Source organism: Solanum verrucosum, unplaced genomic scaffold, assembly GCF_900185275.1.
Source record: "Solanum verrucosum unplaced genomic scaffold, falcon-dt-bn FXZP01000175.1, whole genome shotgun sequence".
In the NCBI taxonomy this organism is placed as follows: Eukaryota; Viridiplantae; Streptophyta; class Magnoliopsida; order Solanales; family Solanaceae; genus Solanum; species Solanum verrucosum.
In genome coordinates, this window is record NW_026020399.1 from 1,624,142 (window position 1) to 1,696,230 (window position 72,089).

General features: G+C 34.3%; 5 protein-coding genes and 1 long non-coding RNA gene across 7 annotated transcripts; 5 read left to right on the forward strand and 1 right to left on the reverse strand.

Moving 5' to 3' along the window:
• Positions 1-29,747: 29,747 nt before the first annotated feature.
• LOC125839741 (transcriptional adapter ADA2-like) lies at positions 29,748-45,160 on the forward strand. 2 transcript variants are annotated; one of them, XM_049518733.1, is made up of 13 exons: positions 29,748-29,912; positions 36,884-36,939; positions 37,684-37,862; positions 39,912-39,977; positions 40,158-40,283; positions 40,367-40,427; positions 41,286-41,346; positions 41,425-41,468; positions 41,898-41,993; positions 42,388-42,610; positions 43,349-43,559; positions 44,347-44,661; positions 44,909-45,160. In XM_049518733.1, exons 1-13 carry the CDS (start codon positions 29,860-29,862, stop codon positions 45,098-45,100), a joined length of 1,683 nt encoding a protein of 560 aa, XP_049374690.1. In that variant the 5' UTR covers positions 29,748-29,859; the 3' UTR covers positions 45,101-45,160. The 2 variants fall into 2 exon arrangements, with proteins under 2 accessions (XP_049374690.1, XP_049374691.1); XM_049518734.1 differs by having other exon boundaries at positions 41,295-41,346.
• Positions 45,161-47,924: 2,764 nt separating this feature from the next.
• Positions 47,925-49,085, forward strand: LOC125839714 (bax inhibitor 1-like). Its single transcript, XM_049518701.1, has 5 exons — positions 47,925-48,038; positions 48,181-48,324; positions 48,410-48,501; positions 48,588-48,768; positions 48,900-49,085. Exons 1-5 carry the CDS (start codon positions 47,925-47,927, stop codon positions 49,083-49,085), a joined length of 717 nt encoding a protein of 238 aa, XP_049374658.1.
• A 993-nt stretch (positions 49,086-50,078) lies between these two features.
• On the forward strand, positions 50,079-51,861 carry LOC125839715 (bax inhibitor 1-like). Its single transcript, XM_049518703.1, has 7 exons — positions 50,079-50,156; positions 50,601-50,744; positions 50,818-50,909; positions 51,256-51,436; positions 51,536-51,594; positions 51,698-51,749; positions 51,853-51,861. Exons 1-7 carry the CDS (start codon positions 50,079-50,081, stop codon positions 51,859-51,861), a joined length of 615 nt encoding a protein of 204 aa, XP_049374660.1.
• Positions 51,862-58,471: 6,610 nt separating this feature from the next.
• LOC125839759 (mitogen-activated protein kinase kinase kinase 20-like) lies at positions 58,472-59,518 on the forward strand. The gene has a single exon (XM_049518756.1). It carries the CDS (start codon positions 58,472-58,474, stop codon positions 59,516-59,518), a length of 1,047 nt encoding a protein of 348 aa, XP_049374713.1.
• Positions 59,519-60,809: 1,291 nt separating this feature from the next.
• LOC125839765 (bax inhibitor 1-like) lies at positions 60,810-62,395 on the forward strand. The gene is made up of 5 exons (XM_049518766.1): positions 60,810-60,938; positions 61,458-61,601; positions 61,687-61,778; positions 61,904-62,087; positions 62,166-62,395. Exons 1-5 carry the CDS (start codon positions 60,810-60,812, stop codon positions 62,355-62,357), a joined length of 741 nt encoding a protein of 246 aa, XP_049374723.1. The 3' UTR covers positions 62,358-62,395.
• Positions 62,396-63,538: 1,143 nt separating this feature from the next.
• On the reverse strand, positions 63,539-63,974 carry LOC125839776 (uncharacterized). The gene is made up of 3 exons (XR_007443700.1): positions 63,929-63,974; positions 63,771-63,849; positions 63,539-63,618 (listed from the first exon to the last, which is right to left on the reverse strand). It is a non-coding gene; the product is annotated as an uncharacterized LOC125839776 (long non-coding RNA).
• Positions 63,975-72,089: the final 8,115 nt, after the last annotated feature.

Consider the following 72,089-nt stretch of genomic DNA (forward strand, 5'->3'; position numbering starts at 1 on the left):
TTAATTGTGTATGCTATTAGAATTGGGTCTTAAGGGGACAAAATGTGAGTGGTAAGTTATTATATATTGATACCAATTGATGAACGAATATAGGTTTGACATTTCTATTGGCTTATGTCGTGTTTTAATGATTATTACTGCAATGTTGGTTGTGAAAGAAAGTAAGAAGATTGAATAGGAAAAGTTGAACCAAAGTCAGTGACGTATGTATTGAAGTTGGGGTAAGAATATGGCTGATTTCTAATGCCTAATCATTGTCCAATGAGACCTAATCATTGGACAATGATGGCCTAATCATTGGACGTGATTGTGGAGCTAATAGTTTAGTGAATTAATGTTTATAGTTGAACATTAGAAATATGTTAATCTGCAAATTATTTTGAGGCACATCACTAATATTTGACATTAGTTAATATCTAGTTATCACATTATGATTCAAGTTTTGATATATTAAGATGTGAAATTGAATATTGGGTATATTATATTATATGAAAACTCTCAGGGTTGTAGTGTTTGGAGAAATTTAGGAAATATGAGATTTGACCTATTGGTTGGAATTAAGATTTAGGAACTTGATTATAAATTGAGTGAGTTTTAGGGTCTAGGCTAACCTATAGTAAAATGGGTGTTGCTAGTTTCAAAATCTTATTGTTATTATGTACTTGATTAGATTTGCATTGATTTGGAAGCTCAACAAAAAGGAAAGGCTCAAGTCCCGGAGTGATTGTTCGATAACTTGAGGCAAGTGGATTTCTAAACCCTTGTTAAGTGTATGGAATTCATGTATTTCCTTGTAATATGTGTTTAGGGTAATGAGGCTTGGTGATGGGTTGACTTGTCCACATTGATTAATTCTAATGATGAGAAAAGGGATAATAAAAGGCAATGTGATCAATTGTTTGTATGATGTGTTGAGAATTGTTTGAAAGGGTGTTGAATCATTGTTGATGTTGTATCCTAATTGTGTTGTTGTGAATTGTGCAATGTTATGAAAATGGTCATCTCTTCATTATTTGTGTGAACATGTCATTTGCATTGTTCTGAGACATGGTTGTGACAAGTGTTATGTGCATTGAGAAAGAATAAGAAAATAAAGAGAATGTACCATTTCGAGGGACGTATCACGCGCCGCGATGGATACTATATTTCGAGGGACGTGTCGCGCGCCGCGACAGATACTATATTTCGAGGGACGTATCGCGTGCCGCGATGATTACTATTATCGAGGGTCGTATCGCGCGCCGCGATGGATGCATGGACAGATATGTCCCCCATGGGTCCCGGACTGAGAGACAGCGGGTGTGTATCATTAGGTCAGACATGCATCACTATACTTGACATTGCATTGCACTTCTTTATTATTGGTGAACTTGATCTTGTGTGTTGCTGATCTTGTGAGTGCCTTTCTATGGAACTTGTGACTGATGAATATTGAGCTTGTTGTTGAAGATATGCAATTGTTAGAGTGTTGTTGTTGAGGATATGAAACTATTGTTGTTGTTGAGGGTATGAAATTGTTAGAGTGTTGTGTTGAGCTATGTGCTTTGTAAACTGTGAACTGTTATGTTAGGCTGGTACTAAGCAGGTTGTAGTTGTGGAGGTGATAATTGATGAATATTGAGCTTGTTGTTGAGAATATATGATTGTTAGAATGTTGTTGTTGAGATATGTGTTTGTAAATTGTGAACTATTAGGTTGGGCTGGTTTTATACTTATAGTTGTGAAGGTTCGGTTGGAGTGTAAGGAGTACTTGTATTCTATCCCCTTAGCTCGTGTTTAGAGGTTTACTTGCTGAGTACCGTGTGGTTTGGTACTCACCCCTTGCTTCTACAAATTTTTGTAGGTTACGAGCCTGGATTTTTGTGGTACTTGTCATTCTCTTCTTTTCCAAGGCTTCTGGGAGATTTGTGAGGTAGTTGTTTGTCTTCTCAGCGACCCTTCTTACTCTTGTTTATGATCTTGTTCTACTCTAGAAACAATGTCATATGAGACTTATATTTTTCTTTTTATTCAATTGTAATACTTTAGAGGCTTGTACACGTGATAACCAGATTTTGGGGGTATTTTTGAGTTTATTATAAAAATTTCCGCATTTTATTGTAATGGTTGAGTTTTAGGCTGACTTGTCTTGGTGGGTTAAGACGAGTGCCATCACGTCCATTTTTGGGTTGTGACAATTTGGTACGATAAGATATAGATATTTGTTATGTATGATTATTTGTTGTATGAAATGTATATTAAGAAAGTATGAAATTTGTATGAAAGTGTGTCCAGTAATATGAAAAAAAAAGTTATTTGAAATTTTGACAAATTGTATGAGAAGTGTTTTAAGGTTGTATTAATTTTGAAATTTTATTGTTGACATTTTTGTATAAATTTGTGTGACATTAATGAAGTATTTTCATAAAAAAAAATGTACATATTTGTTGTATGTAAGTTGTATTAAAATAGTATGAAAGTGTTTGGAATGTACTATTTGAATGATATTTGTATGAAATGTTTTTTGATTGAATATAAAAATTGTTTTGTAATGTTTTGTCTGTCTGAATGATATTTGTATTTCGAATTGTTTGTTTATAATGTGAGACTAATTTGTATTTTTTTTAATGAAACAGGGAATTATGTCGATTTTCAAATGGAGGGGGTTATATACGATTCTTCTAGTCTTTATCATTTAGTTATCATACAGAATGCATATTGTTATAAATTTAGTGCTTGGAACAATTTTTAGTAACAACTGTATGAATTTTGTGTACTTAATGAATGAATCGTGTATAAATTAAGACAAATGTGACACAACTTACATATCGTTAATGATAAAATTTATTCCATTTTAAAGATATTGTATATATTAGTGACTAATTTAAGTTGTTGTCGGACATATATAAATCATATTTAATTCAAACGAAAATAAGACAAAATACAACTATAAAAATTATACCATGACTAAATACAAATATCCAACATTTAATATTGAAGTCATAGACATATGCATATAAAATGTATTTCATGCACGTTTCATCCATTCGTTATACAAATTAAAAACACAGTGCTACTTTAAAAAATAGTGTATCAGAACTGTATGAAATCTGTATGATGTTTTTGTCCTGAACTTATAATAACCAAACATTATAGGTTAGTGCATGTCAATCACCATGCGTATAGTTAAAAATATAGTGTTACAATTTTTAGAACATTCAAAAGAGAATCAAAAGGTGCAATCAACTATTTTGATAACATATTGTAGTATATATCATCAAATATTTAAACAAAAAAGAATCATCCAAAAGTTAAACAGAAAAAAATTATCCAAAAGTTTAAAAAAATAATATGTAATTCTTAAAAAGTAGAATGTGCAATCAACTATTTCAACTTTCTAGTCGGTGGTATTGATGTAGGATAATTGGTGGTATCCGGAACATGTTCTTTTGCTATCCGAGGTCCACCAAATTTGCTTGCAACTGTACTAGTAACTTCACTTTCGTTGATCGCGTCATCTTCATTCTTTGTTTTTCCATAATGCCACAGGATTATTGAAATCTCTCTTGCCCAAGAAAAGTCAAAAGATCAGCAAACACATTCATGTTGGTACATGAAGACCAGTGTGTGTCTCTTCCTTTCCTATAAAATAAAATTGTGTATACTACATTAAAATATACTTTATACACATATTATTTAGTTTCATATAGAAATATAATTTTCATACACATATTATTCAGTTACAATACACAAATCATACATAACTTAATAGTTTCACATTTCATACACACTTCGCACACGTAGAATTCAATTTTTATTCCAGTAGTAACCATAGTTCACATTTCACACACACTTCATATACAGTATGTATAAAGAAATGACATAAATTATATTCACATTTCACACACATTTCATAGACAATATTTATAAAAAAATATGACATACATTATATTCACATTTCACACACACTGCATACACATATTATTCACATACACTTCATACACTTATTATTCAAAAAATTCCAGGAGTACCTATACAATACAGAGTAGTTAAATAAGATCATAAAATTTGAAAAAAAATTAATAATTCATATGCATATATCAATGTTGTATCATAATTCATACAAAATACATCATTTAAAATTTATAATCAAATGCATAAACATTTTATTCAGATTTGGAACAAATTTCAGAAAAACAAAAATTTGAAAACAACAATAATAATAATGTGATATAAAAGAATAACTATTTTGAGTAATGGGAAAAAGAAATTAAATAAATTACTTACCTTAATCACTTTTTTGGGCTTTTTGGATTTTGATAATTCTGGTTCATCCTTTTTTGTTTTTCTTCTTGTAATGGGAAAAAGGTTTTGATGTTTCAGCGACTTCAACCTTTGTTGCTTTTTTTGTTTTCTTCTTTTTTGTTTGACCAATAAAATTTGAATCTGAGTCGGAATCAAACTCTGGAGGGGTTTCAACAAGTTTTTTCCACTTTCTCTTCTTCCCCCTTTGATTTGCCGTAGTCGCACTTTGGTTTGCTTCATTTTTTTTATCTTTTTGATTCTTCGAACGAGATGGACCACCAGTGGCTGAAATTTGAACAGTTTTAGACGGGGTGTTTGAGATAATATATTAAACAATGGAGCATGAGCATCATCAGTTGAAATTCCGTCAATTATGGGGCTCTTTCGTGGAGTTTCAATTTGTTTCTTAGACATGATGATGAATAATTGTGGGTAAGATGGGTAATCGGTTTTGATGTTGGACTAGATGAGAAAGAATGGAGAAAGTTTGATAGTGGGTTGTGGGTTGAGTCGTGTGGGAGTGAAGAAACGTGTGGGATGGTGGTGTGATTGATGATTGGGGATGGTAACGGTAAACAAGGAAAGAAAATCCCTAAAATTGGGTAACTGAAAATTTTAGTTTTTTTAAAAAGGAAGTAAAATCAAATTAATTATCTATTATTAATTAATAATAAAAAACTATAAATAGATTAATAATTTATTAAATAAATATAATTTAAATTTAAAATTAAATTAAATTTAACTGATATGTCATAACCCGTAAATAATCTGTTATAAGCAAGAAATATTTAAAAGTAGGTTTAAAACCCGTTATATTTACTCTTAAATGTGTATATGGGGTGATTTTTCTTTTTTTTTTTAATTTCATGGGTCGAATTTTAATATGGGTAACTTATTGAGTTAGTTCCAAATATATACAATAAAGTAATTAGTTTACAACAAATATAGTTATGTTTTATTCACATAAAAAATAATCAAAAGTCGTAAGACGTATATTCTGATTACACAGTATTGCTTGTCAAAAGTTATAGAAAGTTTATTGATTATACAATATAGCTTATCTATACATGAACTATACATTATGATATATTTAAAAACCTGAATATTACTTAATTATACATGAAGTATACACTAACTACATATATTAAAGAAAAATGAAATCAAGTTTTAGTAATATATCCAGCCATAGATTTAACATCTATATTTTTCAATAATAGATAATTTAAGATTAATTTCTAATTTTAATTTAATCACCCTAACTACATAAAAGATATTGAATGAATTTCTTTTTTTTTTCAAACTAAAAGAACATCATAATACTATTTATTACCATTAAAAAAAGGACAAATTACTTAACTACACTCCTTTACTTACCTTAATATCCATTTATCCCTACTTATTTCAAAAATTTCAAAAATCCCTTATTTACCTATGTATCCCGTGCACAACGCTATGTATCTCGATATGTGGAATGTATCATGTCACGCCCCAAACTCAAGGGGCGTAACTGACTCCTAAAGCCAAAACTCAGGCCTGAGCCGACCCTGCTGAACCATTTGCTACTAGCGCATGACAGTCACATGCAATTAAGAAAACAAACAAGTATATCTCGGCTTAAAACTAAGCCCTCGGCCGGCAAGGCCCCTGTCAACAGATCTACAAAAGAACCAGCTACTCCCAAGAGTTCATATAAAGAAATATCCAACTAGCACAGAAGTCCTGATTGGGCCGTCGAGGCCACCATGATATCTATACCAAAACTAAAAACAGGTAAATATCAATACAATACATCAAACAGCTCACAAGCTTCAGCAAACCAACAACATAGGCCAGCATGGCCATAACGTTGCTATAAACCCCACACACTAGTCTGCAAGCCTCTAAGAATAGTAAAGATTGGTGGGATAGGGCCCCAGCCTACCCATGAGAATATATACAACAAAAGGTAACAAACCTCCCAACTCTGGCAGCTCCGGAGGAAAGGGGCTGACCAATCGGATAAAAGTCAATCCTGCTGATATGGAGGTCTACTCGGTCATCTGTCAGGACCTGCATGCATGAATGCAGCGCCCCCAAGGCAATGGGGCGTCAGTACAAAATAATGTACAGAGTATGAAAGGCAATAGACTATGATGAGGTATCCTGATATACCGGAATAATCTGATAAATAAATTAAGGATAAGATAATTGTACTGACCTGCTTCTAAATCTAAATTTATCAAAAATAATAAAACAACAACCTAACCAAGCCCCCATAAGCTCGGTAGGTACAAACAACACATAAGACCACCTACTCAGGCCCCCATAAGCCCGGAAGGTGCCAATCAGCCTGTATACCCCTATCAATAGTCCCCTAGCCCCGCAGGCAGTCACATAGCCCTCTTAGGCATCAACATATCTTATAGACAACTCATAGCCCTCTTAGGCAACAACATGGCCTTGTAGGAAGCACATAACCTTCTTAGGCGTCAATATATATCCCTGTAGGCAACTCATAGCCCTTCTAGGCATCAATATAGCCCCGTAGGCAACTCATAGCCCTTCTAGGCATCAATATAGCCCCGTAGGCAACTCATAGCCCTTTTAGGCATCCATATAGCCCTGTAGGCAGAACATAACCCTGCTAGGCATAGATCACATTCCTGCAGCTAACAACAATAGCCCAAAGGCAACAATAACAATCCGACAGCTAAAAGTGAGCAATTTAGTTATAGGCAACCTATACAAATAGCCTCTAAGTTGTGTCCAACATACGAATGTTACTACTGAATAAGAATCTCGATAAGAGAGGATTATACGCACTCGAGCAGCCAACAATCAACAATAATAGCTATAAGTATAACAACGATAACAACTCAATTACATTGCTCCTAAGCTTTAAGGAAACATGCCATAGGAAGAGAATAGCCTTAACATACCTTTTTCGCTAAATTCACGTGGCCTAAAGACTTTAACTCATAACTCCCTCGATACTACAACAAGGTAGGACCATAGTCAACACACAAAATAAAAGATACCATGACAATACAATAAAAAATATGTATTTCCGTCGCAAATTGCTATTTGCTGCTTATAAAAGCTAGAGTCGATGAAAGAAGGGTCTTACCTCGATCTTAGGTTCGTAATTCACCTCAAAACCTTCAAATATACTCAAACCCCTACTGTCCCAACACTAAAATGTGATATGCTACGCAATCGATAAAACAAATTATACCACGGTGTTGAGCCCAATGCGTAGAACAACTTTTGTCAAGGACTTACGTCGAGAAAATCTATATTTCACTTGATCCTAAAAATGGGTTTCTATGTTTTCTCTGTATATTTAGCTTAAAATTAAGAAAAAACTCGAAGAAGAAGATATATACAACTTTCCACCGACCTAGGGCCCCACCTCACGTGCCTGCTTGCGCAGTCCCACGAAAATGCGAATATCTCTCTATTCTGAAGTCGTATGAATGAACGGTTTGATGCGTTGGAAACTAGACTCGTAGACCTTCGATTCAATAGTTTGTGGGCCCCATAACTCTTTATAGATTGGGAGAAAACCTCCAAGACATTTGACCCAAATTTCAGAGAAATCTTTAAGAAGGAACTTACGATAACTTCCGCCAACTTTTATTTTGCCACTTACCTAACTTCAAAACTTGAGATGCAACACTTGAACACTTAAAATAGGACATACCACATGATTCTTAATTTATTACTCACCCTCCTTGTCTTTCCACGAAGGTACGAGTTAATTTAGACGTTTTGAAAAGTCGGGGTGTTACATATCAAACGCTATGTATCCCGCATGTATCCCGTGCACAACGCTATATATCCCGCTATGTGGAATGTATCAAACCTAATGTATCCCGTGCACAACGCTATGTATCCCGCTATGTGGAATGTATCAAACCTAATGTATCCCGTGCACAATGCTATATATCCCGCAAACATCATTTTTAAGGGATTTTTGATAAATAGAAAACTAGAAGAGGTAGGATGTTATTTAGTACTTATAATATGTGATTCCTATAATTTATACTTAAAAAAATTGTATTAACTAAAGGGGAGGAGAACATGAAAACCTTCCTAATTTTAAATCCTAGATCGTGTAGAAACAAAATTAGTAGTTTCCATATTTTATTATTCACGTTAAATCAAAATTTATTAAAAGAAATTGAAATCAAGCTTCATGAATATATCTAAGCAAATATAAAGATTTATTATTTTTCTATAATATTTAATAATATAACTTAAAGACTTATTTCTAAAATTTAATATAAGCACCCTGCCTATATAAAAAAAAATAGTGAATGATTCATTATTTCGGGAAAAGGGGGATATGACTAAAATTTTGCGATTTAAAGCAGATATATTCCTCATTAAAAAGTGATATATACCGTTATTATCTAATAAATGATGTATATTTACCCTTTTCGTTAGCTAATTAAAAAAATTAAAATTGATTTTTAAATTTCAAAAATATTATGTGGCTTTAAAAAAAATCACCTCACCCTTTTTTTTACCCCTCCCAACCCCACACAACTAAAATTCAAACCCATTTTATGACAAGTAGAGGAGGAATTATTTTTTAATTTAATCTAAGTTGGGTCTGGAGGGGTAAAAAAAAAATATTTTTTAATTCAGTAAATATGAATGTGTTAACGAAAATGATAAATATGCACTATTTGTTTTCATTATGTTTAAGACGTTTGAATCTGAATGAATATTTGAATATTAAGATGTTGCATTAAGATCTGAATACTAAATAATCAAGATTGCTTTCTCAACATTTGAATATATAAAATTTGTATTTGTTCAAAGAATAATAAATATAAAATTTAAATAAAATACTAAATTAATTTAATATTATATAAATAAAATATTAAAAATTTCTATATAGCAATTATTGTCGGTGATGATTAACGATGGTGATTGTGTATGTCGATTTGGGATGATGTTAATTGATGTTGATGGTTGTGGGTAGTATATTATGATAATGGTTGACATTAGTCATTAACCTTGGTTGTTATTAGTGACGTCTAATAATTAGTAGTGAAATGATATCGATAACTAATGGCGATGGTGAATGATGATTGCGGTTAGCAATATATAATGTTGATTAATGATGGTAATTTTTTATAGTGATTAGTGGATAATATAATGATTGGTGGTGATGATTGAAAATGATGGCTAATGATTATGACGGTTGATTTGGTGATTGACGATAGTGGTGGTTGTGATTGAGCAGAGGATGATGGTGGTGGTAGATTTAGCTAAAATGGTAGTCGTGGGTAGTGGGTGAACGTAGATGAAGTAGCGGTCTTACTAATATTAAAACTTTGTTATATTTCTTAATCATTCAGACCTATTAGGTGGTTGTCAAATAAGAAAAACACACTTAACTATTATGATATGAATGATTGAGATTCGGACCTTGAAATCATATAGACTTAATAATGACTAATTAGATTTGAATGATAAAGATTAAGACCATAATTAAGTGCAAATACAAATGCGGACTAAGAGCCTGCTTGACATTTCTACTAAAAAACTCCTTATTTTTAGAAGAACTTTTTTTAAAAATAGCTTTAGAAAAAAAAAAGTAACTTGTGTTTGGTTGATTCATTTGAAAAGTGTTTTTGATAAGTGAATTGTGTTTGATTAATTTTTTTTAAAAAAGTATTCTTGAGAGCCAAATTACGAAAAAGGACAAGTATCAATGCACTTTTAATATTAAGATTATTTTAAATATCTATTATAAATTTTTAGTTAAAACTTTATTTTTATTAAACTAAAATGTACATATTCAAATTTTCAAGCAATATTATACATAGATGAATAAAAAAAGATTTAATATTAACATGTCGATTTATATATAATTAAAAATATCAAGAAAAATAAATTTAAAAATTATTTCACAAATTAAATCACTACGCACGAAAACTCATCACAAAAAAATAAATATAGGAGATTTATTGGTAAATATGTATATATGAAAGGGATATTTGGTCTTGCAATAAATAATTTTGTGCTTTTCTTTTTTTAAGAAGCAAATTTTTTTAACTTCTTCCCGACTACAGAAAAAATATTTTTACTTCTATTTAAAAACAGTTTTACTGATTAGTCAAACACCTTATTTTTCCAAACTAAATATTTTTTACTCAAAATAAGTGTTTTTAACCTTTCAACAACAATGTTAGACAAACTCTAAGTATTCTTTACTCTTATGTCTTTTTGGATGGATTTATTTGATGAAATTAAAATAACCCATGCGGCCATAATTATTTAAAAATAAAATAAAAATAGGAATATTTTTTACTTGTTATATTTTGACTTGACACATTTATTAAGAAAATAATGATTGGTTCAGTGACTTTACCATTTTACTCATATTAATTGATAGAGTCTTAGAGCCTATTTGACATTGCTGCTAAAAGTGACTCATTTATAGAAGCACTTTTTAAAAATGACTTTTTAGAAAAGTGTTTTTTTTTAAAAAGCAATTTATGTTTGACTAATTTATTTGAAAAGTGTTTTTCATAAGCAATTGCATTTGACTGGTCTGTTTTAAAAAGTGCTTTTGAGAGTTAAATTTCGAAAAATGACCACTATTAATATACTTTTAATATTAAAATTATTTTATAGAGAAAACTATTTTAAATATCTATTATAAAAAATTAATTAAATTTTTTTTATTAAATTAAAATGTACATATTTAAGTTTTCAATCAATATTTACCTTTTTTTTTTAAAAGGATTGAAATATTTAATTGTTGTTTTTTTCTCCTTTTACTAACCTTACAAAAATATTGTTATCATTTTTTTTTTCTAATTCTGTAAAAATATACGTAAAGTAATATGTAAAATATAAAATAATAATATATAATCGTAAAAAAATATAAATTTATTATATAAAAATAAAAATAAAATTCTTAAATGAAATTTAACCAAATTTATGCGATATGTTAATTAATTAATAAGAGATTTATTGGTAAATATGTATATATGTAAGAGATATTTTAGTCTTGAGAAGCATAACTTTTAGCTTCTTTCCAAGAATAGAAAAATTGCTTCTGCTTTTGTTTAAAAACACTTTTAGTGATTGGTAAATCACATTTTTTCTCTCAAAATAAGTGTTTCTGGCCTCCTAACAACGATGTCAAACAAGCTCTTAAACATATTCCCTCACTACATTTTTCAAAGACACATTGACTCAATATTAATAAATTGAGGGTATAATAGGAAGAAAAGAAATTGTCCTTCCTTGATTTGTAAAATATGACAAGTAAAAAAGGAAATCAATTAAGAAATATTTGACAAGTAAATAGAAACAGAGGAAATATAATCATACTTAACTAAAGATAGAAGTTGAAAAGTTCTCTTATTTAAATCCTAGACTGTCTTGAAAACAAAAACAACAAAATCATATTACATAGTTTTCGCTTATATATATGATTTGATTGATGCATGACTGTTAATTATTTTTCTTTCAAATAATCTAAATTACTGTAATGACGGAAGATTTGTAAGTGTTTTGGAAGTTAGGGAGAATATGGTTAAATGCATTTACGATTTTATTTCTTTAGCATTGAGATCGGTCTGATTTTTCTGATCAAAATGATGTTTCTCTTCCATCTCTCATTGCTGTCAAATCTTATATGTTCGTTGTTTCAAAACTAGTAAAATAAAAGAATACCAATCGATCATTTACAATTTGGTGCTCGAGTATGACAGTGGCAGAAGCCTAAAAGATTGTCTTTAAAATAATTATTCTAAGAATGAGATATTGAAATTTGAAGTCCAAAAACATACAAAGAATGCACTTTTGGAGCTCAATCAAATTTACGGCCAAGAAACCATTCATACTAATAAAATGAATCATTCAGTACGGTACACGAGTGTTTCAAATAAATTCAGTAGTCTATACCCAAATTACAAAAAAAAGGCTTAAATATGTACACATACACACGAATAATATTAATTTAGAGTTTTCTTTTTTTGTTCTTAAATACAACTTGTTTTTAATATATTATTCTTAGAAGACCTAAATGTTTAGCTTCGCATAGTAATTATTATTATTATTTATAAATATAAGTATTATTTTTAGTTAACAAGGTGTAGTCATTTGTTTGCGATATATTATTTTGGATGTTATTGTAAAAACTATATTTATCAATATGAAAATTTGAGTTATTTAATTTAAAGTTCTAAAATATTTCAGTTATAAAACAGAGAGTTATTTTTTTCTTTTAATAATTTTCAATATTGTTTTATGTGAAATCAATAAGGCACAATACATAAACGCACCATTTAACTTGACTTCAACTGACATCTATGCTTTTCGATTATGAGTATGCACTTAAAATTTGTATAAAGTTAAACAAATAGACGCAAACATTTTAGTTCGTGGCATAACAAATATTTGTATGCATCCAATTAAATGTGATGACAAAATTCTATTGTATCAATTTGGACGCAGACCTGTAAAATTTCTTTTACCCTTCCACTGATCAACGCATAATACTAGTACTAGTACTAGTTATAAAACCCAAACGTAGGTGAAAATATAATGTATTAAAATTGATGGTTAACTTTCTAATTTTTTATTATTTTTTGTGAATTTTGGTTTGATGGATATGAAATAACCTCTATTTGTTGATACTTTTTGCCATTATACCCCTTTTAACTTTTTTTCTTCTTTTACTCTTTTCTCATTCTACATAAAATTAATCTTTCCTCATAATTTCTTATAAATTGTGTGGTCAAACTTCGACAATCTTGCTTATTTTGAAAGTCGTTTGTTATCATATGTATTTAACCATTTGAATTTAGCTAGTTATTACAATATTAATATATGCTTGATCAAGTAATAACGGAGCTTCATGTATTCAAGAGGTGTTAGTTTATAGAAAAATGATGTTGTGTAAATAACATTTAAGGAATTTTTCTATGTATATTGTAACACCTCGGACTTCGAAAAGGGTTAAAGAGGGGTTCGTACAAGTCACACATCAATTTTAAGTTATGGGTCAACTTCAAACTACCATATTTCTGAGCACATAATTATAAGGTGACCCATGACCTATCAAATTAAAGGTTCTTTGAGTCCTCTTTCCAACGCCACCAAGATTTCTTCATTTCAAGTTCAGAGTAAAAAGATATGCATGCCCGTTTTAGTGAACCTTCCTTTCAAGGCACCTTGACAGTTTTTAAGAGGGGTAGTTTGGTCTTTTTGCAGTCCTTCTAAGCCTAAGACACATTTTTTCTTCACATAATTAAGGGTCTAATTAGTGTTAAAACATCTTTTCACGTTCTTTAACACTTACAAGAATTAGATCAAGGTTCCAATAGGAGAAAAAGCTAGGGTTCAAGCGTTCTTCAAGTTTCCATCGATTTTCACTAAGAACCTTTGTTTTTCCCAGGTATGTAAGACTATCATAGTGTTGAACTAGTTCATCATCACGCCCTACATCTCAATTCAATCAGAAATCGTCATATCTAAAGGATCCATTCATAGTTCTTGATATTGAATTCAGTTCTTTAATGATTGAGGTTTTGATTCTTCTGTTTTGTGAATCTTATAGTCAGGGGGCGGATCTACATAGGTCCAATGGGTGTCACATGACACTGCTTCGTCGAAAAAATTTACTATATATACATATATAATTAAAGGCAAAAAAAGAAATATTGAATATATTATATACAGTGACACTTCTTAACATAAATGTAAGCTCAGCTTAGTTAGTTGGGTGCCTTAACTCTAAGGGGAGGGTCGTGTGTTCGAGTCCAGAGCTTGTCATGTTTTTATACATTCTGCTTATTTTTTATGTTTTTTTTTATTTCACCTTCTTTCTCACCAATGAAATTAATTAAGAACAAATTATTAAAAGTTTAATATTATTAATTTTAAAAAGTATTTTGAATATATTTCAAAAAGAAAAAACTCATAAATTTTTTAAAAATAATTTTTAAAATATTTCTTTTTAGAAAAGGTACAATAGTGAGTGCGAATTGTATTTTATTCTTATTTTGATCTTCTTCTTTTTTCAAAAAAAATTATGATGTCACATTATTTTATTTATTGTTTTTCATTTTAAATGATGACACTCCTTATAAAAAATCTTGCGTACGCCACTGCTTATAGTGTTGTTCATGCTTAGTATCACATGAACCCTACTGATCTAGTAAAGTTATGTTTTCAAAAGGAATTGTATGAAAGTTCTCATGTATTGATTTTGGGTTTGAGAAACAAGAAGAGTTTAGGAACAATTTCCTAATTCTAAACTAATTTGGGGTCCTAAGTTAACTTCAAAATTCATCAAGGATGCTGGGGAGGGCCTTGGGCAGCGCGCCAGTAATGCGCTAAGCCTGCCTTCAGCAGATCAGGCCCTGGGGCAGCGCGCCAGCAGTGCGCCCATGCCTGACTTTTGAAGTTCAGGGCCTGGTGCCCTGCGCCAGCAGTACGCCAAGGATTGTTAGGCCAATTTTTTTTTTGTTTCATCCGGCGCGTGTTCTTTTAAATTATGGCCACGCTCCCTTCTCTGTATTAGCTTTTATAAGCTCCATTTACCTTTGACAATTCTTGTATATCCTAATCACATGTCTTAATGCACATTCAAAACTAAATTGAATTTAAGAGGAAAGTTCAAGAGCTTTTATGGAGTTATTATTGAGAATCCTTATAACCAACAATGATCTTAAGCTAATTTTTCGAAAAAGCAAGGATGAGTTTTGAGAAGAGTTTCATACATGATTGAGGAAGAATATAGGGAACTAAGTATTCCCAAATGTAACATTTTTACATTGAAAAAAGAGAAACTTTGATTTCTAAAGAGAGTTTATAAGTTCAGGATATTTCAGAGCAATTACCTCTTTTAAGAGGTTAATTTGAGTAATTAACTCAAAACAGAGAAAGAGTATTTCTACTTGAGCATGAGTATATATATTTATTGTGAGTAGTATTGAGCACCGATATGAAGATGAGTTCAGACAACTCACATTTCTCATAAATCATGTAACCAACATGGGTAAATGATCGTACTTTTTAGACGACTCATTATTGCTTTCTAGCATAGCTTTAGTGGATCCACTTAGTTGAGGTGTTCTATACCCCGACAAGTTATAGGACAATTCTGGCAGTGTGGACGAGACACTGTATTATCACATGGATCATAGTGATGGTTGTTGGTTAGAGAATCTCCCAAATTGGAGCAAAAAATAATTTATTGTATTTTTATATACATCCTTGAGTTAATATCTTTTATTTATGAAGCTTTAAACATTTCATCTCTTATTATTGCTTTGTATTGAGTTGAGTTGAGGTGAGTATTCTTCCAGTCTTATCAGTTCAATTATCTATGCATTCAATTTTCTTTACATACTCGTACATTTAATGTGTTGATGCCATTCGACCTACATCTTATTATGATGCAAATACAGGTGTTCAGGGTCATCAACAAGAGTTTTGTTAAGATCACTTGCACCCCAGTTAGCTTTGGTGAGCCTCATTACTTTTCAGAATATTTTACATTTATTTTCCTGTTATTGTTGAGTTGTCATGGGTATTGTCCCGACATCTATCCTAGTATTAGAGGCTTCATAGAAAGTGAGAGTTAATGAGTCTCTCAGTATGTTCCTTTATGTTTTGAGATCTCGAGACTATTGAGTTTAATTATGCATTAAAGTTCCTTATTTGCTTAAGTAAGTCCTCCGTTAAGTAGTCAGTCAGTCCAAGGGTTCGCTTGGGGATCAATGATGGTTCTCGAGTGTCGACCACATCCAGGGTGTATACTCGGGGGTATAAGAGCACAGAGTTCAAGAGTCCTAGGGTGTCTATGAAGCCGTGTTTAGTAGAGTTCTTCTTATCGGTGTGAATCGCGCCACATCTATAATTGGGAGGCTACCACATTTAGGAACATTTCACTTTCTTCTTACTCTTTTTCATATGATAGCATTCAACTTTATAAAAGTTTCCTCTAACTCTTGCTTATGCGTGTCTTTTTCAGACCATGCCTCTACAAAGAGCTGTTCGAGGGCGTCTTGCTAGGAGGAATATTAATCCTCAAGGTCAAGAAGCTCATAATACACCAGAAGTGCAACCCCTCAGGGAGATGTCACCAATGCGGAGTTAAGGAATGTTATTCAGATGTTGACTCGGGTTGTGGCAAATCAGACAACAAGGAGTCCGGTCGTCAGGATGTGGCTGATACATCCAGAATCCATGAGTTTTTTAGAATGAATCACCTAAAGTTCATACCTTGTGGAAGAACTTCAGAAAGTGTTTGAGGTCATGTGTGTTGGTGATACAGAGCATGTAGAGCTAGCCTCATATCATTTTAAAGGTGTTGCTAGGATATGGTATGATCAATGGAAGAAGAACAATGCAGATGGGGAACCACCTTTGAGTTGGGTTGTGTTTGAAGATGCTCTCTTGAGGCGCTTCTTTTCATGAGAGCTAAGGGAAACAAAAGTAAGAGATTTTCTTAATCGAAAGCAGGAGTCTATGAGTTTGCAAGACTGCAACCTCAAGTTCACTAAGCTATCTCGCTATGCTCCGGAGATGGTGACTGATATGAGGAGCATGATGAGTTTGTTTGTGTCTAGGGTATCCTGATTATCGAGTAAGAAAGGTAAGACGGCTATGTTGATAGGGGACATGGACATACCCATGCTTATGACTCTTGTACATTAAGTTGAGGAAGATAAGTTGAGAGACATAGAATAGTTCCGCAATAAGACGGCTAAGACAACAAATCAAGAGTCCAGCCAGCAGAAGACCAAGAATGTAAATCGGTCATTCTTTTAGTAAAGGTCATCTAGGCCTGGTCCATCGTCAACTAGTGCGCCTACAACATAGAACAAAAATTATTACAGGAACCAGAAATCCCAGAATTTTAGAGCTCAACCTACTTAGTCTCAGGGTAGTGTGGCACAAGGGGCTACTTGGACCCCACATGTGCTAACTGTGATAGGTACCACCCAGGAGCTTGCCGTGATGGCTCCAATGGTTGCTTTAAGTGTGGTCATATGGGTCACTTTATGAGAGAATGCCCTAAGAACATGCAGGGCAATTGGGGTAACAGAGCCCAATCTTCTTCAGCGGCTCCGACAGAAAAAACTGCTCCAGGAGGAGCCACTTCAGGGATAGACAGAGGATCAAACCGTTTGTATGCTATAACTAGTCTCTAGATGTTGTCACTGGTATACTTAAAGTCTTTACTTTTGATGTTTACCACACCCGTTGGTGAGTCTATTATAGTAGAAAAAGTTTATCATGATTGTACCATCTCTGTCTATCACAAGGACACCATGACTGACTTAGTTGAGCTAGATATGATGGACTTTGATGTTATTCTAGGTATGGACTGGCTTCATGCTTGTTATGCCTTAATCGATTGTAGAACTCGAGTAGTCAATTTTCAGTTTCCTAATGAGGCAGTTTTAGAGTGGAGGAGTAGTTCAGCAGTGTCAAAAGGTCATTTTATTTCATACGTTAAGGCTAAAAAGTTGGTTTCCAAGGGGTGCATCTATCACTTAGTCCGAGTTCATGACTCTAGTGTTCAATCAGTTCCAGTTGTAAGTGAGTTTCCAAAGGTCTTTCTAGACAATCTTCCCAGAGTCCCTCCTGAGAGAGAAATAGACTTCGGAATATATATTCATCCTGATGCTCAACCCATCTCTATTCTGCTATATAGAATGGCTCTAGCTGAGTTAAAAGAGTTAAAAAGAGAAGTTGAGAGATCTTCTTGATAAGGGTTTCTTTCGACCTAGTGTCTCACCTTGGGGTGCTCCGTTCTTATTGGAGAGAAAGAAAGATGGTTCCTTTATGATATGTATCGATTACCAGTTGAACAAGTTCACCATAAAGAATAAATATCCCCTTCCGAGAACTGATGACCTTTTCAACCAACTTCAGGGTGCCACTTGCTTCTCTAAGATTTACGTCAGATCTGGCTATTATTAGTCAAAAGTAAGAGAAAGTGACATCCCGAAGACAGCATTTATGACCCATTATGGTCATTATGCGTTCCTTGTGATGTATTTTTGCTTGACCAAATCTCATACAACGTTCATGGATCTTATGAACAAAGTATTTAAGCTGTATCTTGATATGTTTGTTATCATGTTCAGTGATGACATATTGATTTATTCGAGGAATGAAGAGGACCATGCTAGCCATCTTAGAATAGTTCCACAAGCTCTCAAAGATCAAGAATTATATGTCAATTTCTCTAAGTGTGAATTTTGGCTTGAATCCATGGCGTTCTTAGGCCACATTATGTCTGGTGAATGAATTCAAGTCGACACTCAAAAGATTGAGGCAGTGTAAAATTGGCCAACACCTACATCACCAATTGATATAAGGAGTTTCTTGAGGTTGGCTAATTACTAGAGAAGGTTCATCTAGGGGTTTTCATCTATTTTATCCCCATTGACTAAGTTGACTCAGAAAACAATTTATTATTAATGATTTGAAGCTTGTGAGAAAAGCTTTTAGGAATTGAAAACTCGATTAACCACTGCCTTAGTGTTGACCCTACCAGAGGGTACAACGGGCTTTGTTGTTTATTGCGATGCATTTAGAGTTGGACTTGGTTATGTATTAATGCAGAATGGTAAGACTATAGCCTGTGCATCCATACAACTTAAGATTCACGAAAAGAACTACCCGACTCATGATCTTGAGTTGGCAGCAGTAATTTTTTCTCTCAAAATATGGCGTCACTATCTGAAGTTTAAGTCCTGGCGATCGCACAAACAGTGCGCCCAGACTTTTGAAGTTCAGGGTCTAGTGCCCCCTGCTCCAGTAGTGTAATGACCCTCCTGGTCATTTCTGTGTTTGCCTTATGTGTGTCATTTAAAGCGTTCCTATAGAGACCCCAAGTCATTTATGACTTGTTGGGTCTGACAATTCGGTCACCTGGTCGTTCGTTTGATTATTGTGCGAGCTTTAGTGTTTTTGGGAGCTTATGAACCTTGAACGATCATTTTTTATCAAAAGTTCAAGAAGATGACACCGGAATCCAATTATGACGATTCCATTAGCTCTGGAAGGGTCATTTTAGGCTAGTAGCATGGTCGGCATGACTCCCGAGGTTCTCAGTGTGAGTCGGTGTGATTAGGCGTTTTAACTTTAAGTTTAAGCCTAAGTTTGACTTTAGTCAACATTCTGAGTAAACGCACTCGGATGAGAATTCCGTCAACGCGGTTAGCTCCGGAATGTCGAGTTTGGTCTAGATTGACCCTTCTTTTGTGTCCCGAGGTTTCCGATATTTTTTCGAGCCCTTTTGTGGTTTTGACTTAAAATGGCATTTGGGTGTGGGACCCACTTTTTGTCAAGATGACCTCGTATGAAAAGTTTGACTGCGCCATTGAGTCTGGAATATCAAATTTGGTATGGTTACATATCTTGTTTGCGTGTACGGGGTTTCGAACGAGTTCAAAGCACCCCGTCGGAGTTTTTAAGTTTTCAAAAATTATACTGAAAATCTGCTATATAATGCAGAATAATCAGCTGCCTTTCAAAAACTTTAAAACCTCCTAACTCTCCCAACTCTCAACCGAATTAGGTGATTCGAAGTGCGGGAGCTTCGTATTTTCAGTGGCTTCGCTGTAGAGTGTTCGGAATTTGTCAGGTGTGCGTCGTTCGAGGTAAATTTTGCGATAAACGTTGCTGCTGTAACCTTTTTTTAGGGTTTTAAGCTTTTGTTTTTGGCATCCTTGTTTTGGTCATATCTCACTCATTTTGGCTCGGTTTTGGGTGATTCGAAGTCCAACATATTGAGAATTATGGTGGCTTCATCGTGGAGTATTCAAGGAGTGATGGAAACCATTCGTAAATTCTGAGTTTAGACTGTTGCATGTTTTCTTTTAAGTTGATTAAAATGTGATTTTCCTCGTATGTTGGGTTTTCTGCGTTTTGAGCCTCGAATTGTGTTCCATTTAGGGACACAAGTTCAGGGTACTATTTTGGGTCTCTTGGCAGAGTCAAATTCAGACAGTTCGGTGCGGATCTCACGATTCTCGTTTTGACTCCAAAATTGACCTGTTTCCGTTTGTTGTGATTTTGGTGTCTAAACGACCGTACTAACATTGTGATCCTATATTTGATAGAGTGACAACGTTCAAAGGTTGTTCGGGAAAGAAAAGCTCTGGCAAAGTGATTTGGAGCACGCACGGTCGACCTTAAGGTAGGCTACGACTTTCTTTCTATTAGATTGAGCTTAATTGTGTAAAAGCATGTCGATTGGAGTGAATTGGGGGTGGGTACCAATTTCCTACTTTACTTTAATTAAATACCTTATGTTAGGATCGATTGACCATATTTCGCGTGTAGTATCATGTTAACCAGTTTAGTAGAGTTGCATGCTTATGTGCTAAATGCTATTATATAATTGTATGCTATGTGTTGTATGTTTAGTTTATCTTTAACCGTAAGCATGATGTCCTTAGTCTAGGTTAGACTAGCATTGCCTTAGACTTATGACCCGTGTGCGCTGGATATCCTTGACTTTCTGCCGACGTCGTTCAGATGACTTAGCTCCTTGTAGACTGGAGTAGCAGACTTGAGTTTGATAGTTTGAGTCTTAGATTAGGCGTTATCGCTGGTTGCTGCACTTATGTATCTTCTTTCTCTAATTTTGAGGTTTAAACGCGTTCTCGAAGGTTCGGTGCATCACTAGAGGCGTGTGATTGAGATAATATATGCTTGAAGCCTTTTCTGTGATTTCTTAGAGTGGACGGCATTTCATGGTGGCTGTTGTTGGATTGGATCCTATTGAAGATACCATCACCCCCAAGGTCATTCTTTCTAGTTGGGCTGGGAGCATATCGTTGGCTGGGTAGACTCGGTGATTTCGGCGATCTCCCCCGGGCCTCTTTTTCTAGCTGGGTTGGGAGTGTGCTGTTGGCTGGGTGTCCCCGGGTCGCTCTTTCTAGCTAGGCAGGGAGCTGACTGCATGGTAGGACGATTCACGATATCTACCTCACCCATGGATCCCTCTTTCTAGTTGGGCAGGGAGTGGTTCCCCTGGGGTCACTCTTTCTAGCTAGGCTGGGAGTGCACTGTTGGCTAGGTGGAGTCTGATGGATTATCTTGGTTACTTTGGGCTAGGAGCCCAGTTTCTTCTTTCTCAATAGACTTAGCTATTACCTGTCGGGCTTATGGGGGTTCATTCAGGTTTAATTTCAACTTGCACACGAGTGTACTTTCTGGGCTTATGGGGGTCCAATTAGGTTTAGTTTAGTTGTACTTAGTTTATTTCTGGTATGCTCATGTGCTTTCTTTTCATATCCTCTTTGACATCTCTGTGTCTAGATTCTATCCTTTCTTATTATTTTTACCCCTTTTGCTCAGACGACCTTTGATGCCTACTGAGTACCTTTTGTTTTGGTACTCATGCTACGCTCTACATCTATTTCGTGATGCAGGTCCTAGTACCAGTTACCAGTGGTGATTAGTTCCAGCCTTCTTTTCCAGCTGTGACTCGGAGACGAGAGTGAGCACTTGGCGTTTTGGGTTTGTCTTGTCTCCTTCTTTTGTTTTAGCTAGTCTTGTTTCCTTTGAGACACCCTTTATTGTGGTCCACTTTTGGGACTTGTACTCTCTATTAGATAGCTATGTACTAGTGACTTCCAGGTTCTGGAAGGGATATCTGTATATATTTATTTTGCTTTGTTTCCGTCTTGTTGTCCTTGTTTAGATTATTGGGTTACGGGTTGGCTTACCTACTGGTAGAGTATAGTAGGTGCTATCATTACTCGAGAAATCGGGTCGTGACAAGTAGTACGCCAAGGATTGTTAGGTCGATTCATTTCTTTGTTTCATCTGATGCATGTTCTATTAACTTGTGATCACGTTTCCCTTCTCTGTATTAGCTCCTATAAGCTCCATTTACCTTTGAAAATCTCTGCATATCCTAATCGCATGTCTTAATGCACATTTAAAACTAAATGGAGTTTAAGAGGAAAATTCAAGAGCTTTTATGAAGTTATTATTGAGAATCCTTTTTAATTAAACTAATTTTCTGAAAAAACAAGGATGAGTTTTGAGAAGAGTTTCATACATGATTGAGGAAAAATATAAGGGAACTAAGTCTTCCCAAATGTAACATTTTTACATTGAGCAAAGAGAAACTTTGATTTCTAAATTGAGTTTATGAGTTCAGGATATTTCAGAGCAATTACCTCTTTTAAGAGGTTAATTTAGTAATTACCTCAAAACAAAAAAAAGAGTATTTCTACTTGAGTATGAGTATATATATATTTATTAGGAGTAGTATTGAGCACTGATATGTGGATGAGTTCAGACAACACACATTTCTCTTAAACCGGTAGCCAATATGGATAAAGAATCGTACCTTTTAGACGACTCCTTATATCTTTCGAGCATAACTTTAGCGGATCCACTTAGTTGAGGTGTTTTATATCCCGACAAGGTATATGACTGTCACGACCCAAGCCTAGGGCCTAGACGTGACCAGCGAATGGGGAACCCGAAGGAACCCCAAACAAGCCTCATAGCGTATCATTACACATCCTTGGTCGCGGAAGCAATTAAAATGACCATAAGCAATAAGCATAATCAAAGGGGAAAATCGGGACTAAGGGAGCAAGAGAAAAAAAGAAGAAATGATACATAAATACCATAGATGAGTCAAGCTCAAGCATAATACACAACTTGTCCAACACCACCTCTAAACATGAGTACTTAGCGGGGGCCAAGACAAACTATCGGGCTCACCCTCATAGTCAAAACATAACTAAAAAGAAAAGTCTTATACATAGCAAAAGATCATGAGCAACGTCCCCAGAATGGAGGACTCACCAATAACCTTGATAGAAAATCGTATTAGCCACGCGGAAGAGGATGGTCAAGCGGTGCTCCGGTCCCTACATGGTGACATCATGTAGGCATAGAGTATGCGTTAGTACGTTTGAATGTACTAAGTATATGGGATGAAATGCAATGCTACAATAGATGGACATCATAGGAAAAATGCATAATCATACCCGAAAGAAATGATATGTATAATGATGCTTACATAAAAATCATATTTAGTGGGACGTAGTACATGTGTGGTGAGTGACCATCAATATAGTATTTTCCAAGGCCTACCACCCCTTGGAGAGGCGAAAGAGGTACAAACCCCTCAATGTGGTTACCCGGGCCTACCACCCCCGAGCTAGGGACCAAGGTACAAACCCCTCGATGTGGTTATACGAGCCTACTACCCCCCGTACTAGGCAACCAAGGTACCAACCCCTTGATACGGTTACCCGGGCCTACAACCCCCCGAGCTAGGCTTGGTCGATTCACAATACTTATATAGAGAAAATCATATACATGTATCCATTTCATCATCATTTCAATGATTATATGACCATTCGACTCATAGGACGTACATTGGACATTCCATTTCCTAAGAATTCTATCAATGGCATTTTATCAAACACATGGTGGACTATTGTTCATGTAGATAAAATTATGTCTTTCAAGAGTACTAAGTCCAACCAATTCCGAAATACATATAAATCAGCCCACCAACAACATACATATATATATCAACCTTCATAATTTGATCATGGAAGCATGAAAACCATAAACATCACATAATAATTCCATTTCATGATAATATGCAAAAATAGACCATAATAGAATGTGTAGTAGTAATTCCATAATTCAAGAGTTCATAAATGATCATAAGGACCCATAAACTTGAAGTAAAATAGAGGATAAATGGTTGGACTTGTGGAAAGGAAGGTTTCCACAATCAACCCACATACCTCAACTTTGGAGAATCCTTGATGAAGATTGGAATGGAGAATTGAAGCTTGAGATTGAGTCTTGAATCCGGAATTAGGGCTTGAGATCTTTGAATTTGGTTGAAGATCTTGGTGAAATTTTGAAGAGGGCTTAGAGAGTGTTTTTGAGTGTTTTTAAGCTAGAAAGAAATATAACTAAGTATGGGACATATCCTTTTTTTATAAAAGAGAAACGTCCCCAGCCCGCTACAGTAACTTAGCTCTCTGGAAATTGCAATTCTGCTCGGACAGGTTTTACGAAAATGATCATAACTCCTTCATCCTAACTCGGAATGAGGTGAAACCAATTGCATTGGAAAGCTAACTCAAAGTGCTTTAATTTAATATGTGGTGGCCCTTCCAGTTCTTTGTGTGCTAAGAGATATGCCCCTTTAAAGTTGACCCTCCAAATCGCATTTTTTGCGATTTTCGAATTTTGATACGGTTGCTCTAAAATTCGAGTTAGACTCATTTCCCATTCAATTTGACCCCCTGAATAAGAATATGAAGTCGAATTTCTGAAATCATGCACGGATTTTGAGATATATGGAAATTACAATTATAGGTGTTTCCGAAGCACATTTTCGGGCATTTTTGGGGTTGTTTCAATGACAATTCTGACAGCGTGGGCGAGACAATGTATCATCATATAGATCATAGTGATGGTTGTCACTTAGAGAATCTCCCAAATAAGAGTAAAGAATAATTTATTGTATTTTTATATACGTCCTTGAGTTAGTATCTTTTATTTATGAAACTTTAAACATTTCATCTTTTAGTATTGCTTTGTATTGAATTGAGTTGAGTTGAGGTGATTATTCTTCTAGTCTTATCGGTTCACTTATCTATGCATTCGATCTTTTTTACATACTCGTACATTCAATGTATTGGTGTCATTCAACCTGCATCTTATTATGATGCAGATACAAGTGTTCAGGGTCATCAATATGTGCTTCTTTGAGATCACTTGCACTCCAATTAGCTTTGATAAGCCTCATTTCTTTCAGAGGATTTCACATTTATTTTCCTGTTATTGTTGAGTTGTCGTGGGTCTTTCCCCAAAATTTATTCTAGTATTAGAGGCTTCATAGACAGTTAGAGTTGATGAGTCTCTCAGTGTGTTCCTTTTTTTTTTTTTTCGTGATCTTGAGACTATTGAGTTTGGTTATGCATTTAAAGTTCCCTATTCCCTTGAGTAAGTCTTCCATTAAGTAGTCAGTCAGGCCAAGGATTTGTTTGGGGACCAGCGATGGTTCTCTAATGTCGGCCACGTCCAGGATGTAGACTTTGGGCATAACATATTTATATTATGTGTTGAATTCCTTTTCTTTTTTTTTTGTGCATTTACTTTATATAATTTTTACATCCAAAGACGAACTAAGGATAGATTCATGGTAGTGGAAGTGATATCATGCAACATTGTCTCATTTGATATTCTTACATATAGATAGAAATTAATGACATAAGTGAATGAAGTTGGCTTTGTGGATCGTGGTTTGAGAACCATTTTGCTTACGTTAGGTTGCATGTTTTGAAACCTATCACCTACATATTTTATGCATTTTTTAAAGTTATCGGCTAAAACTGAAAATGAAGAAACCTAAACTCGAACTCAAGTCACGCATTGATGTTCTCGGGCAAAAGAGGGCACCCCTGACCAGAGGCGGACCCACATGCTATTGTGGAGTGCACGTACACCCGTTAACTTATGAAAAATCATGTATATATATGTATATTTATCTTGAGAAACTGACAAAAACTAAATATATTTAATAGTGCCCCCATAAAAAGTATGAAATGCTTTGTACTAATGATATAAGCTAATAGATCCTCTCTCCCTGATCTCACTCGCCCTCTCACTTTATACAAACACAAATGTATAAATTGTGTTTGCGTTTGTATAAAGTGAGAGAAAACTGTATATACAAATACATATCTCTTCGTCTTATACACTTGTAATTATACAATACAAATCTTCATCTTCCCAGTTCTCTTTTGTCTTTCTCTCTTTCTTGCTTTATACAAACACAAATTATGCAAAATACAATATATAATTTGTATTTGTATAAAGCGAGAGAGAGATTTTATATATACAAATACAACTGTTTTAACTCGATTCAATAGTACACGAATTCAAACACAAAGAACATATACATACATAAACACAATTTTCATAGACACAGACGCTCGATTTATACAAATTACTGCGATTTATACAAATCAGATGCCAACGATTTTATACAAATCAAAGCTGCATGCGATTTTTATACAGATCTAATGCTCAGTTTACTATGGAATAGTTTGCTATGGAACACAAATAGCAAAACTGTAGCTATAAAATTGATTTTTATGTTTGTTAAACCTAAAATTTACCTTTTAAAATATATGATAGTTCTTCAAGGTATAAGTGCGTTTTCCAAATTAACATATTCACGTGCACTCCCAACCCACCACATGGTCGGCTATGTTCACACCTCTCAATAAAAAAAATTCTACTTTCACCACTGTGACCAAAATTCTAAATTATTTTTGGGAAAAAGTTATGTTTTCAGCTTTTGAATTATAACTTTTACTACCATCAAAAACACTTACAATTAATCCAACATGGACTAGCCATTTTTTATTGATCTTTTCTTTTCTAGGTGTTGACGAGACAAAGAAAATTCATCTTAATTTTTCACTTTTATAATGATATCTTATAAAAAAGAATACCTACCATAAGGTAAATAAGAGTTCCGACTAAAGAAATATGATATCAATTGAAGGTAAATAAATTTTTTAGTTTCTAAAAGGAATCCACTCTAACACAAAATTCATGGCATGGTATTTTGACCCATCTAGATATTCGTTTTAATCAAGACTGAAAACTTAAATGATGGGAAAAAACAAACAAACACACAAAAAAATTACTAACATAACGTATCAAAATAAAGTTGACAAAGTCTATATAACACACTAATAAAGTTTACAAAATCTATAAGCAAAATCAATTCTTTATCTGGTAGTAGAAGGAATTTACTATTGCAAGAATAAGTTAGATGTTTACTAATTGAATAGAAATTGTCTTATTAAGAAATACTTTGAAAGAGAATATGGGAATAGTATCAAATCCACGTATAAATATTGTACTCAAGTTGTCATTACTAGCTTTAATCATTTTTTTTTTTGGTTAAAAAGGTTAATGTTTCGCTACCATAGTTAGAAGTTAAAGCAAGATTTTCAAAATGAACTGACTTATTATACGTAGCTAGTGTTATTATTTTACTAATTGACAATCCCTTTTATCGTCTTTTAGTATTTTTTGATGTAGGCCAGAGGGTTTACCTAATTGAAAAAAAGTTAAAGATGATTTTTTTGAATAATATAGATTTCTCTAAAATGTCCTTGTGTAGAAACATAGAGAGTTATCTTGAAGAAATATCTAGATATTTTAGATTAGTTGCTAGAAGATAAGTTCACTAGAACTTTCTTATAGATTTAATGAATGTGTAGATATTCTAGAGAGCTAGATATTTGTAATAAAGTTAAAGATGACTTTTGAATTATATAGATTTCTCTAGAATGTTTTAGTGTTGAAACATAGAGAGTTATCTTAAAGAAATATCTAGATATTCTAGAGTAGTTTCTAGAAGATAAGTTCACTAGAACTTTCTTGTAGATCTAATAAATGTGTAGATATTCTAGAGAGTTAGATATTTATAATAACCATAGAATAGTCTAGATCTTGTAATATCTAGAACCATCCCACATAAGTATAACTAGGGGTGACCTTAGTCATTTGTAAACCAAAAAAATAAAATTTGAAAGCAATTCAAGGGCGTTCTTCCATAACAAGTTTTCCTTTCTAATTAAATACTTCTTTTTCTTTTCTAGCTTCCTTTTCTTTAGTTAAATCTTCTGATCTTAGTTGACGATCTTGGGCTAGCAGAAAGTTTTTTGAATTATACTTTTGTTTTGCTATTCTATACAGAACAAAACGTGGGGCTGACTGCTTCTTGTTAGCTTGGTACCTTGCTTAGCCAAAATATCTGCTACCTTATTGGTGTTGTGCCGGACCACTGGATTCCCCAACTTCTTCAAAAGTGACTTGCATGACATAGTAATAGATTCGTAAGTAGGTTGGTCGTGTTCTAGAAGTTGTATAATTTCAATGGAATCGATCTCTACTTCAATTGGGTACAGGTTAAAGGAGACAACCAGATGAATGCCTGTTTGGAGGGCTTCGAATTTAGCCATGGTATGAGTATGGCTGAAACATTTGTTAACAAAACCTACAACTCATTCACCATCAGTGTTCCTGATGACTCCACCCGCTTCAATCTCGTCCTTGTCAGGTGAGAAAGACACTCGATAAAAATATTATATATCACGAAACGATATTGATCACTTTAGAAAATAAATGCGAAGAAATAAGAACCGAATAATTGCTCATTTTGATAAGATGATAAAATAATATATTTTCAAAAGACCCATATATAACTATATGGTCTCATTAATATTTAAAATTAATAAATTCTTAAAAGTACAAATATATTTAAGACAATTTAGTGAAATATGATTCTATTGTGTTTTTATTTTTTTATATTAAAAATTAAATCTAGTTGAAGTTCATTTCTAACTTTTCTTGTTGCATCCAAAAATTTCGGTGTTGCTACGACTGCAAATCTTTTTGAGTGCATGTGGGATGATATCTTTTGTTCTCACATAATGTTTTACATATTTAATTTGTTATTGTTGATTTTGTGACACCTTTTAAATGAGAAGCCATTTTTGGATATGTTTTTCCTATATTGCTTATATAATTTATTCTCTCATCATTATACATCGATTGTTCTTAGTAAAGATACAATGAATACTATTTGATTATTAAAAAATAATGAATATTATGTATAATGAATTTATTTTTATAATGAATCATTGAATTCTTGAATTTATTTTACAATGAGTCATTTAACAAAAAAAATATATTACATTGAATCATGCCATACATTGTACTTTATGCATAATGATTTTTTTTTTGTTTTTATATCAATTCAATAAATGTAATTTAGTAAGATACAATGATTTTGATGTATTCATTGTACTTTATATATTTTATTTTTATTTTTATGTGAATTCAATAAATATGACACACAAATTAGTAAGATACAATGATTTTGATGCAAATAAATTAACCTTCACTGAATTTCAAAACACTCTTTTAATTAATAAATATTAATTTATCGATACAATAATTTCTATAAAATAAGAATATTTTATGATCCACCTATATTAATTTAGTGAGATTTTATCATTCGTGATCTAAACCAAATAAAAAGTATTATAAACTTAACGAAATGTAATATAAATAACTTAATACATTCGAAACAGAAAACTAATAACACTCTTTTTGTTTACTTATCCAATATAATTAAAAATAAAACTTCATTTTTCTTGTCCACTTTGATAAATAAAAAACAATTGATATTATTTTTTCCAACTTTTGTCCTTATAATTAAACAAATAATTTTATTTTCTTAGAATCAATTCGAATACTAGTGGTACTTAAGTTTAATTTTTATACTATAAACCTAATTAAGTATTACTTTTTTTCCTAAATGAGTGAAAAATGATTTTTTAAAGCCTAATTTTGATTTTTGAATAGTATAAAAAGGACGTAATTCTTCATTCCCCAAATCTAGGAATTTTGTTCAGAAAAGTTCCGCACTTTGTCTTTGCGGCAGCCTGAGAGTTGTGTGTCACCGGAGTTTTGTGCTTTCAAATTCGGAGCTCCAATTCGGAAGAAATGGGTCGTTCTCGGGCTGTTCATCAATCCACCGATGATGATCCAAGCCAGAGGTCAGTAAAGCTATTCGATGCTTACTCCATTTCATTTACAATTTTTTTTAAAATTTTTTTTAGCCTGATTTTATAGTTTTTGCTTTGTTTTTGATAATTTTCACTGTTTCGAAGTGTTTGGGTTCTGCACATATATATAGTTTTTGTTGTTGTTGTTAATTTAGAGTTGGAGCCATTGATGGGGTTGCTTTAATTAGTCAAAATGACAGTTAAGTTCAGTAATTGATGGGGTTGCTTTAATTAGTCAAAATGATAGTTAAGTTCAGCAGTTGCAGATGGAGGATTTGTAAAGAAAGAGAGGGGGTGTGGGAGCAAGTTTTATGCGAAAAAGGTATAAAAGATTTAGTGTGAATCAGTAAATGAAAGGGAAGCATAATTATTTAGGTTTTTTTTTAATATTTGAAGGGTAAAATTTGAATGTACCCTGGTTCAGGTTTTCGTGCCTGATATTTGAACATGGTACTACTTGGCTGTAGAGTAAAGTTATAGTTTTAGGTAACAACGCCATTATTTATGGTAAGAGTATAAATTGAGCAACCTAAGTGATGCATGCTGACCAAGCGAAAAAACAAAGGAAGAAAGTGAATTTTGTTAGATTATACAGCAAGAGAAGAGTTTATGTCCTGCAACAAGAAAAGAATGCTCCTCGACACATTTCCCAAGACCTTTCTCTCTCCTACTTCCTAGGATTGTTGAACACCTTTTTGAGTGAGTCCGTCGGAATCTATTCATTTTCTCTTGTATCCCCTTAGCTAACACCTTCTGTGCTAGCTTCATAACCACCTTTTCTATCTTCGTGTTTCCTAGACGTCTTTCTCAGACACGGAGGAAGACAATTTATTTTAATGTGGGATTCAAGTCTTTTGACATCACCGAGTGGAACTCAGATGGATCAACATGGTACGAATGGGTCGAGAGGAGTTGGAATATGATGAGACGTGTATCCATGAGCAAGAAAATCATGTACTGGATCTGTCATACCCTCAAAGAGTCTTCTAAAGACGAGGAATATTTTCAGGAGATGGAAAATTAAAGATTCGATCACAGAATATGTCAATACTAGAAAATTTAATGCTCAAGGAAAATATATGAGCATTTTGGCATTAAATGGAGATAGGAGATTGATATTAATTATTCCTTAAGCAACCATTAATGCAGGGTGGCTGGACATTGCATTTAAGATTGGTGAGGTTCACTCAATCAACCTCTCACCTGGATAAAACAGAACCTCCCAGACTCATGAAAGCCAGTTACCCCTATGCCAAAGTAGTCAAAGAGAGTAAGTGGCAAACGGAAAACCTCTGAGAGGCTGATGTTAGCAGCAGAGCAAGGAATATTAGCATTGATGACAACTACGGAACTAAGGATGATGGTTTACTCTGGAAATGTGTAGTTGGCACTTTGACAAGGGGAGTTTTGAAAGACCAACTTTGGCAGCTGTAAGAAGGTGGACTACAACAAATTGGAAGACAATTTCCTGAGTTAGCATCTTCGAGATGCTGGGGAACTCGTTTCTTTTTGAGTTTCCAACAGACATATGGCGAAAAAAGATACTTTAGAAAAACTTGTCCTTGAAGAACTCCAGATTGTACCTGGAATGGTGGAGTTCAGTAGCGGGTTGCAGTCACAACTCTTTCAAACCTTTAGAAACTTGAATTCGAGCCTTGGGGCTTCCCCTTCACATCTGGTCACGAAGAGTCTTTCGTGAAATTGGTGATCTGTGGGGAGGGTGGATAGCCATCGAGGAAGAAACGGAGCTTAAAATCCATTTGAAGTGGGCCTTGATTTTCGTCACCAATGGTTGCTAAAATATTCCCGAAGAGGTGTAATCATAAGAGATGAAGTGGAGTACTATATTCCGATATATGGGTAGGGAGAAAACCTTGCTTTGAGGCAAAGTCAGAGCTCAGGGAACTCGTCAGAGAGGTTGCAGGCATCAAGGACTTTGAACAGGAGTTTCTCATTGGGAGTCAAGAGGGGAAGCACGTGATGTGTCCTTGTGTCACAACTGGAATTTCTCATTGGGAGAAGACACATGACTTCCACATGCAGGGATTTATGATTCAAGGTGATATTATTGAGAATCCAACAAGGATCAAAGAGGAAATTATTGAGTTTTAACAAAATTGTACACTGAAACAAAGAATTAGAGACCTTCCTGTAGTTTTGGTACTTGTCCTGTCATAACTGAAGAGGAGAGGGAGAAGATGCAAGACAAGTTTCATGAACAAGAGGTTCTGAGATGTCTGAAGTTGTGAGCTGCAGACAAAGCTCCAGGGTCAGATGGTTTTACTATGGGATTTCTACTTAAGTATTGGAGAATTTGAAGCATGATATATATGGAAGCTTTTCATGATTTCCACAAAATGGAAATCTTTGAGAGAAGCTTTCATGCAATTTTCATAGCCTTAATTCCAAAGAAGAAAGGTGCCAATGAATTGAGAGATTTCAGGCCTATCCATTTGGTAGGGAGTGTTTATAAGTTGCTTGCAAAGGTACTGCCAGAAAGATTAAAAGGGGTGGTAGCTTAACTTATGGATTCTTAACAAATGACTTTCATTAAGGGAAGACAAATCATGGCTGCTGTCTTGGTGGCCAATGAAGCCGTTCACTCTAGGATTATACTTAAAAAACCCGGAGTCCTTTGCAAACTTGATATTGCAAAGGTATATGATCATGTCAGTTGGAATTTCATGGTGAATATGCTTCAAAGGATGTGTTTTGGTTATAAATGAATTTAATTAGGTCAACATTGCATTTCAATTGTGACTTTTTTTGCCCTCATCAATGGTTCCCCTACTGGATTTGTTGGTGCTCATAGAGGTCTCAGACAAGCTGACCCATTGTCTCCCTTTTTGTTTATTTTGGTTATGGAAGGTCTTAGCAATATGATTAAGACAACAAACACTTGTGGTTGGATAAAAGGCTTTGAGTTGGCACGAATGGCAATAGCAGCCTGGAAATCACTTATCTGCAATATGCGGACAACACCCTAATCTTTTGTGATGCTAATGGAGAGCAATTCAAGTACTTAGGAGTGATTTTGGTGTTATTTGAAGGTATATCTGGGCTTCACATTAATTGGAGGAAAAGCTGTCTATATCCTATCAATGAAGTGCCTGATATGGCTCAACTATCCACAATCCTAGGTGGTGATGTTGGTTCTTTGCCTACTATATATTTGGGAATGCCATTGGGAGCAAAATCAAAGTCAATGGTGATCTGGAACAGTGTTATAGAAAAATGTGAAAAAGAAGCTGAATAGATGGAAGTCACATTACATGTCTTTGAAGTTACCCTTATCTCAAAAAAAAATCACATTACATGTCTTTGGATGGTAGACTCACTCTTATTAACTTAGTGTTAAATGCACTTCCAACATACATGATGCCATTGTTCCCAATATTAATAGGGTTTATCAAATATCAACTAACTTGATAAAATCAGGTCATTTTTTGTGGCAAGGAAACAATAAAAAGAGAGGTTTTCACTTGGTCAAGTGGTACCTTAATCACTAGCAAAAAACACGGAGGATTGGGTATTAGAAATCTGAAATTTCAGAAGAAAGCTCATAAAATGAAGTGGCTATGGAGATTAACTGAAGAAAATCAACATCTATGGGGAAGAGTCAGTAATGCAAAGTATGGGAGGAAGATAAATGGAGGACCAAATAAGTAAACACACCTTATAGAGTTAGCATGTGGGGATCCATACGGGCTCTATTTCCTGAATTGAAGAGCTATACATCCATCAGAGTGTATGATGGAAACAGAACTGCCTTCTGGAGTGACAACTGGTGTGGGAGTGGTAGTTTGCTGGAGAATTTTCCTGATATATTTGGCTTAGTACTTCATCAACACAAGACTATTGCAGAACTTAAAACAGACCAATGATGGGATCTTATCTTTGGAAGATTGTTCAATTATTGGGAGATTCAGAAGGTAACAGAGTTTTACCAGGTCACCAGCATCTCCTTAATGCTGAAGAATACATCATTACCATTTTCAAAAAACAAAAAAAAACAAAAAAAAAAAACAGAGTTTTACCAGGCATAGAAATTCTTCAGTGGCCTACAAGGGGGTCTGATAGATTAAGGTGGTTGGGACATGGCTGTGGCTCTTTTAGGGTGGGTAGTGCTTTCAAGTTACTAAATCAGACCAACAAGCAGGTTATGAACTGGTCATGGAAGCACATTTGGAAGATTTAAATTACATATAAAGTTTCTTGTTTTTCTTGGCTTCTGGCTATAGAGACTGTTCTTACTCAGGAGAATCTGACAAAAAGAAAGTCCACCTTATGCTCAAGATGTTTTCTCTGTGGTGAGATAGCAGAGACAGTTAATCATCTGTTTCAACATTGCAAAATCACTGAACGACTATGGACAATATTCATCAGCCTTAGAGGAATATCTTGGATAATGCCTGGAAGGATTATTGATGTTCTACATAGTTAGGAGGAAGGAGGTTCTCAGGCAATAGACACGGATAGATGGAGAATTGTTCGAACAAGCATTTTGTGGACAATTTGGTAAGAAAGAAATTCCAGATGTTTTGATAATGTGGAAAACTCTTTGCAGAAGATAAAGTTGAATTGTCTTTTGCTTATTTGTTTTTGGGGTAAACAGTCCTACTCAGAAGATTCTGTTGATATAATTGATGTTCTGAGTAGCATTTAGGATGACTATTTTTGTATACCTGAAGCACTTTCGTAAATATGATTTCAGGATGATCTATGTATTGTTTTGTCTATTATACACACAAGTCACCCTTTCTAAAGAAGAAGAAGAAGAGAAGAGTTGGAGATACAAAGGAAAATGAGCGAAGATTCAAGAGTCCTAATTTGAATATGCGTAATTATGATAGAGCATTGTTGAATATTAGTAATATTTAGCAGTGTTATCAAAGGCGAAAAGCGCAAAAAAGCTCTAAGGTCTGTGGGGGCTTTAAGTGTAAAGCGCAAATAAAGCGTGGGCTTTAATGAAAAAAGGCACAAAGGGAGAAAAGAATACAAATATATATGTTTAATTCAAGGCTAATAATTATAAACATGAATGACAAATATATGACCAAAGAAATTGAATTTTTTTAATGATAAAGTGAAATATCAATTATTTGGTTTCACTTCTTCATAAAAGGCTCATTGCCATAGAAATGTTTGCCTTAGAACCTTGATGACGACACTAAAGCGCACATAAAGCGAGGCAAAGCGCTCAACATGTTTTGAGCCTCGCTTCAAGGCTTAAACGCGCCTTTGATAACAATGATATTTAGGGGTGTCAAATGGGCAAGTTGAGTTGAACTTAGGCGGATTAAAGTGAGATGAGTTAATAAATGAGCAGGTCATCGTTACTTGGGCTAAAATGAGTTGGGCTAAAACACAATTCATAACCCGAACTCACCCAGTTCTTACTAAGTTTTAATTTCTTTGTCTATTCTTTTGTATTTCTTTAAGTTTCTAATTAATCTTTTGTCTTTATTATGGGTGTATATTACATATCAAATGAAAATATTTTGACAAAGTTTCTCATGGGTCAATTTGGGTTGAAATGTGTTGGGCTAAAATGGGCTAAGCTAATAAATGGAGAAGTCAATGACCCACCCTAACTTTGGTAGGTTAGGGTTTCATGTGATAATTTTGCCATCGTAGTAATATTAGATACTGAATATATTTGGAGAAAAGAGATGTTGAGTTGCAAGTTTTGATATGGAATACAGAGGAAGGCGATCTAAAAAAAAAAGAAGAGAATATGGAGGAAAAAGGTGATTTTTTTTCCTTAATCTTTGTAATGTGAGAAGTATCTTACTAAAACTACATAGGATGTTTCAACTCAACAGAAGAATCAAGTATAAATTTCTTTATCTCTAGAAGAATTGAATAGAAAGCTCCTTGATCGATAATGTAATTTCTATGAGGTATTTTTGGATTTCCTTCCATTTTGGTTGTTTTTTTGAACTAAAAGTGTATATTAACTGCTATTGGAAGTGCGTGTTCTTGAGAGGATAGTCTCGTGATTTGCTTGCCAATGCGATCCTAGTCGTTAAAACAGAGGAATTTAATGAGATAGACATGTCATTCTCAACTTGAATTAGTGTTATTGACATCTCATGGTTTTATGTTTAAAAAGTTGACCAAACTATATTTTCAGTGAATTTCCTTTTTATTTTTTTATTTTTTTTTACTTTCTGTTTTCTTTTTCTTCTCCTGCAGCCCTGCTTTAGTTAACGCCTTCTTTAGGGCTTTATTTAAGTGCAGCAGTGGTGAAGCCAATGCCTCGCCTCTGTTTCCAAATGGCATACTTAAAGCTGTTACTCAGAGATTGTTCCTTATCTTTTTTTTGAAGGTTTTTATTTTTATTTTTGAGAAGGATAGATCCTTGGGTGCAATATCCATACCTGATATATAATGCAAGAAATACAAACTTTGTCTATGAAGTTGAGAAAATCAATGTTCAAAGTTCGTATTTCATAGACAAAAGTATTTCCTTACCTTTTGATCTTGAACACTGATTTTCATGATGTCATAGACAAAGTTTGTATTTCTTGCATTATATATCATGTATGGATATTCCTTATCAAAAAAATATCATGTATGGATATTGCACCTAAGGGTGTGGCCGAGTGTTCAATGAAGTGGGTTGAAAACCATGAGGACTGAGGTTTAAATCTCAATGGAGTAAAAACAAACATTAGGTGCTTTATTTCATCTGTCCAAGCATTGGTGGACAGAGTTACCCGGGACTTGTGCTAGTTGAGGTAGCGTAACCAGTGGAATAAGTCGAGGTGTGCGCCAGCTGCCCAGACACCATGGTTATAAAAAAAATGAAGTCTTGTATGGATATGTGTCTATGTAAACATAGTTCCATACTTATCAGTTATCATTGATTCATGTGGAACTGTATCTGATTTGATTCCATTATTTATTGGCCTGATCTGGTAACTTATATTTTCCTTGTCCCTTTAATTCTTTGGTAGGTCTAAGAGAAAAAGGGCAGCACCAAATGTGGAGAGTTTTGATACTGCAGCTACTGGTATGATCTTTTAGATTATACATTTGGTAATTAGCACCCTTGGGAATGAAAATCATTTACAAGAAGCAGGATCCCTGCAGTGCTATTTTCTCTCGAGATCTCCCATCAGTTTAAACAGACTTCTATTTGGCTTGTAAACGTGGACAAATTTGAACTATTAACTCCATCTGTCTAAAAAAGAAACCCTTTTTTCTATTCTCAAGGGAAGTTCTGCTACATCTTGTACGACACAAACTTTTCATTCATGTGCGTTCCCCGTTTTCTCTTTCCAATACAACTTTTCACTTTATTTTTCTCTCAAAGAAGCTCAAGATTCAATATAAGACCAAACATGTTTCTCCTATAAACATTAACTATTTCAATTTTAACTGTTTATCATAAATAAAGAAGACTATTTAAACTTAACTCCTCTCATATCATGGTACATAGTCAGATTTCACACGAAGCGGAAGTACATAATTCTTTATTCATCACAGCTTGTGACCATGTTTGTGCCTTGTGGAACAAAAATCTGTTTTTACCTTCTATTTCTTGTTTCATATTTTTTATTTTAATCTTGTTCATGGTGGAACAGAAAAAAGAGTAATTCATGAGTCTCATTGTATGTGTGCTCCTACTGCATTGTAACTACTCCAACTTTTGGAACTTTGTTATTTATGCCTGGTGTTCTACTCAGATGCTAATTACAAAATTTTTTCTGTTTTAAATTGAACCTTATAATTTGTCTTGTTTCTGTTTATAAAGGCCAAATATTGACTGAAGGGAAAAAGGCTTTGTACCATTGCAATTATTGCAATAAAGACATATCTGGAAGGATTCGGATTAAATGTGTTGTGTGCTCTGACTTTGATCTTTGTGTGGAATGCTTTTCTGTTGGAGCAGAAGTTCAGCCTCACAAAAGCAATCATCTGTATAGGGTTATGGTTAGTGACTTCATCTTATTGAATTTTCATCAAAATGTTGGACTACTTTAGTTAAGTACTTCTCTTGAATTGTTTTATTCGTATCTACATTTAACAGAACATAAATAGTTTAAGCCGGTGAAAATGCTTGAAGCAGTCTTAAATTGCAGCCTTAATTCTCAGTAGGTTTTGTTAATTCCTACGCTCTTCATTGATGTCACATTAATGAAGCAGATATCATCATTTTGTGTATCCTGATTGGTTTATGCAAAACTTGGGAAAATATTATAGAGATTGTTGAAGCTGCTGAGTACGTAACATCTTAAAGACCATTTAATTTATTTTTTAGAAGGATTGTGCCAGGTGAACTCTATACCTGATTTTGTATATGAGAGTTGACCACTCAGCTAATATGAAAGGGTTGTGCAATCTTCATAGCTGCTTGATGGTCAGGCAGAGTCATAAGAACTATATCTATGGTCATCCGCTCGTACAAGATGTATTTTTATCTAATAATCCTGTTCATCAAAGCGGGCTGCTATCTGTTGACATATTATCATAATTTCACTAACTTTTGGATATAATCCTTTACCTATACTCCCTCCGTTCCTTTTTAGTTGTCATGATAGGGTTTTGCACAACCCTTAAGAAAAAATTAATTAGTAGTGTAGTTTGACCCCTTATTAATTCTTTAATCTTTATCTATTTACGTGCCTCTTAATTCTAGAATAATTTATGCTAAGGGCAAAGTTGAAACAAAGAATTAGTTCTCTCTCATCTTCATCAAGAATAATTAATTCTCTTCTGATTGTTAATTTGACAACTATTTTGGAACAAGTATTTTTAATATACATGACAATTAAAAAGGAACAAAGGGAGTAGTTTGTTTGGTCAAACTTCTAAAATTAGCTTATTTTGAAAATTGTTTGTTTCAGAATTGCTTTAAAAAAAGTACTTTTGTGAGAAGGTGTGTGTGTTAGGTCAATCAATTTGAGAAACACTCATAAGTATTTAGTGTTTGACCAAACTTTTAAAAAGGTTTCTAAATGTATTTTCTCAAAAGTGTTTTTTAAAAAAAGTACTTTTGGAGGGAAACCTTTTTTCAGCTTCTCAAAAACAGCTATTGCTCCTACTCAAAATCACTTTTTATTCCTCTAAAAGCTTGGCCAAACAACCCAACTTTGAAAAAAACATTTTTTTAGAAAGCACTTTTTTCTTGGAGAATCTTGGCCAAACAGTCTACTAGTTACCTATAGTGGAGCTAAATTGGATTCATAATGAGACGCAGAGGTGGATCTAGAATTTCTAGAACATGGGCTTACCACTAATAAAAGGAGAAAAAAGAATGTATTAAGTGGGAGTTGATCCATTTTCCTTAAAATAAATAACTTAGCATTCAACCAAGTCACCATCCGACCCTTTTAGAGCATGGGTGCTATCAAACAATATTAGATCAATTTTAGGAAATATGTACATAGGATACCTAATTTGAGGAGAGACCATGGGTTCACATGAACCACTATTTCTAATGTAAAAATCCACCCCTGATGAGATGGAAGATAATAGATAGAAATATGCTCATGAAAAAAGGTTGTTCTAATTGCAACGATGAGATGCTTATGTGCGGGAGATGATTTTCACACGATTCAAGTAAGATGGACACTCATGTTGGTATTTGATACTATATCTAGAGAGGTAGAATTGAAATTCACGCTTTTTATGTGGATGCTAAGTAATAGAGAATGGGATGTTTACTTTGTTGGACTTGTCAAATCTAAAATTGGGGACAAGGTTTTTATGAAGCTGTTACTCATGAGTGAACTATTATTATGATTAATTACAAATGATGAGATTAGTAGGTGGTCGTATGTACAGTGGATATTCACTTCCCATCTTAGCTGATCAATGATCTAATGAAGCATTTTTCTCACATGTTTACATTTGAAGGAGGAGTTCTGGCTCTTTTATGCTGTTTACTTTGTTTAGTTATGTTCTCACCCTTTTTGTAATCTCTTACTTTTTATGGATATATGTGTGGGATATGTCTTCAAGGTTTTCTTCTATGAACAGGATAACCTGTCATTTCCTCTCATATGTGCTGACTGGAATGCTGATGAGGAAATGTTACTTCTAGAGGTAGTCTTCCATTTTTCTGCTTGTGCTTAAATATTTCAATCATCAGTTATTTCTCTACTCTATAGTTTTTTTACAAGTTCTCTTAAATATATCCTAGTGATCTAGATCTTATTCAGAATTCTGGGAGGATTAGAGTTCTCTTAGTTTTAGTTTATCGCCTGTCCTCTTTTTCTTTTGCAGGGTTTGGAAATGTACGGATTGGCAAACTGGGCTGAAGTTGCCGAACATGTTGGAACAAAGAGTAAATTGCAGTGTATTGACCACTATAAGTCCACATATATTAGTTCTCCTTGTTTTCCACTTCCGGTGAGTAACCCGCCTAACACAGTGCAGCATTACATCAAGTGCTTCATTATGAAAAGCTGAATCTGCACACTATATTTCTGTAGGACATGTCTCATGTTATGGGAAAGAACAGAGAGGAACTTCTTGCCATGGCCAAGGATCAAGGTGACTGAAGAGCGTTTCTTTATCGTATTCATTTTTTTTTTTAACCTCTTAAGCTTCTGATTTTGGATGGTTTTGCCTCAGTTTTCTGCTTCATACACTTTCTTGATTCAATCCATCAGTTTTTACTGTGTTCACTGCATAACACAATCAAGCTATATTTTCCCCCTACCTCATGTGGGACAGGCCAACATTTACTCCAATTGGTTGGTTTTGCTATTAATCAAGAAATTGATCTGTATTGGGTTAAAAACAGAACTTTGGCATGTCTTTCTGGGACCCCTACATTTCCCTTTTCATTGGATCAATAAAAAATTTGTAGCAGACCAAAATCATTTGTACCCCACACTCTTCAGAAGGCATCAAAAGAGTGACAAAAAACTGCAACAGCCAGAAATGTCTAGTTTTCTCTATCTTTCATAGTCCTGTCTGCTCATGCTTGGTTGGTAGTTAACAGATATCATCATATCTTGATAATTGAGTAGTACTGGTGTCGGAAGAAGTACAAGCATATCCACCATGTTGAAGTGTGTGAGTATCACATCTAAAAGATTAAGCTATTAGAGAGAGCACACTTTTATTTCATTAACTATGTATTCAACAATGCCCCCACGTGTAGGCATGAAGCCTGATTCTTTTTCATAGGCCAAGCATGTGGAAATTCTTTTCAATAATGGGTGGCAGTGAGACTCGAATTCAGGATCTCTGCCTTCATTGATGATTTAACCATGTTGAAGTGGTGTGATCATCTCATCTAAAGCTATTAGAGAGAACACACTCTTATTTAATTAACAATGTAATCAACATCCATTCTCAGAATCACATCATCTCTTAGTCTAATTGAATGTTCATTCTTGTTAGGATATGCAGCTCCCGGGGGAGTTAATGTTAAAGAAGAGTCTCCATTCTCTGCAGGAATCAAGTATGCTCGGGTTTGTTCCAAATAAATGCAAGTGTCATAGCCTTCTCTATTCTCATACGTTTGGACATGTATTTTCAGGATGGAAGATCAAAGGGAAGAAAATTCAACTGGACTTGCGTCAGGTAGTTTAGCTTCTGGCACAAATTGATACCCTTATAATTGACATAGAAATTCTTTTTTCATAATGGGTGGCAGAGAATCAAACCCAACACCTTTGTTGCTTGATACTATTTTGCAGTGTATGATCATCTCATCTTAAAGTTTAAGCTATTAGAGAGAGCACTATTTTTTAAACTTAATTATATCTTCAACAATTCCGTTCTAAGCTCATACTAAAAAGAGACAACAAAATAGAACAAAATTTCCCCCAGTGTCCCTGCAAAGGCAATACATATGTATGTGTGTGTGTGGATTCAGAGAGGGAGAGAGATAGAGATGACAATAGAATTGAAGGCAATTATAGTGGTAACTGTGGGAAAAATTATTATATTCTTCGGTTTGTGTTGGCATATGTTCACTTGTTTTCTCTATCATGTTTGATTTGGTTTCAGTTGGAGGCTCTGCTTCTGGTACATTAGCAGGAGCTGGAAAGAGGACATCTAGCTTACTTCATAGTAAGGAGAATCATGATAGCATCAAAGTGGAAGGTATCAGTTGCTCTAACATTATATCACAGAAAATTGTGATACTTACTGTTTGACCATTGCTTTATCTTCACTTTAGGATTCAGATATCCATGTACTAATCTTAAAGTATTCTTGTCTGGTGATGCTATTTATATATATTTTGAAAAATGAATATGGCAAAGAAATTCTTGCAAGTATACGCTTATTCCACATTTCTACTCGATTGTGAGCAGGAGATACCATGCCATTTCTGTAGTTTGTAGTTTGATAACAGTAATGCTGATAATTCACAACTATCTATACTTAAAGAAATAGGTGATGAAGTTTTTAACTTTTTATTGATACTTTCTTTAGAGTATGCATGGTAACTTTTTGATTGAGAGAAATGCTAAGAGTCTTTTGTTATTGCATTTAGGTTGTCCTGCAGACAGGAGTGTCGGAGAGAAAAAGCCTAGGTCATCAGTGGATGAGGGGCCTTCTATGACAGAATTAAGTGGTTATAATTCCAAGAGAGAGGAGTTTGAAATTGAATACGATAATGATGCTGAGCAGATGGTGGCTGATATGGAATTTAAAGAGACAGATAGCAATGCTGAACGTGAACTGAAACTTCGGGTATTGCGTATATACAATAAAAGGTAAGTAATCCTCACCGAACTGTGATGTTGGTACTTATTTCCTCTTTCCCCAACATATGCAAAAAAAAAGAATGTTAAGTACTATTTCTGTCAGTTACTCTTTTACCTTCTTCCCCCCTCTTCCAAGTGCGAGAATCTTTGCAGAAGAGAGCTATGATTCTGCAAGTGTTGATTTTCTTGCCACATTTGAAAATGTCAATTGACTTCTTGACTTTAAGATGGTTTTATTGAATGCAACATTCAACTGATGTATGCTGGTAGAATCACCTATTTATAGTTTTCTCGGGGATCTTGTGGATGAATAATGAACTTTATCCTGCCTTGAGCCACCTAGCAATTTGTAAAATTTTAAACTGTTCCTTTTTATAATGCATTTCTCAGATAGATGCTATTCAATGCAAGTTTCTCTTGCCTGTATCCATTTTTCAGTTGACTTCAGATTGAAGGTAGTTCAATACCATATTGACATCCCACTGGGCTGTTGTCTTCAAATAAATGTGGTTGATAATCTTCCCATGATTGTAAAGGGAAGTAATCCCAGTTAGGTGCTTCTGGTACATCATGTTGTCGATATGGATTTTTGAACTATGTATTCATGAGAAAATGTAGCTATTGAAAGACAATTATGTAGTAGAGGTCAGCAATTGTCTATGTTAGTTGCTCTGATGCACTAATGGTTCATGATACTCTTAATTTATTTTTGTTTGTGCGAATCTTCAATCTGTTAATATTCTGCAGGCTTGATGAGAGGAAACGTAGGAAGGATTTTATTTTGGAAAGAAAACTACTTCATCCTGATCCTTTTGAGAAAGACCTCACCCCGGAGGAGAAGGACATATGCCGTCGTTATAGGGTGTTCATGCGTTTTAGTTCAAAAGAGGAGCATGAGGATTTCCTTAGGAGCATAATCGAGGAGCACCGGATAGTTAAACGAATACGAGATCTTCAGGTTAAGTGCAAAGTCTTTCTACTAGAGTACCTCCAGAATGATAATCCTATTTTCTAGGCTCTTTGGAATCCTTTCTGAATGATTATAATCCTTATACAAAGATTGGAACATTATCAGCTTATAATCATGTTTTGTTACACACAAAACATTAGGTGTGTAAAACACAAACTCAATGATATGAAAAGAATTTAAAGTTCATCTTTTTTTTAAAAAAAATTCTAACAGTAGAACTTATAATTAAAGGTTTCTGTACTGGGTAAGCATTTCGTATAAAAAATTTATAATGTATTTTCTCCTATTCTGTTACTACCATGTGTAAGTCTACAAGAATGCTAACTAGTTTCCTTAACCATAGGTAGTGATCCATTTTCTTTTGTTTTTATAACGGTTTTGTTCATACCAACTTGGACACACCTCAACTTTTATTCATCAAGTACCTGGCTACCTGCTTCTCTCACCAGCATAACTATTAGCAACTTTGGCCACCAAATTTTTGGCAGATGGAAGAAGCATCTAGTATATTTTGTGTATGCTGGTATTTGAACCCTGGTCTCCTATGGTTTTCATCCCACTTAGTAGGCAATTTGGTCACACCCAATGGGTGCTGTAGGTTGTGGTTGTTGCATGGGATACATTTCAGATACTATAATCAAATAAAATTTGGCAAAAAGACCAATAGATTGGATCAAGCACGTACCTCTGGCATATGTGACAAATTTAAACTCTGCAGTCTTGTCTATTAAGTTTTCAAGTTAGTGTTATTGAAATATTCAGTCCCTGCACCCAGGATGCCCGAATTGCTGGTTGCCGAACTTTAGCTGAGGCAGAAAGATATGTTGAACAAAAGAGAATGCGGGAATCTGAAGAAAATGTACGTAGACTAAAGGAGAACTCCCAGAGTGGCCCAAGTGGCAAATATTTGCAAAGAGCAGGTCACTTTAAAGTGGAGCATGACAGCAGCCCTAGAGGAGTTGGTAGAGGCCCTGAAATGATGGATTGTTGCAATGACTTATCATCAACCACCGCACCACATGGTGTTGGAAGTGCTGTAGACATTTGGGATGTCAGTGGCTTTTCAGGGGCTGAGTTGCTCTCAGAAGCTGTAAGAATCTTCTTTTTCTTCTGCGACATATTGTTACTATTTGACTATTTCCACAATTTTCTTTGCGAGCATTAACCATGCGACTGGTATTATCTGACTTTGTACATATATCAAAATGGGTATTGATGTAGCAATTCTAATAGTATTGATGCCCCTGAAAAGTGAATTTTTTTTTGAACTTTTAGTTATTAGTGTATGGCTGTATCCTTTTAATCCTAACCTGCATTTGTGGCTATTGCAAATGCAGGAAAAAAAGCTTTGTGATGAGATGAGAATCCTGCCGGCTCATTATCTAAACATGTCTCAAACCATGTCCATGGGGATCTTTAATGGCAACATCACCAAGAAATCTGATGCGCATGGTCTATTCAATGTTGATCCGAATAAGGTGGACAAAGTGTATGAGATGCTTGTTAAAAAGGGCCTGGCTCAAGCATAATGTTGCTACTTTACAGGTTCAACCATGATTTTACTAATTTTCTACCAAAATTGGCAATGATGTAAAAAGGCTAGCCTGTTTTCTTAGATTCTTTCAAAACTATCTAAACCGTTACGTTAGATGAAGGTTGCTCAAGGCATGGCTGTTCAAAAAGTTATCACATACGTGTAACGCGAGGAAAAGTCATGCAGTGGATATCCTTTATAATGATACCGATTGTAGATGTGAGGTTCGTAACACAAGCTTTTCATAGTGTTCCAGTACCATTGCAATTATAATGGCGTGGTGAGTTATCTGTTCGAAAGGAAGCAGTGTAATGTAGACTTATGCTGTTGTCTGAGGCTTGTGTATACATGAGGTTTATACATCCAATTAGATTGTGAATAGTTTGCTGGTTCGCAGCTAGTTTTGAAAAGTGTTTCATTTGCAATTCTTTTTCCTCAAAACAGGGAAGTTGGATTGAGTATCCATTTTATGTTGTTGGATTGAGCATCTATTTTATGTTGGATTATAATATTTATGTTGTTGGATTATATTATTTTATCTTGATGGATTGAGTATCTATTTTTATGTTGTTGGATAATTTTATTTTATGTTGATTATCTATTTTAAGTTGTGTTCGTTGCATAGGCATAACAATTATTCCATCCACATTAATCTTGGAGATCTGTCAAACTTTCTACATTTTGTATTTCTAGACTTTATTTAACCACAAAAGAATCATACTCCCTTCGAGTACTGTTATTATCTAGTGTTTTCATATATATATATATATAGGAAAGCACGAGTTCAATATATGTTATTTTTTATCTCAATTTGTGGGACAAATAGAATTTGGAGAGTCAACTAAATTTTAATATGATTTTTTAGTTATTTTAAGTTAATTGTTGTGATTAATAATACTCTTTATGTAGTTTTTAAATAATGTATGCTATTCTCTCTATTCCAATTTATATGACATTGTAAATTTTGAGAGTCTACCAGTTTTTTTTAAAGTTGTTAATTATTGTGATTTTGTAGTACTTTTTACACAATTTTTAAATTATATAGTATGTTACTTCATCTTTTCTAATTTATGTGGTACTAATAAAACTTCAAGAATTAGTAATCAAACTTTTCATTAGTCTTTTTATGTAATTTTTAAATAATATTGTATTAGTCCCTTTATCCCGATTTAAATGGTACAAATATAGTTTCGAGAGCACCAAATTTTTGTGTTTTTTTTTTAAAAAAAAAAGGTTTTAGGTTGTTAGTTCTTGGGAACCGATAAAATTTCAATAGCCAATTAATTTTTTAATATATAAAACACTGAGAAAATAAAATAAACCAATTAAATATGAGGTAATGAAAGAACCAACTTTCAGATGGGTAATCAAGTTGAATTTCAACATATTATGGACGAAACATTACGAAGGATATATTGAATTGGAGCATTTATTCCCCCGTTGTCTCATTTACGTGATTATGTTTGATTGAATATGACGATTAATAAAAGAAATATTCTTAAAATTTATAGTTTGAAGTATGTCATGACACTGTATTGTAGAGAATTGCAGAATAAATGTATAATTGGAGAGCCCTTCTGCTAGCCCAAGATCGTTAACTACGACCGTAAGATTCAACTAAAAAAAAGAAAGCTAGAAAGGAGAAGGAATATTTTGAATAAGAGAACTTTGATATGGAAAAAGACTCTTTGATTTGGGTTGTATTACAAATGACTAAGGTCATCCTATTTATACTTGCGTGGGATGGTTCTAGATATTACAACATCTAGAGTATTCTGTCATTTACTACAAGTATCTAACTCTCTAAAATATCTACACATTTCTTAGAACAACTACAAGAAAATTCTAGTAACTTATCTTCTACCCTAAAATATGTAGATATTTCTTTAAGATAATTATTCTAAATACTACCAACCAATCTACTCTCTTGGTCTCCCCTGTAACTTGAGAAGTCTCCAGAGAAGGCATGAGGGTTTTCTAAAAGTCTCCTCTCATTACTTATGGATAAAGCTCTTAAGCTTAAGCTTTTACGAACTGAAAGATCTTACATATTGCAAAGATACGTCTCATACCACCTCCCTCTATCACCTGAGCTAACCTTCCCGTTACTAACGGAACACCCTTGTAAGCCCCCAAAAGAGAACTAATGTAGGGGCCTACAAACTTTTTCAAAAATCATATATAAAACATTTCCAAATTTGGATCAAAAGATTTAACAAATGAGGAATAATGAGTTTATAACTATAGTAATTGAACAACTTGCAATGCAACCATGGTGCAATCTCGATCTCCGAGCCCTTAACATAAATTTGGGACTCGCGGAATATCATTATTCGAATTTATTAACTCGATTTTTTTCTACATTGATGTTGTTCATAAGTTGGGTAATCTAAGTTAATATGGACCATCTTCAATATCACTACGCCTACAAAATTAGTAGTATTCACAATATTCAAAAGTCATACACAATTATAAGACCCTAGACATAAGATTAATAAAATATTGATGGAGTATATTTTTTTTTTTTTGAAGCAATGCGATTATTAATTTATAAAAATCAAAAGAGGAAAAGAAAATAGAAATTCCATATAAAAGTTAGTATTTCTAAACCTTCCCGCCAACAACCTGATTATAGAGACAAAACTACCCCGTCTTATTCCCAATACTCAGCTTATAACTGAATGGTAAAATAGTCAAATCTGAAAAGAAAATAACGGTTTGTAACGAACTTTAGCAAAATCACTTGTCTGTATAAAACAGAGCTCATTTTCGTTCTCTCTGCAAAAGAAAAAAAAAAGAAGAAGATGAATTTCTCAGAGATGAAAGATCAGGCAATTAATGGCGTGAAATGGTACTTCAATAGGAATTGGAATAGAGACGACGTGATGAATATGGATGAAATTTCCGACGAACTTCACTCAACCTTGGAGATGGTACATACATTCATCCTAGCACTTCCAATTTTTCTTTCCTTCTAAATCCCCAATTCTTCTCAGAAGATTTTTAGGTGTTACTGATAATGAATTTCAGTTTCTTACAGTTCAGAAGATTGATTTGTTTTTGCTAAAAATATAGGTGTATCTTAGTCTCTTCTGTGCCATGTTGAGCATTACTTGTGGATCCACTTTGCAATGGATCTCAATAACTGCGGGGAAATACTCAGTCCTTTATTTTGTAGCAAAATTAATCTTGCTTTACCTTACTCCACCAGAGAGAGTAGTACGTACGTGATCAATGACTCGTAAATTTTGTTGAATTATTCTTGAAGTTGATTCTTATAATGTAAATCTTCTGTCTTATGCAGAAAATGAGGATCATAATCTCGATGTTGGCTGAATATTCATTCGGTTCTACTGTTGGCTTCATTTTCAATTATCTCTTCAAAATTGAGAATCGGTAAGACTCAAAAGATACTAAATATTGTTTAGATATCCGTTGATCGAGTTTTTCGAATATGAAAATGACAATTGGTTGTTCTCCAGCTTTGTTTTCAGACTTTTGGTAGGTATAACAATTGGCACTGGAAATTTGTGGCATCAATCCATCAAAACAAAGGATAGGAGGGAAATCTACACCGGTTGCCTGAAATATTGCATTGTTATAGTATTCTCGATGATTGCTTTCTTTCTTTTGGAAGCAGATACAACTCTCCGGATGATAGCGGTAATTAAGCAGTTGTATGCATACAATGTAGTAATTAAGCAGTTGTATGCATACAATGTAGTCATTTTGAACTCGCTGACTCTAGTTTGAATGAATAATATGACTGATTTGTTGAATACTGTTTGTTGTAGATACACTCTGTGCTGATATTGTTCATGGGGTACCTTGTGATATATAGCCAAGAAATACTGTATGATGCTAACTTTGGAGATATTGACTTCGTCAACTGCACATTCACCGTCTTCTTCCATTTTCCGGGCATAATGATCCATGCTACAAGACTATACCTGCAGGGTGAGCAACAAGAACAGAATTAAAGCTGATGCAGCTAGGAAGTATAGAGAGTAAAATGTGCAGCTTACTGTAAATGAGGAACAAATATTCCTTTGTGTCTACATTTTACTGATTGAAGCAAAGTTTTTTGAATATTTCTTGGCAAATGAAATACTGATTGTTGAGTGCAAAATCTTGAATAGAATGAAAATACACATAATTGTTTTTTTTTTTCAAGATAGTGCAATAAAGAATTTCACAAATGCTTAATAGCTATTTAGGGTGTAATTTCACAAATGGTCGCTCAACAATTTGTTGGACGTTTGTTTGCTCCAAAGCATTTCCCATTGTATTTAAGCAAACTAAGTGGACGTTTGGTCATGAAAATTCATTTTATTTAAAATTTATAATGTTGATTTGTGTTTGATCATACTTTTTGCAAAGAATATTTAGTATTTGAATAACACTAAATAACAGTGTTTAATATGCACCTATCATCGATCCAAGGAAAAAAGGAATAACAGTTTTTGGGGATTCATAGTCTCAAACCCCAGTTGACGACCAACGATGACAACACAGACACGTATAAAAGTTTCAAGTAAAGATATTTGTACTAATTGAAGGATGTGCTTAATTAAAACGAAGTTATGGCACACATATTATGTGAGTTATTTCACAATATTTGTTATAGCGACTGGAGGTGTCAAAGAACCTGAGGGCATCAAAAGCCCAGATTCTTAAATAAGTATTGATAGGAGCCTAAATCAACAGTTTCATATTTGGAAAATAAATAGAAGCAATGCAATTAATTTATGAAAAATCAAAACAAAATAGAAATTCCCTACTAAAATTTCCCGCCAACAATCTAAGGCTGGAGACGAAACTACCCCGTCTTATTCCCAAGACTGAGGGGTAAAACAATAAATATCCTTCGGCAGTCATTGTAACGAACTCAGCAACCACTTTTTTTCTCTGTATAGCAGAGTTCACAGTTTCTCTGAAAGAAGAAGAAGAAGAAAAAGATGAATTTCACAGAGATGAATCTTCGGGACGTCAATAGGAACCGGAACAGAGATGACATGATGAATTCCGATGAAATTCCTCATCAAGTGCAGGTATTATTCATCAGAAATTGTTGTAATTTCATGAAATTATTATGAGATTTTTCTTTACTGAAATACGTAACAGCCGATCAGAAGATTTTAAGGTATTGTCGAGTTTCTTCTTCTTGGTACAGTTTCAGTAAGAAATAAGGCAACATTCTACTTTTCAGGATTGATGAATTTCGATTCTCACAAGTTTTTGATGTTTGCCCATTTTTCGCTTTTCTTTTGCACTTGCTTATGCCGTTTGATAAAATTATTGGAGTTTCAAAGCCACTGGAGTAGTTCTTGAGTGACTTATATGAGAGTATTTGACGAATGAGAAATTAAGATAATAATTTCACTTATCTTGATTTATCAAAGTTATAGTAGTTAAAATTTTGAACTGGAAAACATGCATTTTTGCTTGGATTCCCCCTTTTCCTGTGATTGATTAGTTTTTTGCTCAAAATATAGGTGGATCTTACTGTCTGCTGTGCCATATTGAGCTCTACTTATGGATCCTTCATGCAATATATCTCGGTAGCCGGGGGAAAACTCACAGTCCTTTCTTATGTAGCAAGTTTATTGTGGATTTACTTTACTCCACCAGGGAGAATGGTATGTATTTGTTGAATTATTCTTGACGTAGTCTTCTGTCTAACTTATAACATAAATCTTCTATCTTATGCAGAACATGAGGTTCTTACTCACCATGTTGGTTGCTTATTCATTTGGTGCTTCTATTAGCACTTCTACCATTTATCTCTTCAAAATCAACCAAGAGTAAGACTCAAAACATTGCTTAGATATCTGGAAATCTTAATTCTGTAGTAAGGACTTGTGAGATTTAGCTGCCTGAATGTGTTCTTCTCTTTCACAAGATAATGACATTGGAGTGGATCGATGAATTTGACATAAAACATTGCGTTTTGTATCAATCTTGCGCAGTTTTCTAAAAGTGACTACTAGAATATATAAAACTTGTGCATTCTTGGCTAATATATATGTTGTAGCACATTTGCTACTCCTCTGCTCCTTCTATATGTGTAGTTGATTAGTCCTTGTTGTTTTCTGTTCCTTATTTGAAAGAATACTCTGATAATCTTAACATTCCATGCTTGTTCTCCAGCTATGTTCTCAGACTTTGGGCTGCTATAACAGTTAGCACTGGAAATTTCTTGCATAGAGCCATCAAAGCAGCGGAAAGGAGTGAAATCAACTTCGGTTTCCTGAAATATTGTTATATTGTAATGATCTCCGGAACTGTTCTCATTCACTTGGACATAGATACAACCTTCTGGTTCATAACGGTAAGCAGTTGTATGCATACGATGTAGTCATTTTGAACTGGCTGACCTCTAGTTTGAATGAATAATATAACTGACTTGTTGAATTACTGCTTGTGATAGATAATTGCTCTGCAGATAGTGTTCATGGCGTACCTTATGATATATAGCCAAGAGATACTGTACGATACAAACTTAGGAAATCTTAACTTCCTCAACTGCACATTCACCGTCTTGTTCCATTTACCGGGCATAGTGATCCATGCTGCAATACTATACCTGCAGGGTACAGAAATCGAACTACACGAACACAATTGAAGCAGATGCAGCTTTGGAGGTATAGAATAGATAAAGAGCAGAATGTGCACCTTATACTGTAAATGATGAACAAATATTCCTTTGTGTCTACATTTTACTGATTGAATTTGGAATTTGTACAGAAATACTGATTGTTGATTACCCTGCCCCATACAAAATCTTGAATAGAATACAGAATTGAACTGTTATAATAACCATATGTAATAGTAATTTTACTTTATCACACCAAAGTTATAAAAACTATTTTTGGTATCATAGAAAATATCTCCTTTGTTTCCTACTAGCACTAGAGAGTAGAATGTGCACCTTACTTTATCAACCATATGTTTGGTACATTTTGATTTATCTACTCGTTTGATAAACTCAAAATTACTTTTAAGTTAAAAACAATCAAAAGTTATAAATTGGTCATCCCCAACTTATAATTTTACACCTCAATAAGTATTTTTAGTTAACCAAAGATTAAAAGGCTATTTTGAACGGTACTTGAGTTGTGTCACCTCCTTCCATTCCATTTTACTTGTCAAATTTTTATTTGACACATCTATTGAGAAAAATAATGATAGGTGTAGTAAGTTTACTATTTTAACCCTATTAATTGATAGGGTCCCAAATATATTTACTCACTACATTTTTCAAAAACATTAACTCAATATTAATAAATTGAGGGTATAATAGGAAAAAGAAAATTGTCTTTTCCTTGATTTGTCAAAATGACAAGTAAAAAGAGAAATCAAACTAAGAAATATTTGGCAAGTAAATAGGAACGGATGAAGCATAAATTACAAGAACTAATAGTCATCCTCTACCACAATCTATACCTGCTAACATATGCACTTAATATTTTATTTTGATAATAAAATGTACCAAAGAGATCGAACTTATTACTCTACTAAGGCTTTTCGCACAATAGAGACTTTTTGCTAAGAACAAAAAATTAAATAAGTAAAAAACTACTCCCTCCATTCCATATTAATTTAATTTTTGAGACATTTTCTATTTTTCAAATTAACTTAATTGTTCACTTTTTAAGACTACTTTTAGAATGTTCTTTCAATTTTACCCTTTATTAGTTAGTATTGGAATTAGTGATTAATTAATATTTAGTTATTTTAATCATAAATTTGACAATAATTAATAAGGGTAAAAATGGAAAACTATGTTCAATTTATGTCTTAATCTACTTTTCTTAAAGGGTGTGAAACACCTTAAAATTTAAATTAATATGGAATGGAGGGAGTAAAGAAGAAGCCTAGCTAAATCAATAGTTTCACATTTTGGAAATTAAATTAATTTAAATAGAAGAGATGGATTAATTTATAAAAATAAAAGAGGAAAGGAAAATAAGAAACTTCCCACAATAGTTATTTCTAAAACTTCCCGCCAACAATCTGAGCCCAAAGACGAAATTACCCCTGTTGTTTCCAAGATTTGGCGTATAACCAAAGGGTAAAACCATAAATTAGGGTTTTCTTCAATTATCATGGGTTCTTTTCATTATTGATTTAAATGATTTAATTATGATCTCTTATGCATGAATTTATAAAGTTCAATGATTTTATGATGATTTGCCCCATGAACCCATGTAATCCTCATGTTTTCAAGAAATAATCATATAATGTGGGATTTTTATTATGAAGGAAGAGTTTTATGAAATTAAGCATGTATATCTAGATTTACATAAATTTATGATTAAATCCATAGATAAACCATGTTTTCTAAGTGTTGATGATTGAAAGTGGGTTTTGGACCTTTAAAGGTAAATTATGGACTTATGCATTTTCTTATGAAATCTACACAAATGTTTTAAGGATGCTTTGAGTGTAAAGTATCAATGATGATGATGTGTTATTGAGAGGATTTTCTCATATACACATAAAAGCAAGATGTGAAAGGTTTTTTTTTTCACATTATAAGGATTCTAAGGTTTAAAGGCTTTGTCACCTAATTGAATCAAAGATTAACGGCTATCCTAATGAACCTAGCTTGGATAGGTTATTTAAAGATACCTATCCATGGATGATTACTTAGTTTGGATTGGCAAGATGACGTACCTTTCAATGGATAATAATAAGAAGAAGAATTGACTATTATGTGGGATTTATGCTTAACACCGAGAGGATATTGAGATGGAAGCTCTCCCGTTAGTAGAGGTCAGGTTTCTAGAAGCTATCTCTTTATCCCTTACTTATGTGCCCCCATAGGAAGATTTTCTAGATAGACATTAGCTAGTTGATCTACTTTAGCTCAGATTTATGGTCCTTACCTTGAAAAGTAGGACAACCCTTTTCAGTGTGGGAGACACAGGGGATTATGTTATAGCTTACATGGTCTCTATATCGATTAAGGCTAATTCCCCACATTAATCCCCTATTTTAATTATTTGAAAAGTTGGTGAGAGTAATGTTTTCAACGTTCAAAGTCTATATGATGAGATTAATCTCAAGAAGCAAGTTATCGGGACTACATGCATGTTGCGTTGACTTGTATATACTTCTCCATTTACTTTTACTCGTTAAATATTTTAATTTGATTTCTATTTTTACTTGTCATGTTTGATAAATCAATAAAGAATACTCTATATGTCCCAATTTATGTGGCACTTTTCGTTTTTTGAGAGTCAAACTGTTTAAGTTTGACCGGAAATTTGCGCATGGAATCTTCAAATTTTTTGAAATGAAATTTATGTATTTGTAAACTACATAAAAAGTACTATAAGTCACAATAATTGAAAATTAAAAATGTTAAAAAAGATTTATGAGAAATTTACGGTCAAAGATAAACTTGTTTGAATCTCGAAATCCGAAAAGTGCCACATGAAATGGGACGGAGAGAGTAATTTTTTTTATTTCTATTATTTATACCCTCGATTATTTATATTGAATTATGATATTTTAAAAATATAGTGAGCAAATGTATTTGGGATCATATCAATTAATAGGTGAAATAGTAAATTCACTATACTAATTCTTCTTTTCTTAATAGGTATGTCAAATCAAAATTTGACAAGTAAATCCGTATGAAGGGAGTATTTGACATTGTAACTAAATATTATTGACACATTTTGTTTCACTAAAGTCAATTTGACTAATCTTCAACGCTAAATTGAATTAGATTAATTTAATATTTCAACTCCATATTTTAGAAAGTAAAAATCTATATGAAAATATTATAAGTGCCAATTCTTCTAAGTTCTCATATTACTATGATGAAAATATACATTTCAAAATATTCGTTAAAATTCATACCATTTGACTTTAAAAATCAAAACATAACAAGTAAAAATGAATAAAGGAAGTAAGATCAGTAACCATGTGATTTGACAAATTAATTAACGAAGCCCATCTTTTAAAAACATCCAATGTTTGGTGTTTAAAACGTGTACATGTAGAAGTATTTGCTTCATTACGACTAGAGCTGTCAAAAGGGGTTTGGCCCGCTAGGTCGGTCCAATCTAATCCTTGAATTAAGTGGGATTAGGCCTAATTTTTTTGGCCCATTTAAGAATGAGGCTTTTTAGCCCAGCCTCATTTGGTCCGCTAGCCTCGTAGGCCCAACCCGCAAGCCTCAGAGACCAGCCCGTGGGCTATGAATATTTAAAAATACTTTATATATATTTTTAGTAGTGTTTTATATTTGTAAAGTTTTTATCAATAAATATTTTTAAAAATAAAAAATCAAGTCTTATAAACTAGCCATTTTTTGTGGGAGGAATGGTGGCATGATCAACATTTTTTCGCTAAATCTTACGTTGACTATTATGTGTTTTTGTAAGTATTCACCGAAGTGTGTGATTCATAAATGTATTTTTGTAAGTATTCACTGAAGTGTGTGATTCATAAATGAAAATTTGTATGTATTGATGTCGTGTTCATAGACGTCAACGTTCGATACTCTTAGATACTCTTTCTAAGAGAGTAATATTGTTCATTTTTTGGTTAAAGGGCCAATTCGTCCCAACCCGTGGCCCGCTTAAGGCTGAATTGGACTGCTATTTTATAGGCCCTTTAATAAAAGAGCAACTTTCACATATAACAAACACAAAATTCATATTTGTATGCTATAACAAAGTTTGCATAATTGCGCTCCAAAGCAAACATGATATGACTAGGCTATTTCGCTATGTGTAAATTTCATATATGACATATATTATAGTACTATTTTCAAGTTATAACAGTAGATTTAGACTTTCAAGCTATAACATTAAAAATTTCAGGTTATAACAAGTTAAAAAAAAAAGAAATGTTTTTATTAATTGGAAAAAACTTTAAAAATAAATAAAAAGATAATAGAAAATTAAAAAAAACGGAATTAGAAATAATAAAGTAAAAAACTGAAATTGTGGGCTGTAATTTAATTTGAATTTATTGTAGATAATTAATGATTAGCATGAAATAAGGGATCCAAACTAATTAAGAATATTCAGTTTCCTTAATTCACTCTAATTTGTTAAAATTAATTCAAAAATCTAATTTTAAAAATCAATTTCCATTTATTTAATAAATGATTAATCTATTTATGGTTTTTTATTATGAATTAATAATATGTAATTAATAAGGAAAAAATGAAAAAAAAAAATGAAAATAGGGGTGTCAATTAAATTTGAATTAATTTAAGATAATTATTAATTAGCATGAATTAAGGAATCTCAAACTAATTAAGAATATTTAGTTTCCTTAATTCACTCAAATTTGTTAAATTAATTCAAAAATCTGATTTTATCCATTTTTCTTCCATGTTTCTCTCTCTTCAATTTTCTTCCAGAAATTTTGTCACTGGCGACTAATTGAAGTTTTTTTTTTGTTTGAAAAATCCTATTTTTTTTGTGATGGACAACTACGTATCAATATTAATTAAACATGACGGAATATGGGATCCTTCACGTTAGTATTTTTAATTGTTTACTATTTGTATTTAGATTTCAGTGAAATGAAAAAAAAAATGAAACTGTAAATCATATTTTGTGATTTTGTTTTTGTACATCGTCACTATATTGAATGTGATATATTTTTTTGTATAAACAATACGTTTTGTTCATAATACGTATTAACTGTTGTGAAATGTATAATATTAGTGATTTTCTGTTTTTGTGATTGTTTTGTGTACTTTTTTTTCTTAAAGTATAAAGTAATTGTATATTTATGAATGAATTTAATAGAATTATTGGAAAGAAATTTGTAAGAAAATGTGTATCGTAAGATGTAAAAAAAGTTATTTGGATTTTTGACGAATTGTATAACAAGTGTTTTAAGTTGGTATTAAATTATAAATTTTAGTGTGTTATATTAGATGTTGTCATTTCTAAAGTAATTAGTGAGTTAGAAATGAATTATTTGGTACGATAAGATATAGATATTTGTAATGTATGATTATTGTTGTATGAAATGTATATTAAGAAAGTATGAAATTTGTATGAAAGCGTGTCCAGTAATCTGTAAAAAAAGTTATTTGAAATTTGACGAATTGTATGATAAGTGTTTTAAGGTTGTATTAATTTTGAAATTTTATTGTTGACATTTTTGTATAAATTTGTGTGACATTAATGAAGTATTTTCGTAAAAAAAATGCACATATTTGTTGTATGAAATTTGTATTAAAATAGTATGAAAGTGTTTGGAATGTACTATTTGAATGATATTTGTATGAAATGTTTTTTGATTGAATATAAAAATTGTTTTGTAATGTTCTGTCTGACTAAATGATATTTATATTTCGAATTGTTTGTTTATAATGTGAGACTAATTTATATTTTTTTTAATGAAACAGGGAATTATGTCGATTTTCAAATGGAGGGGGTTTGCTGATGTGAAATTCAAAAGGTCAAAAGTTACCTGTAGTAGATGTCGTCAAGTTGGACATAACAGGAAAACATATTCAAATTATCCTATGCAAAAATAATGAATGTTCATTTGTTAAGACTATATATAATTTTTTTTTTTTTGTTGGTTATATTAATGTTTTGGTTTGATATAAAACATAATAATTTTGTGTTTAGCGTACTGGTTATTATTTATACACTGTTCATTCAGTTATCATACATAATGCATATTGTTATAAATTTAGTGCTTGATATGTTTAGTGTTTCAAAACACTAAACATAGTTTAAATAGCGAAACAACAATAATAACAATAACATAGTTAGTGAAATTCCACAAATGGGATCTGGAATGGTAAAATATTACATACCTTACCACTATCTCGCGAAGGTAGATAGGCTATTTCCGAAAGACTCTCGTCTCAAGTGCAATAAATCCAACTATAGGAAGAAGGAGACAACTGAGTAGTTGAGATTCCTTTTAGTTCAAATGATACAATTTTTGATAGGAGCCTAAATCAATAATTTCACATTTTGAAATTAAACTAATTTAAATAGAAGCAATGCGATTAATTTATAAAAATAAAAGAGGAAAAGAAAATAAAAAATTCCCCACAAAAGTTATTTCTAAATCTTCCCGCCAACAATATGAGCCTGGAGACGAAATTACCCCTGTCTTATTCCCAGGACTCAGCGTATAACCAAAGGGTAAAACCATAAATATCCTTCAACGAATAACGAACTTTTTTTCCTTTGTAGAGCAGAATTCACCTTCCCAAGTAGAATGAAAAACGGAAAAGCCTAAATAAATTTAATCCCAAATAGAATAAGATTAGGAAAACAAATAAGCATTATAAATACAATACGTATAATCTGAGAAGCCATTAAAGCATCAAAAGAAAAACTCATTCATCAATAAATTAAGTATGTCTTGGAAAAAGCTTAAGTTGTTGGGCAGGGGTTCTTATGGTACGGTGTCTCTTGCCACTCCATTAACCGATTACTATACATTATTTGCTGCTGTCAAATCCGCCGAAGATGATCGCTCGTCTTCCCTCCGAGTAGAAGGACAAATATTGCATGCACTGAGAGGGTCGGACTACGTAATTAAGTGCTTTGGAGAAGATGTAAGCATCGAAAACGGTAAAAAAACTTATAACCTCTTCCTCGAGTATGCTGCTGGTGGAACTTTGCATGACTTAATCCATAAGTCGAAGATGGTGCTCGAAGAATCAGAGGCTGCCTACTATGCTTTTCAAATCTTAGTCGGGATTTGTCATGTTCATCGTAAAGGATTTATCCATTGCGATCTGAAACCAGCTAATATACTTGTTTTTCCTGGCGGACAACATGGCCTTGCAAATGTGAAACTGGCTGATTTTGGGCTATCGTTGAGATCTGAAACAAACACATGTTGGGACACATCATTGAAGAAGCGTCGTCGCCGCAGAGGGACTCTACTATATGCAGCACCGGAATCTGTAGTGTGTGGGATTCAAGATAAAGCTGTTGATATTTGGGCATTTGGATGCATACTTGTAGAAATGCTCACGGGAAAGCGGGCATGGTCAGAATGTCAAAATAAGAATGAATTAAAATTGAAGATAGCATATGAAAAACTAGAGATACCAAATAATATATCTAATGATGCAAAGGACTTTCTGAGTAAGTGTTTGGACAGAGATCATAATTGGAGATGGAATGCGGAGATGCTACTTAATCATTCATTCATCACGAACTATGTTAATAAGAAGATGATTCATGAGTTGATCCAGCGGCCTTTTGGTGATGCAGGACTCAAAACATTGGTTTCTTTGGAGCACTTATTCACAACAACTAGTTTCTATTATCCTCATAACTCCTACTTGAGAGAATCAAGCAGTATTATTACAAGCCTCCCTGAGACTAATAATAATAACGCAACAGGAGACGAGCCTCTACTATGGATGAATTTCAGAAACTTACATATATAATGAAGCTTACTTACTACTCATCCCTTTTGTCATCTTGGGTGTGCGACTCTTCAATAAACCTCAACTACTGAAGTGAAGACTAACTGGCTGATTAGGAAGCAAAGCTAGTATATGCATAGTTGGTAAATATAACCAATTTGTAATCATATTAATGTGATCTCTTAATTTTTAATCGAAAACAATTTATGCATATGTTAATTATACAAAGATGGTATATTTATGAAGATTTTCATTTAAGTATGTTACTGTTCTGCTAAAAAAAGGAATTAATGTGTTTTGTCTCCATTACACTATCTAGTAGATTGTCTCTATTGTTTCTGCCGTAGATTTTTGAGTTAAGACAATGTTTATAGTTTAAAATATCCAAAGAATCATCGTACCAATGGAATGAGGTCTTGTGTTTAAAAGTGATAACAACGAAGCCAAAATATTTCCAATTAGAAATCTAAAGCATCAGCGTAGTCTTTTATCTTTCAAGTAAATATTGTACTTACAAAGTTACTCATCTCTGTTCTTCCGCATTCTCTGTTTCTTGCAGGAACAAAAAATTAGTGATGGCAACAAAGCCGAGGCTACTTGATGGAGAAACTAGTGCTTTGACTCTGAAGCTTGGAAATAATTAATAATTACTCGATGAAATAGTCTAACTGCGTAAGTTTCCTCAAACATCATCTATTACCTATTTTGATGGAGGTAACAAGCATAGGCAGATCTACGATATCATAACCTATGAGTTCACGTGAGCCCAATAGCTTTTATCCAGAGACTTTGTATTTGATTGTGAACACAATTATCACATATAGTGTTGTATGAATTGACTCCATCATACTAATATTATTAGCATAGTAGTACCTACATGTTGGGTTACCCTATCGTAGTTCCTTACTATTAGGTAAAATCTACGCCTACACTGACACATGTAATTTCATGGCAATAAACTAAAGCTGTCTGAAGCCAATATTTGATATTACGATATTTGTTTGGAGATCTTTTTGAACACACCTTGATTTACCACGATGTTCCAAAGTCACCAGTAAATCACAATCTGCACAACGACAATTCTCCAATTAATTTCAAAAAGTTCCCGCCAATGACCTGAGCCTGGAGACGAAATTAGCCCCGTCTTATTCTCAAGAATCAGTTATAACTGAAGGGTAAAACCGTAAGTATACCAAAAACTGTTCATAACGAACTTAGCAAAGACACTTCTCTGTAGGTATAACAGACTATAAACAGAGCTCTGTTTCGTTCTCTCTGCAAAAAAAGGGAAAAAAAAGGAAAGAAGAAGAAGATGAATTTCTCAGGTATGAAACTTCGGGCCATAAATGGTGTGAAATCTTACTTCAATAGGACTTGGAACTTTGACGACATGATGAATATTGATGAAATTCCCCATGAAGTTCACACAAGATTGAAGAAGGTACATACACATTCATCCAAACACTTCGATTCTTTCAATTTCCTTCTACTTGAAATTTCTCTGAGATTTTTCTTTATTGTAATCTGGTTAGTAGTACGTAATAGCCAATCAGAAGATGATTATATGCTAAAAATCCCCAATTCTTATATTGTCATCATTGATGAATTTCGATTCTCAGAAGATGTTTAGGTATTGCATTATTTTATTATGTCTTCATGATTGATGAATTTCGACTCTCAAAAGATTTTGAAGTTTGCCGTTTTTCTCCTCTTCGTTTGCACTTTGCTAATGTTGTTTGAGTCGAATTTTACTTTAAGATATTACTTTCACTAATCTTCATTTTTTAGCAGTTTGATGAACTTAAATTCTTCAAAGTATGAATGATTGAATGGTGTCAAGCATTTTCTAACATCCCAAAACTAAAGTGTATCAAATAAATTGGGACGGGGATTTAATTAATTTGTTATAAGCAATTTCAGATTTCAGCTTCTTGTGATTGATTAGTTTTTTGTTGTATAGGTGTATCTTACTCTTTTCTGTGCCATGTTGAGCTCTGCTTTTGGATCCTATTTGCAATGGATCTCGATAGCCAGAGGGAAATTCACAGTCCTTTCTTGTGTAGCAAGTTTAATCTGGATTTACTTTACTCCACCAGGGAGACTGGTATGTATGTGATCAATGACTCGTATATTTTGTTGAATTATTCTTGAAGTCGCTTCTTATAATGTAAATCTTATGTCATATGCAGAAGACGAGAGTCTTACTCTTGATGTTGGCTGCCTATTCATTCGGTGCTTCTATTAGTGCTTATATCAATTATCTCTACAAAATCGAGCAATGGTAGGACTCAAAAGATACTAAGACTAAGCATTGCTTATATATCTGTTGTTCAAGTTTTCTTTTTTACTGCTTTCTTGTCATATCATAGTATTAAGAACCTGTTCATATCGCGGTTTGTTCTCCAGCTATGTTCTCAAACTTTTGTTAGGTGACACAATGGTCTCTGGAAATTTCTTGTATAGAGCCACCAGAACAAGGGAAAGGATGAAAATCTACTACAGTTGCCTGCCATATTGCTTTGTTCTAATGATCTCCGGAATTGCTTCCATTCTCTTGGACAGCAAGAGCACAGCATTTTGGGTGATAAACGTAAGCATTTGTATGCATACAATGTAATCACAGTCATTTTGAACTTGTCTCTGTCTAATGAATGGATTTTTTGAATAGATACACACTCAGCAGATGTTGTTCATGGCGTTCCTTGTGATATATAGCCAAGAGATACTGTTCAATGCTAACTTAGGAGATATTGACTTCATCAACTGCACGTTCACCGCCTTCTTCCATTTACCAGGCATAGTGATCCATGCTGCTGCAAGACTATACCTGCAGCATGCAGAAATTGAGCAACACAATTAAAGCTGATGCACCTTGGAAGTATAGAATAAATAGAAAGAGTAGAATATAATGTACACCTCACTGTAAATGATGAACAAATATTCTTTTGTATGGTTGATTAATTACCTTACACCATACAAAATCTTGAATAGAATGAATACACATAATTGTTCTTCAATTCCATCTTTTTTCTTCTTCAAGAAAGTGCAATAATTGAGTTAACAATAGAGTAGAGGTTTGAAGACAAACCCTAAAGAATAAGGAAATGAGTTTAGGTCAGAAGAAGTACGTACTTTGAATGTAAGTTTAATAATGCAATTTATGAGGCATGACATGAGAGCGAGAATTGATAGACAAGTCATCCCTTAGAAGAAGTTTTAAAGATTTGGGTCAATAATCTAAGGAAATACGAAGATTGACAATGATGTTATACATATTATTGGAACGAGAAGGATGAAATAGAGTCTATCATTTTGGTGCCTTGTGTGATAACTTAAGCATGCAACATTCAACACACCAATTGAACTTTGAGGAAAAGAAAATCTTCGACGTCAAAAAGAATCAATACAAATAGTAGCTGATAAATTAATCCCTTTTTACTAGTCTTGTTGGATACTAAGGAGTTCAAAATTTTAAAGACGGGTAAAGTTTAGGTAAAATGATTTAACATATTTTGTTTGAGTGTAACACAAAAGGGCATTTCATGGTATGTATCCCCTTTAGAAACAAGAAAACTTACTTCATTTAAAACAACCCTCTTACATAAGTAGTTCACTGTTTTAGGTTCCTAATTAATATCTTCATTAAACTTAAACAATCTTTTTTTTCATTCATTAAACTTAAACACTCTTCACTCTCCAATCAAAGATTCGTCCACATAAAACCTCTGACCATTTAGATGACCAGAAAATTCACAATCCATACTTGAATAAAATTGGTTGATATATCTAGTGGCTAAATTACCCTCAAAAGTCTAATTGTTGCCTGTAACACCTCACAAAAATTCTATACTAAGGGTCTGGACCATTCGTTGTAAGAATATAAACTTGAATCGAGCGATGTCCTACTTGTACATATGTGTTAAGGTTCATTCCTAGATGGCCTGCTAACACGTCTCTGAATTAAAGCTGATGTTAGTTGATGAAACTAACATCAACTAGAACAAACCCCAAGTAAAATCCACATATGACTTAAAAACATACCCGAAAAGCTGATGGGCAATGGCAAGAGCTGTGGTCGTCTTTCCGGTTCCAGGAGGACCATAAAACAACATATGCGGGCACTATAAGAAATAAAAAAGTGATAACAACGTTTCTTCACAGTAAAGTAAAGGATGCTGAATTTTACATTCTCAACAGGAAATTTAAGAAAACACTAGGAGTAAGTGTTTAATGTGCTTGGCAATAAATCAATCAAATGATAGTAATGGTTTACGTTAGTGGTCTCGAGAGTGTTGGTGAGGACTCGAACGACCTCATCCTGGTGAGCTACATCCTTCACTTGCTTCGGTCGACTGCAAAAATCTAAAAGTTACATATCCATGGCTGAGAGCTTTGCATAGAAAAGAGGAGTTAAGTTGATTGGAAGGTTACTATTTCTCGACCCATGGCTGAGAGCTTTGCATGACTGGTGCCATAGGTTGGAGAGGAAGAAGAAGAAATGGGAAAATTGCCAATATGTTTACGCAGTCATTTGGGCCGACTCTCAACTTATTAACCCAAATGAATTTGGCCCAACACTTTATAATTTAAAATATACATATTATTCCACTAATTAATAATATTTATTTTTATATGATAAATTTTATTTTTATATATTATTATTATTATATTTTATTTTTAAAGTGAAAAATGATATTTGAAAATTGGAAATTTACTATCAAATTCAACTTAATTCAAATGTACTAAACAGTAAACATAGTATAATATGACATATTTTACTAATTAACATAATAGATCTGTCATTTACCATATAACCAGTACTTATAATTTGAATACATTTTTTTTTTCAAAAAAATATCCATTTTTCTATTTGCATTTTTCTTTATTATAGCAAATTCAATTTGGATCATAGTGAGAAAAAAAAAGAAGAACGAAGAATATTAGCTGATTAGTCCAATTCAAACAAGTGAGCCCCTAACGGTCGCAGAGACTTCACATTCTTCTTCTTCGTTTTCTTGGAGAACAGGGTGATGAAAAATTCTTAGAAGGAGAAAGTAACGGTGATCCTCTTCTTCTGTTTCGAGTGCGTCGGTGAAGAGACAAGCAATGGAGGCGAATTCATCGGGGTTGGAGAATAATCACACCGGTAAATTGAATGCTGGAGCCGCCAAGAAACGGCCGACACTTTCTGATATCTCGAATCATATAACTGCCTCTGCTCGTAACTCGATTCCTCATTCCTCCAAACTCGCAAGTGTTTCTCAGATTTTGTTCTCTGTTTGTATAAATGGCTTGATAATGTGTACTTTTTTGCTGTAGGAAGGTAATTATAGTACTGGGGTTTTCTTTTTCTTTGCGTTTTTTTATTATTGGTTCGATGATTTACTCTTTTGTGTGTTGGTTATGGGGTTTCTTGCGTAAATTTGTGTATGGAAAGAGGAAAATGTAGGTGGGTTTTGTGATTTATTTTTTTGGGGTTTTTCTTTCTTGGAATTTCATGAGAAATGATCAAAGATACTGGGTAAAAATCAGTTTAGAAAATCAAGTGAAGTGATTTGAGGGTTTAAAAACTATGTTTGAGTTAAGTGTTCTTTTAATGGTTAAAAAATATTATGATACCATTTCCTCCAGCCTTCATTTGGCACAAGACAATGTGTTGGAATTAAGGAATCCAAAACATAATACACATTTCTGTCAAAGGAAATGTAGAGATCTAAACATATACAAACACCTAGCTAGCATAGTAGTATATTATTCAGCAATACAGTACAACATTCAGGTAAAATCCTATAATCACATTTGTTTCTTCCGCCTCATGAGATAACCTATTGCTCCCATCATTAGGTTTCATATAACCGGCAGATGATCAGAAAATAGAAGAAGTTGAGCAAACTCAAAAAAGTAAGTAGCCAGAAATAGTAATCCAGGTGACCCTATTAATGTTGCTCGAAAGCCAGCTCGTTTTGCCTCTAGTTGGTGAAAGCCAATCCACACTACTCACCAGAATACTTACAACCCAACTCGACACAGCAGTCCCAACAGTGTACATAGCTGACGCCATGCTGGTCATGCTTTTGGGTAATAGAGAGTAGAAGAACTCAATCTGTCCAACTGCATGGGCAGCCTCAGCCACTCCGAGTAGTGCATACTGTGGCACGAGCCACATAGCAGACATGTACACTAAGGAACTTGGGTCGTCTTCATGCCCTTCCTCTATTGCCTTTTGCCGTCTTATGGTTTCTGTTATTGCTGACAACTCCATAGACATACAGCTACTACTGGTGCAGCTCATAGGAAAGTAGGAACTGTTCAGTATGGTATGTCCAGGATGTACTAGAAAATACCTCCAAGTGGTGAAATGGTCTTTATGAATTTTTGAGATGAGTACATGTTGGGTGGGGGGAGAAAGTCCATCTCAGGAATGGTGGCAGAAACTCTGTTAGTGATGGTAATGTGCGTGTCCATATCCCCTTTCCCTTCTCCGCAACAACGAGTCTCTTTCTCTCTTTCTGAAACATTGCGAGTGGTACGGATTCAACAATTGAAAGTACCTTTCCCCCATCCTACGTTTCTATCTACAGTGTGATTGAAAGATGAGAGGCGAAGTGAGAAATGGCCCTCGTGAACTATTTGATCAAGTTTTCTTTTTTCGATCACAGGTTATATTAATTCCCCTCTATCTTATCACAATTACTTCTTTTCATTATGAGGCAATTGGTTTAGTATAGGTATTTTTAAAGATGTAATGTTCGAGCTCATTTTGTATAGGTATTTGTTTGTTTATTTGTGTACATTAAGGAACCACTTTAACTACCCAAATACTATATAGTGTACCTTGATGTATATAATACTGAATGTTTTGTGAAAGGAATAAATATTATCCATTTTCAAGCCTTTGCGTTCTTGCCATCTTTTACTTCCTGACTAGATTATCAACCTTGTAAATTGATTGGTAACATTTTGAATTGCTTCAGAGTGTTGCTCGGTTATTTGGATCTTCCATATCGGTGAAGGACCTAATTAGTGTGTCTGGGGTAAGTTTATATCTGGTTCTGTAGTGTTAGTTTGATATTGCTTTTAGACCAACTAGGGGATCATCTGTAAGTTTTCACAAGATCAATGCGTTCATCTATCAGAGTGCCTTTGCTTTACCTTCATGTATATAATACTGAATGTAGCAGTATAGGTTTATTAAGAAATTCTCCTTCTTAATACTGTCGTCTTTATGTGTGGTTCTAATTTATTCTTTTTATTTCCAATGAAGGCTATTATAAATTTCAGCATTTTCTTTGGGCTTTTGATAATTGGGCTATGCTGATGTGCTCAATCTGAAAAAGTTTATTTGCCAATTTTAGTAGTAGTAGTAGTAGTAAAAAATAAGGAAAAGAAGAGAGGTTGTTTTGTGGAATGTCTTGCTTGATTAGTACTTTTAAACTCCGAGGATAAGATAATGTCTTTAAATATCTTAAAACGAGAAATCAAGCATAAAATCCTTTTGATTGGTGTCAATATATGGATTCTTAACTGAAAATATACAGATTCTAATATTGAACCTGGACAATTGCTTAACAATGTTCTTCAAATTAGAGCATGCATAGTGTATGCTTGTTACTTATTTCAAATATAATCACTTGTGGTGTTCCACGGTGATTTTGCAAACATCTGTTGTTGTCACGCCCCGAGCCTACACCCTGGGCGGGACCGGCACCTGGAGACCATTGCTGGCCCCAGGCGAACCCTTGGCCTGGCTTTCTTAACTCAGCGGAAACCTAACTCAACAGAATAACTCAACGTCATGCAAAGACATAAACAACTTAACTAATAAAATATGGCCCAAAGGGCAACTCGAGTCTCAAAATAGAATATTTACATATATATACATATACATGGATGAGAGACTCAAAACTAACTGACTGACTGACTGTCTATTGAAGCCTCTAATATACTGAGATGGATGTGGGGACAGACCCCGCAACATCCTAATAGAACAAAACTAAGTACACCAAATAATTGAGTCCTCCGGAATGCAAGGAGGCTCACCACAGACTCCGGAGTGCTCAGCTGGATCAACGACGTGCAGGATGCTGATCCGGGGTACCTGTATCTGCATCATAAGACGATGCAGGCCAACTGGCATCAGTACATGGAATGTACGAATATGTGAGCTGGAAAAGCTGAACCACAACTTAAGCTTGAAAGGAGAACAAGAGATCACTTACCTTGACTCTGAACGACTCATATACATAACTGAACTCAAAGTAAAGCAATAAGACACGAGCCACACATATAAAGCTTGTAAAAGAATGTAAACAACTTAGATCGTTAAGGATAAAATGACAACAAACTCCACTTTTCTTTTATAAATATAATACAGCTTTTGTGGGAGGTTCTTTAACCGACAACCACCACTACGAGCCTTAGTGATGATACAACGTTTTACCTCACGTTGCCAAAGGACCATCCTATACCTTGCCATCGATATAGGACCTTACTTTTGCTTAGTGGATCCACTAGCCTAATCTTACGTGATCATCTAAAAAGAATGATACGTCAAGTCCCATGTTGGCGCATGGTTCTTATGGAGAGTCGAGTTAATATGAACTCGTGTCCCCAATTCGGTGCTCAATACTACTCCCAAAAATACTTTGGCTCATGCTTTTAAAATAACTTCTTTCTTTGATTGAGACGATTACTCAAAACTTAGCCCAAAGGCTCTTTTTGGAAAACATGGCTCCTTTCTTACTTAAATGTAAAGACATTTAGAACTTCTTTGGGAAGTACATAGTTCCCTAATTACTTTGGAGAAATGGACTCGACTCTTTACTCCTTACTTTACTTAAACTCTTTACTTTTGACTTGACTTGAAACGACGTTAAGACGTTCAATAACGACTCTTGAAAAGCTTTAAAGACTTGCTTTGGCTTGCTTAACTTCTAAGCTTGGCTCTAACTCCACTTGACTTCTAACTTCACTTGACTTGATCCTAACTTTCTTGAATTTAATTATGGATTCAAGGACTTGATTGATATTTGGAAGGACCTCGTGGTGTTTAGGAATGATTTGGGACAGCCAAACTAAAGAAAATCTTCGATCATAAATTCTGAAAACAGTGGAGTCCGCGTCCTGTCCGCGACGCGGAGAAGATTTTGTTCACAGAGGGAACAAGTCCGCGACACAGACTTGTTTCATGTAAGAAGCCCGACTTTTCTCCTTCATTTTTCCAACTCTAAACCCTCTTAACTTCAAAGGTTCTAACCCCAATCACTTAGAAACATAAAATCCCTCAACCTTCAATAGAATTCAACTCAAAACCCCAACCGGAAACAAGTCCCAAATCATCAAGAATCTCAACATTTCAATCAACAACAATACCAACTATAATTTCAACAACAACAACTAACAACTTTAACAACTTCAACCACAACAACTCACAACTTTAACAACAAAGCCAATCCTTTCTTAATGAATAAAAGGGGTTAGGTGTGTGGGGGAAAGGATCACCCACCACTAAAAGCTCACATACCTTGATAGGGATCACCCCCGACGAAAATCCACGATGATCTCCTCGATTTTCCTCTTCTTCTTCTCCTCTTCTTCTCTTCTTCCTCTCCTCTTCACTCTCAAGCCCTAGCCTTCACTCTCTTAGAATGGAACAAAATGATCCAAAGATCAGCCCTATACAACAATATAATCCCAAAAGAATTGGCTAGGGAAAAGACTAAAATGCCCTTAATGATTCCCGGACGGATTTCCTTGTCAACTGCCCAACTTTCAAAGGCCCTAACTCGCTCATACGAACTCGGAATTGAGCAAACTCGGCGGCGTTGGAAAGATCGTTCCGAGGGCTATGCAACCATAACTGGAAATACTTCTAACTCATCATGAGCTAGAAGTTACGACTGATCAAAGTTGGCCAAAAACTCACCTTTTCCATACTTAGCCAAAAATTTTCCAGATTTTTAAATCCTTTCCAAAAATGAAAATTTCCAATTCTAAGCCTCTTCAATTATTTCACATTGCCGGATGTTACAGTTGTCATTTGAGTTGACAACTTGTAGCAATACGTTCATACTCAATCTTTTTTTTTTAATTGATGAAGTAAGTTGTATTGAAAAGCATCAAGAAAGATGCAAAAGCTTTACAAAGAAAGGTTAAATTAGCCCCTTACACTGCAAAAACTAATAGAAGCTGGGGCCTGGGAGTTTAAAACCATGAGCAAAAACTCAAGGCTACTAAGCCACTGAGAGGGAGCTAATAAAATCTAAAAGGGGATTGCATCCTAATGGGGGATAGTTTGCTCCAACTAAAAAAGTTAACTAAACACTTAGATTTTAGAGCACAGTTAGGAGTTGAAGTCCCATCAATGCATCTGCTGTTCCTCTCTGTCCATAAACACCAAAAAATACATGCTGGGATCATTTGCCAGATCTTCTTGATGACTCTATCTACTTTCCCTAAGCTCCAACTTTCAACTGCTTCTTTTAAGCTGTTTGGGGTTTTCTAACTGATTCCAAATATTACTGTTAACATGTGCCATAGTTCTGCTGCAACAGGAGTGTAAAATAAGTTAACTGACTCTTGAGTCTTTTTGGCACATATAACATCTGTTCACCAGTGAGATCCTTTTCATTCTAGATTATCCTGAGTTAGTATGACATCTTTGAGGGCTGTCCAAGTAAAACACTTGACTTTGGTGCGTAGTTTTGTATTCCATCAGTTTCCAAGGCCAAGAATCTGTCAAAACGTTGACAGAATTCGTACTACTATAACCTGCCTTCACTGAAAACACTTCTTTGATTGAATCTCCCGATTTCAGGCTGTCTGATGTTTGAGGATTCACTGGAAAACCTTCCAAAGATGATTAGATTGGTACTACGATTTTGCTATGGTTTTGGCATGCGTAGATATAGAATTCAACTTAATTTATTGATCATTACATATACAGATCAGTGAGCTTTTCCAGTTCCCAATCTTGTAAGTTTCTTCTAAAGCGAATCCCTAATGTTTCCATCCCTGTTGCTTGCAACTGTGGAGTCTTGTTTAGCTGCTATGGGAAGAGTCTAGGATGGACGTCTTTTAGAGGAATATTAAACAACCAATTGTCTTTCCAAAACTTAGCAGAGGTGCCATTCCCAATCCTAAAGGATGCTTCTTGAAAGAATCATCCTTTAGATTATTGATGTACTTCCATGTCTGTGAAAGTGACAACCTGCTTTTGTGTGCTTCTTTCTTTGATGAAAAATTAAAAATCTTATGATATATGTAGTGTAACTTGATTTCGCGAAATCATTTTCATTTATTCATTTCTAATAGATTTCAACTATTGCTGCAATTGTTTTAACCATCTAAGCTCACATCTAAAGTCATGGTCGATACTCTACTTTTGGTTTATAACCGAGAAATTGTCTGAGTTAGCTGGTCCAATACCATGTTTGTACACTTATTCAACACTTGGGGGAGTATAAGCCCACCCATCTGCCATGTTTACACTTATTGTAGTAACTGACATGCAATTACTATGATCAGGTCATCCCAAATGAAGTTGTTCAGGCTATATTCCCAGCTTGCAGAAGTGGCAATTTTGACTTGGCAAACAAAGAAGTGAACAATGTCATTGCAGAAGGATATCGATATCTCTCAGTTGCTGTCTCAGGTCCCAATATCTGTGTATCATCTCACATTTCATTCAACCATGCTAACATGTTTTACTAATATGATGCCTGCTTCTTTCAGTTGTATGATATAGTAGTTGATGCAGACAACATTTCTGATGAACAGAAAGCAAAAATATGCTAAGGAATTTGCTGAAGCAGACAAGGTTATTCCTCTTCTTCAGCTTACACTATTTTTTTAAAATTAAATTCGGGGGGTGGGGGGCTCGGGGTTGGGGGAGGGTGGGGTGAGGGGTGCAAGGGGTACGGGGGTGAGGGGTGCGCCGGAGGAGGGGGCCTCGAGGCACGGTGCCTCGGGGGATTGGGGTGTGGCGGAGGGGCCTTAAGGCACGGCGCCTCATGGCTCTTGGGGGGTGGGGGGGAGGGTTCTCGAGACACGGCGCCTCAGGGGTTGGGGGGAGGGGCCGCGAGGCACGGCTCCTCGGAGGGGGGAGGGGGGGCTCGAGGCACGGCGCCTCGAGGGGTGGGGTTGGAGGGCCTCGAGGCACGGCGCCTCGTGGCTCTCGGGGGGTAGGGTTGGGGGGGCCTCAAGGCACGACGCCTCGGGGCTCTCGGGGGGTGGGGTTGGGGAGGCCTCGAGGCACGGCGCCTCGGGGCTCTCGGCGGGTGGGGTTGGAAGAGCCTTGAGGCGCGGCGCCTCGGGGCTCTCGGGGGGTGGGGTTGGGTTGGGGGGCCTCGAGGCGCAACGCCTCGGGGCTCTCGGGGGGTGGGGGGGCTTCGAGGCGCGGCGCCTCGGGGCTCTCGGGGGGTGGGGGGCTTCGAGGCGCGGCTCCTCGTGGCTCTCGGGGTGGGGAGGCCTCGTGGCACGGTGCCTCGGGGCTCTCGGGGGTGGGGGGCCTCGAGGCACGGCGCCTCGGGGCTTTCGGGGGGTGGGGGGCCTCGAGGCACGGCGCCTCGGGGCTCTCGGGGTGTGAGGGGGC

Bases quoted from the DNA above. Each gene is read 5' to 3' on its own strand.
- LOC125839765 (XM_049518766.1), top strand. From the start codon at position 60,810: ATGAATTTCTCAGGTATGAAACTTCGGGCCATAAATGGTGTGAAATCT. The intron at 61,779-61,903 runs GTAGGACTCAAA...TTTGTTCTCCAG, and splicing joins CTCTACAAAATCGAGCAATG to CTATGTTCTCAAACTTTTGT. The intron at 62,088-62,165 runs GTAAGCATTTGT...TTTTTTGAATAG, and splicing joins CAGCATTTTGGGTGATAAAC to ATACACACTCAGCAGATGTT.
- LOC125839715 (XM_049518703.1), top strand. From the start codon at position 50,079: ATGAATCTTCGGGACGTCAATAGGAACCGGAACAGAGATGACATGATG. The intron at 50,157-50,600 runs GTATTATTCATC...CTCAAAATATAG, and splicing joins AAATTCCTCATCAAGTGCAG to GTGGATCTTACTGTCTGCTG. The intron at 51,595-51,697 runs GTACGATACAAA...CTATACCTGCAG, and splicing joins ATATATAGCCAAGAGATACT to GGTACAGAAATCGAACTACA.
- LOC125839714 (XM_049518701.1), top strand. From the start codon at position 47,925: ATGAAAGATCAGGCAATTAATGGCGTGAAATGGTACTTCAATAGGAAT. The intron at 48,502-48,587 runs GTAAGACTCAAA...GTTGTTCTCCAG, and splicing joins CTCTTCAAAATTGAGAATCG to CTTTGTTTTCAGACTTTTGG. The intron at 48,769-48,899 runs GTAATTAAGCAG...TGTTTGTTGTAG, and splicing joins CAACTCTCCGGATGATAGCG to ATACACTCTGTGCTGATATT.
- LOC125839759 (XM_049518756.1), top strand. From the start codon at position 58,472: ATGTCTTGGAAAAAGCTTAAGTTGTTGGGCAGGGGTTCTTATGGTACG.
- LOC125839741 (XM_049518733.1), top strand. From the start codon at position 29,860: ATGGGTCGTTCTCGGGCTGTTCATCAATCCACCGATGATGATCCAAGC. The intron at 41,994-42,387 runs GTATCAGTTGCT...TATTGCATTTAG, and splicing joins TGATAGCATCAAAGTGGAAG to GTTGTCCTGCAGACAGGAGT. The intron at 42,611-43,348 runs GTAAGTAATCCT...AATATTCTGCAG, and splicing joins TTGCGTATATACAATAAAAG to GCTTGATGAGAGGAAACGTA.